The sequence below is a fragment of the Protopterus annectens genome, chromosome 6.part0 (assembly GCF_019279795.1).
Source record: "Protopterus annectens isolate FY-2018-M chromosome 6.part0, PAN1.0, whole genome shotgun sequence".
In the NCBI taxonomy this organism is placed as follows: domain Eukaryota; kingdom Metazoa; phylum Chordata; order Ceratodontiformes; family Protopteridae; genus Protopterus; species Protopterus annectens.
The window spans coordinates 57,794,286-57,866,374 of NC_056737.1; positions in this window are offsets into that span (position 1 = coordinate 57,794,286).

Consider the following 72,089-nt stretch of genomic DNA (forward strand, 5'->3'; position numbering starts at 1 on the left):
CAGAAGGAAGAAACTGTTGCAAAAGAGGGTAAAATCCCATGAATGGAAGAGCTCCATGGTCGACATCAGTAAGAAGCTGTGATCCCTGATAAAATCCTCCAAAGCTAGTTATGAAAACAAAATCGACACTGATTCTAAAGACAACCACAAAGCATTCTATAGTTATGTCAAGAATCTCAATGGCAACACTCAGATCTGCTCTGAGTTACAGCACAATGGCACTAAATATACAGACCCAACTGATATTGCCAACATCCTGGCAGATAGGATCAGTGCTAACTTTACCCCCCTCTCACCCCTGAAAGAGGACATCTCTATAATGGAAGACTGCAAAGTTGCTGTCATCACAGCTGCACAGGTAAAGAACACTCTCCAAAGCCAGGAACATAGCATCCATGTGACTAGATAACATCCCAGGCTGTGTTCTACACAAACTACAGAACGAACAGGCACCACACCTACGTACCATGTTCAGTCATAGCCTCCCCTCAGGCTTTGTGCCTGCTGAATGGCGCACAGTGACGGTTATCCCACTACATAAGGGGGGAGCCACCACGGACCCCAGGAACTAGCGCTCCATTAGCCTGATGAGCCTGCTCTGCAAGGCCATGGAATGTATCATCATATAACTTATAAAAAAAGACATTGGTAATCTCCAAACTCTGGACCACAACCATGTTGGGTTTGTAAAAAGCACATCATGTCTCCTAAGCCTGATAGACGTCATTGAAGCAGTCACCAGAACCGTAGACGAGGGTAAGGTGGTTCACACGGCCTATGTAGATCTTGCCACAGCTTTCAACACCATCCCCCACTCTGGAATTATAGATAAACCCACTAAATTAGGTATAAATCGCCATGAACTACAACATAGGCGGTAGTATACTTAACACTGAAAGTGTGATAAGAGACCTTGGGTCACAGGTGGACAGTGGACACCTGTAATAAGCACATCCCCACAGTAGTCAGGAAATACTTCTATGTGGCACACCTCATCACAAAAGGTGTCTCATGCAGAATAGAAGAGGACATTGTTCCCCTCTACTCATCACTCACTAGATCCATAATAGAGTACAACGCCCCTTTTGCTATGTACCTCACAAGACATCTCAACAACTGGAAAGCCTGCAGAAATACCTCACAAAGAGGATTAGCGGCCTGAAATACATGCCATACACAGACCGTCTCAAAATGCTCCAGCTGTACTATCTCACATATCGCCTACTCAGAGGTGATCTCTGCCTAACATACAAAGCTATGTCAAACACAGATCTGTTGGACATGCTCCATGTAAAACACTCAGAATCCCTCTGATCTTTGGAGCCAAAACCCAGAGTGAAATACAAAAGGAAGGGGTGTATCCTTTACCTTATGGATACCCACACCTTCAGGTTAGTGGCACAGCATGAGGCCCTGGAGCCCATGCAAGTGCAACTAACATTGGGAAAAGCTGCTTATCATATTATAGCCTGCTACAGATCACCTACCTTGTCTCAGGAACCTCACTCAGTATTCCTGAGAACACTGGAAAATATAAAGGTCCTACCAAACACCATTATATGAGGAGGTTACAACTACCCAAACACTGACTGGGTGAATTACTCGTGTACAACGTCCTTTGCCTAATGCTTCCTAGAGTTTAAAAACTCAAACACCCTGGAACAGCTGGTCACCATGCCCACTAGAGGTGACGACATACTGGACCTGATCATCACCAACATGGGGAACCAGTGTTCCACACGAGAGATAAACCCCTCGCTGGTAATATCAGACCATAAAGTAATCACACTGGACATCCACATCCCCCCCCCCCAGTCAAGGAAACCACTGTGAAGAAATTTTCAAAAGCAAACTGCACACTTCTCAAGACCAAAGTGGAAAGTTCCAAAGCCCCCTTGCTATAGGATAAAACTATACAATCTGCAGAATCATTTATAAGTGCATTCTATGAGCATCTACAGGGATGAAAGGATCGAGACATCCCAAATAAAATCAAGACGCATTCCTCCAAAAAGAAGAAACCAATCTGGTGGTCGTTGCCCATAAATAAGCTATACAACAGAAGGAGGAAACTAACACATGATAGAGCAAACTTCACAAAAGGAAAGGCATCACTGATCATTATTAGGAAGAAACAATGATCACACATAAAATAATCCAAGGCCAGTTTCTAAAGACAAATTGCAAAGGAATCTAAGAATAATAACCACAAAGCCTCCGTTAGCTATACCAAACATTTAGGTGGCAACTCTCAAATATGCTGTCAGCTACTGCAAAATGGCAAAAAATACACTGAACCAAATGACATTGCCCACATCCTGGCAGACAAGTTTAATGCAAACTTCACCCCCCCCCCTCACCCCCAAAAGGGCCTGTGTCCATCCCAGAAGAATGCAGAGCCCCAGACTTCATGGACATGCAGGTAAAAACAGTCCTCTCCAAAGCTAAGAACACAGCATCAATGGTACTGGATGGTGTCCCAGGCTGTGTCTTACACCAGCCCCAAAAGGAACTACACCCTCACATACATTCACTGTCCAGACTCAACCTTACCACAGGCTATGTACCCAAAGAATGGCATACAACAACAGTCATCCAGCTCCACAAAGGTGGTGCCACAACAGAACCTGGAAACTATTGCCCTATAGGCCTACTCAGCCTGGTCTGCAAAGCTATGGAGCAAATCATCATGGAACCCATAAACAGTGACATTAAGAACCTCCAGACACTGGACTCTACCAAATTTGGCTTTGTTAAAGGCAGATCCTGCCTCCTAAACCTAGCTGACTTCTTTGATACAGCTACCAAGGACATAGATGGAGGTGAAAGTAGTCCACACAGCCCACCTGTACCTCACTAAGGCCTTTGACACTATTCCCCACTCTGGCATCATGAACAAGCTTACCAGTTTGAAAATGAACTCCTATGTCACAGGATGGTTGACCAACTGGCTTACAGATCAAACACACATGGTCAGAGTTGTGGATGCCAAGTCCGACTCTAAACCAGTCACAAGTGGCATCCCACAGGTCTTGGTCCTGGGACCCCACCTGTTCAGTAGCTACTGCTCAGAGGTACAGGCAAGCATGGGAGGAATATGGCTTACCAAGTTTGCAGATGACTGTTAACTGTGGTCCATAATAGACTCTACGGCTGACACAGACATCCTCCAGAAGGGTCTTACAGAGACAGATGCCTGGTGTCAAAACAATGCCCTCAAGCAGAATGCCAATAAATGCATTGTCGTACCCTTTGGATAAAACAATGTGCCCACAAATTACCACATAGGTGGTAATCCAGTATGTATGGGGAATGTAATTATGGACCTGGGGACCCAGGCAGATAGCAAACTCTCCTTTGATGATCACATTGCCAAAGTGTTTAGAAATTCCTTCTATGTAACCCACCTAATGTCACCTAATGTAACCCACTTTGTCAAGTCTGATGATGTCACCATCCTACAAATATACCTGTTGAAAAGCAAATGCCTAGTAATGTGTATAGTGTGTTGTGTAAATGCGTACTTCTCTAGTATCATAAAGTAGCTAGGTAAGGGTTTGAATCTTACACTTGCCAAGTGTATGAGTGTGTGTGTGTCTCCTTGGCGAGAAACATCCTTTTTGAAGACTACTGAAACACCTTAAAAGTGGTATACTCATCTTTGCCAAGTCTGATGATGTCACCATCCTACAAATATACCTGTGGAAAAGGTAACTTTCAGTAATGTATATAGCGTATCATGTAAATGTGTACTGCTCTAGTATTATAAAGTAATTAGATAGGGGTTTGAGTCCTGCACTTGCCAACTGTGTGTGTTTTCTTGGAGAGGAGCAATCTTTTTGGAGACTACTGAAACACCTTAAAAGTGGTATACTAATCTTTGTCAAGTCTGATGATGTCACCATCCTACAAATATACCTGTGGAAAGAAGAACTCCCACTAATGTGTATAGTGCGTCGTGTAAATATATACTGCTGTAATATCATAAAGTAGGCAGATAAGGGTTTGAATCCTGCACTTGCTGACTGTGTGTGTGTATGACACTGTTGGTCAATGTGTCGTGGGTTTTGCTTTTACTACTGTATGACATATCACAATGACAACAGTATGTGCAGTACACATGTCAGGTAGCTGTGTGGCAAATACATATACATACATGTGACCTCAATTATTTCATAGGTGGGAACCCTGCTTTCTCCATGAACACATCTGTTATCTTTGCCAGAGTGTGCTGCTACTTTCCAGACCTTAGATCACATCTGTATGCTTGTGACAAGTCTAGCCACTACAGTGATTCCTGGCCTACGTCATCCGTTTCACATACACTCATTATGGTTTCTATTGAATAGTGTGAGTGAGGGTTTATGCCTGAGGTATATTTGAAACCTGTTCAAAAGCAGCAAAGTCTGTCAAAGATGGCTGTTTATTATAGGTGTGCAACAACCTTTGTGGATATGCATGCAGACCCCTTATTGCTTATGTGATCCACAGAGGGATTTCCAAAACCCTTTGGAAATGTGATTATCAAAGGAAAGATGACTTAACACATGGCTCTATGTATACATCGGTACTTGTTCCACATTTTGGGGGCTACTAACTATGTGGTACTCTGGGGATACTATGTTTTGTAAAAGTGGATGACTATGCTTTATTTGGCTTATAGCTTTACAGCATGGGTTTGACACCAGGTATCTGTCTGTATGATACCCTTTTGGAGGATGTGTGTGTGTCATCTGGGGAATGCATTATAGCCCACAGTATGCATTGCCAAACGTGGCCAGACATATCCCTACTGTGTTTGCTTGTACCGAAGAAAGCTATATGCCAAACAGGAGTGGTCCCAGGACTGAGTGCAGGTGAATACCACTTGTTACTTGCATAGAATAGTACTTGAAGGCTGCAAATGTTACTGTGTGTCCTACATTTATTTATTTATTATTTATTTTACATTTGTTGACCAGGCTAGTTTAGCTGGATATATGTCCATTTTCAGTAGAGGCCCGGGGAGAAAAGCTCCAAGCAAAAACAATAACACCATTTAAAAAATGTATAACTAAGTCAAATAAACTAAAAAAAGGAAATATAGTTATAAAAATGAAGACTATAGTCATTATGCTGAAATTTAAACTAAATATAAATAAGCAAGTATATAAGAAACAAAAAGGGTATGGGGTAGAAAGAGTAAAGTCCTTAAATTAAATTGTATTACTAAGAGGAAAGCAAAAGAGAAGTAACTAGATTTGGAGGGAAAAGATGGGGGAGAGGGGAAGGGTATAAGCTGGAGGGAAATAAAAGTTTCAGTCAGGGTTAGCACAAGGACAGAGCCACTGAGTTTTTCAGATGTTCTTTAATGTGTTTTTTTTAATTGAGAGGTGGATGCTAGGGTAGATAGTTCAGGAGGGAGCTGATTCCAGTTTTTCCCTATAGTATTTGAAAAAAGTGAATCACCAGCTTTGTTGTTAGATTTAATTGAGGCAACAAGGAGTTTATTTGCTGAACATAGTGTAGCCAGATTTTTATATGGAGAAATCAGATTAGTGAGGATGGGGGTGTCATTGGGGTGGTATAGGATCTTTTGGGAGATCAGTAACTGTTGATAGAGTAAATGGTTCTGTATTTCTAGCCATCCTAGTTGTTTAACGTTAAGGCAGTGGTGAGTTTTAAAGGGAGAGGATGTGACAAATCTAGCTATGCAATTGTAGCAGGTAGAAAGTTTGGAGATGTTATTTTTAGATAGGTTAGTAAATATAGCAGAGGCATAGAAAAGGGTGGAAATCAGGTGGGTTTGGGCAATAGTTTTTCTGGCTGAGGGGGTAAGAAAGGGTTTAATTCTATAGAGAGTACCAAGTTTTTTGTTGACCGACTTTATGGTGGAGTTAATATGGTTGTCATAGTTAAGATGATTATCAATTGTGACACCTAGTAGGCGGGTGGTAGTTTCTGGTGCAATGTTAGTAGCATTGTTAGAGGTTATAGTGAAGACTGGAGTGGGTGACTTATGAGTTGGAGTAAAAAGCAGTAGTTTTATTTTTTAGGATTGAGGAGAAGGCGGTGTTGCATGAACCAGTTTTCAACATTTTGGAAAGCAGTTTGGGTGAGGGACTGGAGGGAGGATATGTTTTTAGCAGTGCAGATTAAGGTAGAGTCATCTGCATACTGAATGCAGGTGGCTTGGGGTATGTTCATGTGGAGGTCATTAATAAATATGGAAAAAGTAGGGGACCTAAGATAGAGCCTTGAGGGACTCCAATATTTACAGGAAGTAATGAAGACAGATTGTTTTCCCAGAGTACAGCTTGCTGTCTGTTTTGAAGATAACATTTGAACCATTGTAATGCTAGTGGATCCAGAGAAAGGTACTTTAGTTTCTCTAGAAGACGAGTATGATTAACCATATCAAAGGCTTTTGACAGGTCTATGAATAGTGCAGAGGAAAAGGAGTTATTGTTACGATTTTTGTTTATAGAGTCAGTAAAGGAGAGAAGAGCAGTAGTAATGCTATGAAATGGTCTAAAGCCATGTTGGCAGTTGGCTAGTAGATTATTCTGTAGAAGATGGTTGAGTAGTTGTTTGTGGATACATTTTTCCATTATCTTAGCTAATGGGGAGAGTAAGGCAATTGGTCGGTAGTTAGTGAGCTCAACTGAGGTTCCACCTTTATGTAGAGGGATGATGTGGGATAATTTCCATATGGTAGGAATTTTTGCCTTCAGAGATGGTTCTGTTAATGAGGATGGATATGGGGTAGGCTATGGCTTTAGCGGCAGTTTGAAGGTATTCAGATGGGAGATGGTCAGCAGATGGGGTGCAAGGCTTTAGTTTATTAAGTAGCTTTTGTATAAGAGATGTAGGAACTGGGTATATATGAAAGGTGGGGGATAGAGTCTTAGAGGAATTAGATGGAGAAGCAGTTAAAGGTGGTAATGAGCTGGCTAGGGATTGGATGGCATCTGTAAAGTAGTTATTGAAGGCATCAGGGAATTGGTTGGAATTATTTTGGTTGAAACCTAATGGGGTGGAGTAGTACTGTTGAAGAAGTTTGTTAATACCTGACCAAAATTTCTGTGGAGTTTGTTGTGAAGTTTGTTGGAGGTTTATGTAGAACTCTTTTTTATCCATAAGAGTATCTCTTTTGGTGTTGTTTCTCAATTGTTTAAAAAGGAGGTGGTCAGATGGGCGTTTGCTAGCTCTCCATTTAGCCCATATTTTATTTCTAAGGAGCATTGTTTGCCTAGTTTGTTTAGTTAGCCATGGGGCAGATTTGGATCTTATTCTAGTAGAGTGGTAAGGTGAGTGGTGATCTAGTATTTGAAGAAAGGTAGTGTTAAAATAGGTTACAGCCTCATTAAGTTCCAGATAGGTTAGTGGTGACCAATCACATGCTTTTAGTTCATTTAGAAAAATATCAGGATTAAAGAATTTTTTAGAGCGTGCAGTTTTGACATTATGTGTAGTTGGGAAGTGAAACTTATGTCTAATAATGTAAGTGAGCATATGGTCACTGATATTATCGGGAAGGGTTCCTGGAGTATAATTGTTAGGGTGGCTATTTGTAAGTATCCAGGCAAGGGTGGATTCTTTCCCGTTAGGTTTATGAATTCTAGTTGGTGTGTTTATTAACTGAGAGAAGCCATATAGATTTAAGTGGTTAGTTGGGGTCAGGGAACTACAGGTGAGCCAGTCTATGTTGAAATCTCCAAGTACAATGGTTTCTTGTGGTAGTTGAGTAGATAGGTAGTTAAGTAGGTTTTCAAGAGTATTAGTATTGTTTCCAGGAGGAAGATACATATAGATAAGGTAGATCGATTTTGAGTTGTTTATTTGGAGTTTGGTTGATAGCAATTCGGATTTGGTGTCTAATGATGGAATCTTGTTAAAGAGGGAAAGTTGGAGATTAGCTTTATAGATAATAGCTATACCTCCGCCTTTTTTGGTTTTGCGGTCATGTCTAAGGATATTATAACCTGGTGGGGTAATTTCCTGGTCTAGTGTAGTAGGTTTTAGCCATGTTTCTGTGAGACATAAAATGTCAAATGAGTGCAGATCTAGGAGTGCATGCAAGTGGGAAATTTTATTGTTGATACTTCTGATATTGATGTGAGCTATCAGGAGGGAGTTAGGAGCTTTAGCTAATGTGGAATACATTGATAAAGTTACATTATGTAGGTTATTGGTATTGTTATAGTTGGGGCCAGGGTTTGGATGAATATCCCCATCTATGAGGAGGTGTGATTGGTGTTGTTGTTGGATATGAAACATTTTGTGAATATTATTAAGACTTTTTTTTGGGATTGAAGTAAGTGACATGTGTTGCTCTGTGATATTTTGGGAGTATATAGTTAGAAGTAGAGATTATGTTACTATGAGTAAGGGTGTAGATACAAGCAGATGGTAGAGTTTGTTGGAAGTGAGGGTTTTGTTTAAATAGAGTATGATGTTCATAGAAGGTGAGAGAATAAGGTATGGTTAGGGAGGCTATTGTGCTAGATATGAGTACCATTTAAGTAAGAGTAGTTGTTAGAGTAGTGGCCATGGTAAAGATTAGGTATTAGAGGAGAGTAAGTAGTGTAAGGAGAATAAGGTAGAAAAATAAAGGAGGGTGTTAGTAGAGAAAGGGGAGGGTGTATAGTATAAGATAATAGAAATAATGGATTCTGAGGAGGAGTAAGAGTGTGAGGTAGTTAGTGCAGAGGATGGAATTACGATAGGTAATAGGGGTGTGGTTTAGAAGATTGGAGAAATGCACTAATTAGGTCAGGTAGAGATAGGGGAGTGTCCTTATGATTGGGAGGTTTGTGATTGTTAGGGAAGTAAAGGGGAGTGTTTAGTGAAGTATAAGTGTAGGTGTAGTGGGGGTGGGTGGAATTTGGGGGTAGGGTAGAGGAGCGAAGTGATCCCCCAGGGTGAACGGAGTGGGGCAGACCCAAGTCAGGAGAGTAGTGAGTGAAAACAATTAGTAAGGAGGAAGGTATGCATAGGAGACAGTAATAAAGAAGCCAAGGTATGAATCTGTGGGAGGAGGAGGTAAAAAGAGATGGGAAAAACCTGGGAGAGTAAGGGAAAGCCTAGGAGGAGTGAAGGTAGTGAGGAGGACTAGCTGAAGAGAGTTGTAAGAACTAAGGTAAGAGATAGGTAACAAGATTTAAGAAGACTGTGGCAAAAAGAAGGTTAAAGGGAGGAGTGCAGCAATCACGAAAGGTTTGGAGTAAGGGGTAGGGTGACAAAATAAAGTGAGATTAGAGGTGGGAAAAGACTGCTATCTAGTGACCAAAGTCTGTAAGAGCCTTGCAAAGATAGAATCAGTGTAATATAAATATAAAGTTAAGTGGTGGAAAAGGATAGAGGGGTGCTCCAAAGCAGGAATGGAGCGACAGTATCTAGAGGCAGACAATAGAGAATAATAATACTAAAATAGGGGGGGGTATGGCTGCTGGCAGATATGGCAGGAGAACTACTGCACCTAGGAGGTGCAAAGTTCAAGTATTTACAAAAAGTAATCAAAAGTACAAGGAATTGTCTGTAACATACAATATTAGTTGCTGCGGCCTTTAGTCCGCGGGCAATTGAATGACTTAGGAGAGTAACAACTTGGGAAGGTTGGTAGGTGGATTGAGCTGGTCCTGGAGTCCAATAGGGCACAACAGTTGAGGAAAGGTGAGGATAGAAGCTTTGAATAGCTAGATAAGATAAGAAACAATGAGAAGAAGGTAAAAATTAACACTCTGTGAAACAAAAGAGTCTTTTCTACAATGGTACAGTTTTAACAGAACTAAATAATTTAGTAAACAATAAGTCTTAAGCACCAGGAGTACACAACATCAGTTAGGTCAGGAGCACATGAAACTTTAAATAAACATCAGCAATCAGAATAAAAAAGAATTGCATATGTTAAAAACCCAGAGCAATTCATCTAAAAACATAAATAGCTTTACTATGTTTAACACAGAAAAGTGCAGAGCAATCACATGTTTACAAGATTAACTTTACTATCTATAACACAGAAGCTACTCTTGAAAATTACATTCAGATATGGACAATGAAAACAATTCAAAGTAAGCTAGAGGCAGAGACCTTTAACCAAAATGCATCAATGTCATGGTGACCATGGAACCACAAGTAAAGGAATCAGAAATAGGCGAAATGTAATAAAAGTCAGGCTCTCTTTCAGCAGTCGCAGACTGCTCGTTAGAGTACTGATAAAGTCTTTATGGCACTATACGGCACTAAAATACAGCACTGAATAAGAAGTAGGGATGATAAAAAAAAAAAGTACTAGAGAACATCCAATTAAACCCTACTAGGGAGTGCCGTGTTCACCGTTGCGGTAGGCGAGGGCATGCCCTAAAGTGTGATAATAACGCACATTTCATATAGCAGGTGAGTACAGGAGAGGACTTCAGTTAATACCAGGTTGAAGAACAGGCAAAGTACGAGTGTACTTGGAAAGTTAAATCAATTAGTGGAGTGTCATAAGCGCCTTTAAGATAGGCAAAAGCCGTACACAGAAGATAGAAGTAGAACGCGGCTTCTATAGCTAGCGTGTTTAGGGGAAATCTCCGGTTCAAATTGGATCGGTTATTCACGAAGGAATGCTGATACCTGGAGACTGACTGATGCTGATAAACTTAGAAAGTCGGTGTTAGTCGCCAAACCTGGGGATGGCACATATAAAGGAGAGGACACTATAAATACAGTGCTCACACCTGCATCAGTTTCATAGGACAGCCACTATCAGTATAATGGCAAAATAAGCTATATAATATATATCGCTAGGACATCTGTGTGTCAGTTGTCAAGCCATCATCTAATAATTGTTTATGGGCAGGCTGTTGAGGTTATGTATACTACTAGAATGCAAACCAATGACAGATAGTAACAACAGTATCACCCACAGCACAGTGTCAAACCATGTCATACACACACATATACTCACGTTCCAAAATGTGTGTAGTACAATGCATACTGGCCACCAATACAAGTTATGGAGTATTAACCCTGTCTAATACAGGGCATGTTACCCTGCCCATGTGTCCAATTTGCACATACATGCAGACAGTGCACCTCAACCATGTTCACAAATGTACACCTGCAAATCTGTGCTTCACATATCCCACACTTACTGTCCACTCTATAACACATGCTGACAAAACTACACACATCAGCCAAGTGGCACATGGGCAGACAATACACAATTAGAATAAACATTGGTGTAAACAATACTACATTGATAATTATAGCTTTAATGCATCATGCCTGCTCAGCTACACCTTCAAGGATATCATTACACTTTACTGCTGACAACATGCTACACATTAAAACATTGCTATACTGTAATAAAGTCACCCTGTGCATCAGCACCATGTTAGCCTGTTCCTGCATCAATGTTACAGATGACAGGAGGTGGCACAGGTTTCATCATATGCACAGGGTGTGTTGTTGGTTTGCCAGATGCCTACATTGAGCCATACAATTGACATGTGTGTGTGAGTGCGTGTGTGAAGACCATGAGTACTGTTATGGGCCAATGTGGATGTAATGTGTGTGGGTATGTGTTTGCCCTAGGTGTCTGGTTTATGTGTGTGTGTCTGCCTGCACACAGTTCCACCATGTGGCTGCCATATACGGGGATTTGTGGGACAGCTACAGACTGTACCTGGCAGGCTTTACAGATCACCATCTCTGGCCACGGATACAAGACCTGTGCCTAACAGGGGTGCTACAGACAGTATCAGGTACTAATCCAGACTGGGTACTATCCTCAGAGGTTGACATATGTCCACTGGATCCAGGTCCCTGCTGGGACTGGCCAGAGCCATGTGCACATGGTCTTCTAAGACGGTCTATGGACAGCCCCCCCAACATTGCTGGGGCTGGTACTGGCACTATGGGAGCAGCTATGACTTGATGGACATCCACAGTGACTGCAAGCTGATGATGTTGCTGGCATACGTCCACATCGACATCTCAACCATCCCGCACTGTCCTGACACATGGACATGACATTGTGGAGGACATCTAATGTCTCACCCCAATGTCTATCAATGACCTCAGTGTAATTACGTATGGCACCTGCTAGGTCACGGATACTGTCATTTACAGAGGTGTTATGAGCCCTCTGTGCCCTTAGTCCTTGTTTGGTGTACCGCTCCATACGTGCCTGTGCCTCCATGACAGCCTGGAACATGTGTGTGGTTGTAAGAGTTGTGGCATGTCTGCCAGGGGCATGATGACCAGCAGTGCTCTGATGAGAACCCCTGGGCATCTGCCTATGTGGTACCGTTCCAGACATCTGGCTATGGCTGCTGTGTCCTGATGCATGTGCCATAGATACCACACTGTCCTGGCAAGTGCCGACTGTACACTGTCCCTCTGCTAAGGGCATTGGTGATGATGGATGTACAGGCAGTATGACTGTGTGCATGGATGGGGTGGAGACTTGTGCACTGTCAATTGGTGGCCCAACAACAGACCCTGACAAACCTGCCTGTGCCTCAACACATCTATCCTCATTATCACTATCTGTGTCAGTGACATCAGGTTCCCTGCTGCACTGAACCAGCCCCACCTCAGCACCTGTGAGAGGAAAACAGGAAACACACTTTAAGACCTGTACATGATGTCAGACCACATGCACACATGCACATGCACACATGCACACATGCACATTCACACATGCACATGCACACATGCACACACACAAATACACAGACACACACACACACACACACACACACACACACACACACACACACACACACACCACCAGCAATCTCAGAACATACTCAATAGCAGTTGATGGTGGGGTACAGTATCACAAGCAAAACAGTCATATCACACATGTCAGCATGCAGGACATGTGTTGCTCAACAGCATGCAGTGCAAGTGCAGACAGTCCTTCTTACTAACAGCATACATGGCTTTGATGCATGTGTTTTGTTGTTCCGTGATTGGAATCCCCCTGGAATGCAATGCATACATGGACACAACATTGCTGTGCAAGTATTCAAAACTCTGTAATGTACTGTGCACCATCACTCACAGGTCTACATACCATGGCTGGATGTGTATCTGTGTGTCACATAAATATCCAATTCTGATTAGAGCCTCTGTGTCTTTAGCAAATAATTGTGGACACAGTTTTAGCTCATGCATGATGTGTATACACACAAGATCAGTGGTGCATGTATAACTGATGGAATACAATTGGTCCACATACCCAATGTACAGTAGTTATGGTGAGTGTAGATCATATTCTGGACATGCCAGTGTCATCCATGACATGGCATACTAAAACACAACTGCAAATTTAAACATCACACGTACCCAATGTGTGTCATATGACCTAGCCACTCAATAGCATCACAAGACATATATGTGTCAGTTGTGCAAATGGTGATTGGTATGCATATTGTTTACAGGTGCATATGTTTGCACATACACAACATTGAGGTGTATAGCAATGAAAGCTATGTGTAGTACTGTGGTTACAATAACTGGATGGGGTGTAGTACCATAAGCCATCATCATGAAGCATCATGTGGTCACTCAAGGCTACAAATGTGTCCCAAACCAGCACCTATCATGCTGTACCGGAACTGCACTACCATGGCTACATTCACCATTTCACAACCAGTTGTTACATGGGTTTGTAAGGAGGCCAATAAACAGCATTCTCTAACATGAATGTGTTGTGTGTTGCAGAGTGTTTCACTGCCCCATGATAGGCCTCTACCCCTCAGGTATATTATGTGTGCTGTGTGAATGACATTTGGGATACTGGAGTGTGACTTTACAGAGGGTTTGTGAATCCTTCATGTGTAGCATGTTAACATGTTCTGTGTATGACATAGTTGTGTATGTTATGTGCATGTTGTGTATCGACTCTGCCTATCCAATGGTCACTACAGTGTAGCCACATTTGTTTGAGATGGTCTGTGTATTGCATGTATTTGAGGCAGCTAATCACATTAGTGAGATGTGCATAGTCTCACAGCAAACATGCACAGCATGCATTATGGGTAGGTGTGTTACATGTGTACATGGCCTACACCGTAACTATGACATGCACTTTTTATTTGCAATAATAAATGTAGAACACACTCACCAGCATCTGTCTGCTGCCTTGCTGTCACACCAGAGGGACCTACATAGATATAAGACAGTTTGTCAGTGGCGACAACTGTGGCATTGCTACTGTGGGTTTGCACTCTTACAGTAGAACAGTTTACATTCACAGGCCTACAGATTATGTTCCAAATGATCAGTATTGCACAACAACAGGCTCCACATCTTCTAACTACACAATACACATCTCACATATGCATGATCTACCAATAGATGTAACAGTAGTCTACAGATATGCCATGTTACCTGCATGTTTCATGTGTTCTTGCTGGTTGGCTCCAACCTCAATCATGGTAAATGTCTGCTGCTGTTGTTGTTGGGCAAGTGCCACTAGGCTCAGGAGCAGCTCCTCCACTCTGGTGAGGGGGGATGGATACTAACCCCACCACCTGTTGGTAGCTGTTGTCTCCGTACATCGGAAGCATGCTGACAGACATGTCTAAGCAGATCACTGCAGTGGTGGCGTACCTGCTCATATGTCCGGTTATGCAGGCCTACCTCGTTAGCCTCTGGACAACATCTTGCCACATTGCAGCACGCTCCTGCTGGTCTTGGCTGGTTCTGGAGAATAGTAGGCTGTAGTGCTGAATCATACAGCTGGTAAGAATCTCATCTTCAGCACTACTGTAGCTAGGATTTCTTTGGTGTGCCATGATCCCTGGAAGACATAAAGAAAAGATATGTATGAGCAAGTCATATGGCACATTTAACATTATACAGTACAGATATCACTGAACTGCCATATATAGCAACCTATTAGCTGACACAGATTAAACAGTTTCACTACCACTTATCAGTGCTCACCCCACAACTGCCTAAAAGTGCCTGGCACGCTCTATATAATAAACCATGTTCTGCACAGCAACAAAATAAAATCACTATATAAGACTATACAAGAGTACCTAGCACACTGTATTCAACACAATGCACCACACAGAAACAGCAGATATAGATAAAGCCAATGCATAAAGAAATATGTCATCCATCGCAATGTTTGTAAGGTCCAGTTACAGTATTACCATTATACCACAAACTTGTTGATGGCAAACCCATGGCCAAAATATATGCACAGTTGTAAATATAGGTGCCATACTGCTATAGTAAACTATAAATGTTGCTTGATACACAGTTATATGTTGTAACACACATATGACAGAGGACATGTTACAAGCATACCCACACACAGATCAGACATAATTACAAGACACAAAGGTATGGCAACCCAGATAAGCTTTACATGTGTACCATACAGTACTGTGTGTCATATCTCTCCATATGTGTGTGCCATACACACACAAGGTCCACACTGTTGTAAGTCCCTGGACCTCACAGCTGAACTGTTTGGCCTTACTGAAACATGAACAGGTGTCACATGTGAACACACAGTAACATTAGAGGGGGTATATATAGCTCCAAATGCTAGATTAGCATACTAGCCTGGTACAACAGTTGCCAATGCTAAGCTACACTTTAATATGACTATCATGCATGTGTTACTCTGTCACACCCATGTTTATATAAATGTTTGGGCTAATTCCCCAAACAGCCATTGGCCACACTACTGTACAGAACACAGATAACATGGATCAGATGTTTGACATTTAATGCTAAGCTACACATTTCACAGTTATGTCCCACTGCCCACAGGTACACACTGAATTGTCCATGGCAGTAGTTAAGCAGGACATCTGTGCAGAGATACGTACTGCTGCCACATATGAATGGTTCACATTATGCAGAGTACTCTTCAAAAACATCTACTACATGCCAATAAATACATATCTGTTACATACCTTTCCTTTGTATGAGTTGGTATTATTTATTTTTCTTATTCCTTTTGCTTTTCACTGTCTCTCTCTCTCTCTCTCTGTCAGTCTCTGCAATAGAGTGATTGAGTTTGTTGGCAGCAATTACAACCTGCTTTTATAGGTATTTGCACATGTGCATGTGATGGCCTCTGCACCAATTGGTGGCCACCATTTGCTAATTGCGTGCAGCCTGCTGTGTGGCAATTACAGTAATCACTGTCATAGCAACTCAATGCTATAAATTGCTAACTCAGGTAGGTGTGGCCCTTTCAGCTTTCCAAGATGGGGATCATGCTTGTTTGCTGTGGACATTGTTGTTTAAGGCAGAAGGTTGGTATAGTTCTTATATCTGAAGCCAGGGGTGTAGCCAGTGATTTAAATGTTGTACTCAGACCTGAATGTTGCTGCTTCCAGTACACACTTGTCAGTGTAGAATTCTACTCACCCCTCAAATTGCTAACCCAAGATACATGGGAGTATGTACTTTCTTTCCTAATTGTACAATTAACTTCCATACAAAACTAGTTATTGAGATGTATTCCTTTGGCACATGAATTGTTTGTGAACTGCTATACTGTGAATATTAATTTAATCACTTCTGAACAGTTTGTGCTTTTTTAGTGTTGACAGCACAGGCTGCTCAAGAAAACTGGGCAATTTTCAGTACTGAGTATGCCTACCTACATCCTTGGTAGATCCTGAACACACAGATATATTCTACATTTGAGTAGGGGTGCAGAAGTACAGAGAACATTATGTATTATTGTGTGAATTTTATCTTGCTGGACTTAAAGGGTTGCTGTGTACCTGTTAGTTTATCAAGGCAAGTGGTCTGTCTGTGTATTTCCGAACTGTGGACCTATCCACATAGTAGCCAGAGGTTAGCCTGTTATTCTTTGTCTGTGCACCACACCGGTCTTTTCAGCAATGGAACAATGGCAGTGTTACAGTTGGTTGCTACCAGTACATGGCTACATCATTTGGTATTTCAGTGTTGTACTCCTACATAAGGGTATGCTTCTGGAACTCCTTCCAAAGCTATTTGCACAGTGTGCAACAGCAGAAAAGCTGATATGCCTGTGTGTTTCTGCCTCTGCCAGGCCTCTCAAACACTCAGGTACATATTTGACAGACTCAGGGAAAAGTAGGTAAAAGTGAGGTACACCTTTAAAATATTACTGCCATTAAGGTGAGACTTTGAGAGAACCAGGGCATATGGATTAATACACCTTTTCTGAATTACAAGCAGTGTCTAACTCTTACTTATTGTCATTATTCATTAAGTGTAATTCACCAACTTTCTGGCCAATGTCAGTACTTTTCAGAGGGATTCAGAGGGGCACTGCTAAAATTTGTTTCAAAATCAGGAACATCCCTGAAAATTAGGCAAAGTTGGGAGGTATGGCCACTGCCCTAATCAGAAATGCCAGTGTTTGTCCTGCTTTGATACTGTGTGGGGGTTGTAAATTGCTGCTGTAACATTATTACCTGCTAGAATGGCTCCTTCTCTTATCACAGTCATGTAATGCAATTCCACAACAACTGCTGGTAAAGATCCACAGAACAAGTTGTGTGTTATGGCATTCTTATTTTTTCTTTACATTCAGTCACTCTCATGCATGATATATTTATTTCAGCACCATCTTGTTGTAAATCTACTATGGCTTAATGGTACTTCATGCAGTGTAGTGTGTAAAAGGTCCCGGGTTTGAGATTGACAGAGGTGTTTTATTTTGCTGCTGAGCAGAACAAGGGCCCTCACATACAGAGTGACTAAGGCACTTTTAAGCAGTTGTAAGCAGGTTTGCGCGAGTTTGCACAATGCTTAGCTAAGCGCACAGAAGCACACACTCATGCAAACCCGCTAACTACTGCTTAAAAGTGCTTACTCCCGCTAACCCCCGCACTCATTTCTTTGAAAGAAAAGAAAATGGGGAGATAGGAAAGTGGTGAAAAAGGGGCACATTTCTTTAACAGCAACAGCTGTGCATATGCAATAAATCTGGAGGGAAATATGAAACTTTCCACCCCTGAGAAAGGGGTGAGGACAACAAAGTATGTTGTGCTGCCAATTAAATTACATTTTATGTGTCCAGCAGACATGTGTGCAAAATGGGCAGCTATGTATGGGGAGTACTTTTTTCTTGGGAGCAGATTGCCCTTTTTTTTTTTTCAGATGAGAGTGGAATGTGGGGTAGGGGAAGTAGGTATATTTGGGAGGTAGGTTGAGGAGCTAAACAGACAAGACAAACAAGATGCATACAGGAGTGGAATATGACACATGTGGTGGGTGAACACCATTGATGTGGAAGGATGTTTGGAAATCGCAAGCCCATGAGCCCACAGATGGCAACAGTGGAACTGAGATCCCCACCCATGGGCAGTCCCCACTGCACCTTTACAGCCCAGAGGGTGGCTGTGCTGGGGGCTGTGTAGGAGGGGCAGGATCACCTGTGAGTCGTGCCACTCGTGACTCAAGCTGGCATAGAGGATCAGTGACAGAACGTGCGATCTCTCTACGCACCACAGCTCGGACCGTTCGGAGGGTGATAGGTGGTCCTCCACCCTCACTTGCAGGGGGGATGAATCCTATCCCCTGCAGCACATCCACCCAAACAGAGCCAATGGAGGAGGAGGTCCCAGGCTGGGCACCGGACCTGCTGGTGCCAGGTGCCATCGCCAGCTGAGGTGGGACAGGTGGGTCCACTGGGACCGGCCTTCCCATACATTTTATGTTTTGGATGATTTAATGAAAATATGGGTTAGTAACAGTCAACAGCATTCCCAATTAGTTATAACAGTATGCAGAAGTATTCCCATTAACCCAACACACCAGATATCCAACAGTTGAACAGCAAGCCTAACACATGCATATATAGAACAACAGTGGACATTACAACAACATGCAGGTTTAATTGATGGCAATAGCCCACCAATATTGTGGTATTTGAACAGGGCACATGCATCGAAATAAATGCAAATATTTATAAACCAAGAGGACATATGTCCCAACAAATGTTTTGAGATTAGACATACCCATTGAGGTGTGGAATTGTATTTTTTATGCACATACAGTAGGGTGGAAAAAGATAGCTCCATCTACATCCTTCTAGTTTACACTACATTCCTATTAACTGCAGTTATATGCCCCCTACATGTATTATTACACTACCCAGTTGTCCTTAAATTGTGTAATGGGTTTTGCTAGATCTTTATATACATGAGCTGTATCTGACATACAAACTGTCCGGGATGCAGATGTTACTGCTACATATTTTGTGAGTTGCTCTGACACACTACTGCTGAGATGGTACATTGACAGTTCTACTTTCCTATAATTATCTAGATATGTTCAGATGAAATTATCAGTTATATGTTAACAGCTCTCTACATTTCTGGCAGCACACTGACATTTCTAGGGAACACAGTACCAAGCTACTCATGTGCCAGATTAAACTGTACATGCTGGGCATGAACCAACAGTTGAGGACTGTAAATATGCTTAAAAGGTACTGGCACTCCCTTCATCCACTTTATATGGGCCTACCCAAGTATGGGTTAACAGCGCTTAATACAACAGTACTATTTCTATAAGCACACCTGCTTAGCAGTGGGTAAACTTCCATTGATATGTATGTGTGTGTTAAAAGTGCATGGTTGTGAAATGCTGTCATGGCTTAATGGTTCAGTACTGTAATTATGGTGCACAGTATCCCGGGTTCGAACCCTGTCACTGCTTTTTATTTTGCTAATGGCCAGACCGGCTAGGAGGTGTGGCTGTGTTTAGCCGACTTTGCTCAACTTTGCCCAACGTTGCTCTACGTTGCTCTACTTTGCTTGACGTTGCCCAACTTTGCTCTACATTGCACTACATTGCTCGATGTTGCCCGACGTTGCGCTGGTTAGCGCGGAGTGCAACTCCACGCAAACATGTTGGCACGATGCGCAGCTACGTGCAAAGCCATTGCGCTAGTTAACGCAGTGCTCAGCTACAAGCAATTACATTTAAATATGCTTAATACTGGTAAACTTTGCTTAGCAGTGCTTCACATTACTTAAGATACGTTACTTATGCATCCATCAGTATGCATAACCATTTCACCTTCTTATATATATATATATATATATATATATATATATATATATATATATATATATATATAAAATTTGCTCACTACTATATAGGGCATTTCAATGCTTTTTACAAAAATGTAAATGATAAATGTCAGGAATTATTTTTATATACAGATTTCCAACAGAAAATAGAAGGGGGAGTGGTGGGACTCGAACCGGGAATGCCTCCTCTTTGGGTGAAGGCTCTACAATTACGCTATCACTATTTCACTTAATTTGCATATAAGTTTCTTATTATCCTCTTCGGTGCCAAAACTACTAACTGTAGCTAAGAAATGGGCAAACCCATGCAAACACGCGCAAATACAGGCAGCTATATCAGAAATAATAAAAAAAAAATGTTTACATTTTATAATTGTACAGGGGTTTAGAATGTGGGGGAGTGTAGTGTTGGGTATGTACACATTTGAGTGGACTCGCTCATGTAAGTAGACATTTCGCGAATGTCAGACTTGCAGGGGCGTGGATTTTTGGACTGCTTGGCAGTCCAACACGCCTCCTGCACTCGTGCACCCTCTGTGTTAGCCTTAGAGTTGAGGCAACGCACCCTCATTAATATGCATGGCATACTGCCATCTTACTCTTAGACTGGCTCGTCCATGTAAGACTAACCTAGTCTTACACGGAGGATTAGTGAATCCTGGGGAAGGTTATTTAAACCCAAATAGTCTACCTCCCTGAATGGCTGGAAATCCAAGCCATCTGAACTGGAGAATTGCTTCAATCAAGAATTAATTCATTAAAGACAATATAGCAAAATTTGGTTCGGTACATACTACGGTATACATACTTGAGGACATACTAGCAATGTATAAAACACAAATCAGTGAATGCAGACTGCAACTTTATGTTTATCTGTGGTGGGTGGGAGGTCTGTGTTGTCTGAAGTAATAATCTCTACAAAAGTGTCATATGTTAATCATCAGACATGAAAATTATTTCTACAACATTTTGAAACATCTGTTTACATAAAAACAATATTCATTTCAGGTGTCTGTACCACAAAAAAAGTTTTATTCATTCATTCATTCATTCATTCATTCATTCATTCATTTATTCATTCTTTAATACATTCCGAATATAGTTTTCTTCAAAGGAAGATGCATATAAAACTCGATTGGTATGAAATCACGAAATGTAGAAAACATGGGTGGAGCGAGCAAATGTCTTGCTATACCTTAAGATAGTTCATAATATTGCTGCATTCTGATGTGGATAAGGTCACAATAACCAGGCCTCTATTATAAAAGGACTATATTTTTAATAAATCAAGTCTAAAACAATATATAGCTTGTTTTTGTATGGACCCAGTGTTAAAAAAAAAACAGATTCTTAGACAGGGATAAAGGAGAACAGGTCCTGTCTAATGGATAAGGATATTGCTTTGAAACATGTGATACCTGGCATACTCAGACAGGACACCTCTCCCAGTGATAGTTCACTCTCAGATGGCATCTAGTCTCTTTAGTGAGTACCTGACAATCTAAATCAAGGAATGCAGAGACTAGATGTCCCCTTAGCCCTTCCTTTTGAAATTTTGAAATGCTTAGACAATGTAATGTCAAGGCAAAAAAATTGTTACAGAACCATGAATAAATTTAAATGATCAAAATGGCCAACGGATCTCAGAACAGGAGAACATAACAAAAGTTCCATCAAACAACAAATACTAAGTAGCAATTAATACTAAAGCAAGCATGAACATTGCTCTTTCATTCTTGAATTACCTGTTTAATGCAATGAGGGGTTGCAGGGTCTGGAACATGTCCTGGCACTCATCGGGGACAAGGCAAAATAATCCTAAACAGGGTACCAGTTCATCACAACACACACACACGCGAACACGCGCACACACACACACACACACACACACACACACACACACACACACACACACACACACACACACACACACACACACACACACACACACACACACACACACACACACACACACACACACACACACACACACACACACACACACACACACACACACCCCTAAGGCAAATACCTAATGGATAAGGCATTGGCCTCCTAAGCCAGGGATTGTGGGTTCGAGTCCCATCTGGGATGATATAGTCTTGATACCTATGGCACATCTTTGGGTTATGAGAGGAAACTAGAACACCTAACCCAAGAGGGGTAGAGGATTTGCAGAATCTGAAGCAAAGGCACCTCTTTCTGCTGCTCTACTCTTGATACATCATAGTCATAGATAGTATAAAATGTCAAACTGGTAGGGGCCAGCAGTTGAGAAATAGTATAAAATGTCACTGGCTGTAAAAGCAGAAACTTAAACAAAAGATTGCATGCAATCTCAAATATCTTTGGCAAACAGATATATAATTAAACTGAAAATACGTTTAAACAGAAAACAAAAGCCACATAAAGTAGTCTGAAAACACAAACACAGAGTGTTAAAAGTAAAGCTGACTATAGGATGGCTCAATTTTATTTATGATTGAAATAGTTTTAAAATTGATTGTCATGGTTTCCAGTGTTTTAACAGAGTTTTTAGCTTCACATGGTGAAACATTTTTGTTGAAGATGTTTGATCTCCTATTACAATTTGTGCTTTTGATTGGTAACTGTTTCAAATTTATTTATCATTATTGCATTATGCTACATTGTAGCAGATGCCATAAAATTCTGAGACAACTCCTTTAATTGAATACATTATACTGAAATGGCATGTGGTGTATTGCATCCCACTAGTAACAGAGGATTTCTACATTTAAATTTGTGTCTCATATCTGGACTGTAATTTGCCATCATCCTAGATGACTATGAGTTTTGTGCTTCAGGTTCTTAACCGAAATGGTTATCTGTTGAACCTTTTTGACTTCTGTCAGCCATACTGAAATTAGTTAGTTAGGGCTTGCTAGCCACTGTGTACTTATACATGCATTTTTTCATCTCAGTATTTAATTTCCTTCCAATCTCCATCAGAAAAATTTGACCTTCTCAAGTGTTCCATGAACATGTGCACCCCCTCCTTAGGGAATGAGGTGAGTATCAACATCCCTTCATTTTCCCTTCTTACATGGCTTCTCCACTGCTGCATTTAGAAACTGAACCCCAGTTGTTTCAGTTGCAGTCAGGATTCCTTCCCTTTGTACCATAGAACTATGCTTTTTTGGTGAACTTTTAAAACAGTCATCCTTTACTGTCTAAAATCTAATGCTTTACATTCGAACATGTAAAAACTGCAAGTCTTGTTTTACTGGGATGTGCTGTTGTTTCACTCTTTCAAGGCATCACTTGCCAGTAAATGTCATCTGCTTTTATTTGATATTGGACAGCAATACCCCCTTTATCCCCATTTTTCCTGAAATGGGGTAAACTTCCTTTATGATCTAAATGGCTTCATCAAAGGGATTATTGGATTTGACAGAGGTCTTATTTTATATAACTGCTGAAGAACAGTTTCCTTTCATATTTTGAGGAATATTAACATTTTGTTCATCAGACAGGTCTATCTCTATGTAATTCTGTCAAGCGTTTTAGCTTAATTTCCTTATTATTCAAATCTGGGATTTTTTTGATTTGTCTGAATGTGTGCTTCTTAAGCTGTCCAGTGATATTTTTGCAGCATTTAACATGTGCCTTGTTGATTGATTAGCTACGTCTCCCTGATCAGACATTTATTTGTCTTACTTTACCTTTGTACTATCTACATCATGCTCTCTGTAGCAAAGCTCCTTGTTGACTTATCATTAATGTCATTAGCTGTTACTTTGTTGTCAAATGGACATCACTAAGAGCCATCAGGTTGGGGCAGGTACAACATGGTCTTTGATATGCCCTGATCTTGTGGTGTCAGTTCAGTGGATTAGATGCCCCACTCAGGTGAAAACTCACAAGGGCAGGGGGTCACTTTGTTTTGTGATATACCTCAAGAGCTGAAACACCATACTTAATCTTTATGCATGGCCCGGCCTTCTGTGGACTTGCTTGGATCTCTGTTGTACCAGCATAGTGTCAGACCTATTTTGTGGTGCTGATGCGTTACTAATAATGGAGACCTGACACGATGATGAAAACTTTCAACATCACTTGTGGTTATCATTCTTACAGGTTCTCATGTTTTTCAGAGACCTAGGTGAGATAATATTAGTGATATGATTGCATATGCTTTAAAAGATAGATTGGTCTAGTTCATGTTTACTGTGGCTATAGCAGCTGCTTTGACTATATTATCAGAACAGGAGTGAATTACGGATTTCTCTTTATGTAGCACTTACCCAGTTACTTATGGTCTTTTTTGCAACAGTTCATGAATTTCCTCATTGACATGTTTGATTATCAATGTAGATAATTAATTCTGTGTGATTTTTTTTAATTGGTGGACCCTTCAGCCAGGATGATCTTCTGCAGAAGATCATCCCCTCTGAACTAGCAGCTCACCTCTGGATTATGGCCACCTGCCTAGGTGTGAGGACAGCTAGTACAGCATTCACCCATATTGGGCTGGGTGGGGAGAGGAGACCAAAGTAAACCAACCCTGTGTCATTCTCTCCTGACTGTATGGGTTTTTTGCATGCTGTAAACATCCTACAGTGGAGGGGCATACAATGATGTAGGTATGTGTCCATGAGACATATTCATAGTGTACTGCACTTTCAATTGTCCAGACATTTGTTGGCCTGAATGTTAATTATTAGGCTTTGGAAGTAGTTTTAGCTGTATGGTTTACCCTGTTCAATGTGGACCCCCCCAAATCAATTAGACTAATCAAATCTTGTTTATTATTTCCTTAAAAAAGTGATTTGCCAAAGTGCATGGTGTTTCAGGACGAGGATTTTTCCAGTGAGTTCAAATGGGGAGTCCTCAAGAAGCCTTCCTATGATCTGCCCAGTTTGAAAAAACTGCACAATCTCTATTCTTGTTTTTGCTTTTGTTATTAAGATTACTGAGACAGTGGCTTGCATACAGTTGAACTTACAACTTGCATCTCTCAGCTTCTTGGACTGTATCAGTTGGGTTTAGAGCTTTGTATGACACTGAAATTGAGCTCTTAAAAGTCATTAATGATCTTTTAATTGCAAGTAATCCAGTATTACATCTTACTTGGTCCTAGTGGATCCTGAAATGACATTTGATACTACAAATCATGATTTCTTAATTAGTGGTCTTTGCACCTAAAGTGTTTTACCTCTGCAGTACCTGAGTGGTTTGAATCTTCTCTCTCTGATCATTCTGCTTCATTTCAGGCATGAAGTCACCCACCTGGTGGCTCCTCACTTTACAAATGGGATGTAGCAGGATTCACACATATTCTATTAATATTAATGGTATACATACTACCTCTAACAGATGTAATTCAGTTTAGAAACATTTATTAATATTCCTGTGATGACTTTTGGCTACCACTCCTTTTCACAGGAGTACTTAACTGATTTTACTACCTTGGAAGACTATCTGAAACCATTCAATATTTGATGGATTTAAGTAATGTAAACCTAATGCACTAAAGACTATGGTGGCATGGATCTAAGCCACTGTGTCTCCTTCACAAGTCCTTCTCTTCTCAACTTTCTTAATGAGAATACTTGGGATTTGTGTCTCGGTATGCAGTATTGGAGATGGCAACTTTGATCTTCTTCAGTGGGCAAACAGATCCACCTCCAGGATTCTGACTGTACTTTTGTTTATTATGCCACTTGCATCAGTCTTGTGCTGTGAAAGCTACACTGACTTCCTGATGAAGTGAGGTCAGCCTTTATAATCTTATTTTTAATTTTTTTATGCTTTGCACATCCTGAAGCCTGCTTATTTAAGAGTTCCTATTCCATTAGGTCTACACCAGTCAGGACTTAGATCATCAGGTGAGAGGCTGCTGGTCATTCTGAGGATTCAGTTAGGCACCTTGGGTATACTTTCTTTTGTCTACCTGGCACTCTTTTTTTGGGACTAATGACATTTCCTGAGTCTTGCATGTAAAACTGAGGCTTTATTTCTGAGTTCCCTTAAGTGCCATCTATATAAGATAATATACCTTAACCTGAACAACGAGTCTTTAAGTTAATCATCCATTATGCATTTACAAGTTCATATCAGGCAAAAGCATGAACCAGACTTCATAAGATGAAAATACAAATGTTATCTGTTTAACATATGTCTAATGCAAATTAATAAAGAGGAAAAAAACAATAATCCAAAAAAAAACTATTTCTGAATGATGTTCCATGAGTCAAAAAGGTTGAATCAGTTTTTAAAGATAGCTGTAAGTGTTATGAGAAGAAAAAAATGTTCTTGAAGAATCCAGACAAGCTAAATGTTGGATCACATAACCAAAAATAGATGTAATTCATGTAATACCAACAGACTGCAGTCCTCCATTAATGGCATCCCAAACACAAGGGCATTCAAGCAAGAAGCCATATAGTGCTGCTGGTCAAACAAAAGTCCTCTGTTGATATGGTCCTCTGTTGACAGAAAGCTGAAAATCAGAGTATCAATTAAGAGAAAATGACAAAAAAAAGAATAATGCTTCTAGTACAGGGTAATGCAGCAGCAAATTGGCAAATTCTAAGATTTAAGCATACCCAGATAGAATTTATAAAGCCACTAGCACAGCTGCTTAATAGATCAAAAGACTCCCAGCAGACTGTAAGGAAGCTACATGAAGGAACTGATATGAAAAAGTTAGTAGATAAGGTCAGGGTAAACCATCTTCAAGCCAGATAGAAAATGCAGTAATACAGTATTACTAACAAGTCACGACCCCAGAAAATTAGTATAATCCAAGAGAACGCTGAATGACTTAATTAAAATTAAACAGCCACACCAAAAAAGGCAGATGTCAATATTACAATAAACTTCAATTCCAGAATCAGATAGAAAACATCAGAACCAGGAAGCAGACCCTGAAACTCCATCCTCAGCTCTTATATGAATACAGCAATGCAGTGATATGTGAATGGAAGGCATAATAAGGTATAGCAAGCTTGTAACTGAAAGGCAAGATGACAGAAGCTGTCACCTAATATACCAGAAGTTTAAAAAAAAAAAACAATAAGCTGATAAAAATGTCAACAGTGGTAGAAATAATACAATCTAGTAAGCCGTACATAACATGAAATGAAGTTCAGTTGTGAACGGAGGCAACCAACCACTGCCATCTTAGTTTTGTCCAAGAACTAGATCCCTGTTATGACATTTGTAAAATAGAAGGAATGTGAAGTACTAGACAAGACATACTTTAAGCGATCGACTGTTCAAATTGTCAACTGGCAAAAAACAAAATTCCTCAAACTGAACATCCAAACACTGAAAACACTAACACCCTACAAAACATTGTTTATGCAGTGCAATAAACCCCCTTCGCCCCCACATGGTGGTCTGCATTCCCCAAACCCCTGCTAATTATATATACCACTTCCTGCTTCCTGCTGTCCTATGATCCAGGTCACCAGTTACCACCATTTTGATATTTTGCCAGTCAATAATATGAACAGTTGATTATCTGCCAGGGACCAACTTGAGCACAGTTTAATATGTGACAGTGATGATGCCGAATAGGAACTGTATTGCTAGTAAGTTGATTGACTTGTTCTGTTTGTATCTGAGGTGCTACAGGATATAGCCTTCATACTTAATTTCTCCTGTGTGACACATATAGTAAGTATGCCACATATTTCATGTAAAAAAAGAAATATGATGAAGAGGAAAGCAATAACAGACTCTATTACATTTGTTGTAAAAGTATGTATCCAGATATTTTATAATGGCATCAATATAGGGAAAAAGATTAAAACTATTATATCTCCTACTGCGGTTGTCCTTTCTGCATCTGAATGCTGCAATCAATGTTGTAAGTATATACAGTAGTTAAAATATGATATGTCTATGAATACAGCAAAGCATTCAACTTTGTGCCTCATTTTCTACTATTAAAGCACTAGAAAAAATAATTGGACGCCTTACTTGATTAAATAGATAGAGAATTAGTTACATAGAGATCTGAAGTCCTTATTGGTAATGCTAAATCACATCAATATAGCCCATGTTGTGGTGTACCTCTGGGGTCAGTCTTGGCCCTTACCTACTCTATACATTTATGTCCAATTAGCAATAAGTGCTTGGCATCTATGTTTGCAGATGATATAAAAGTTGTACATTTAAGTACAGCTGTAAAAGATAAGAAAGTATTCTAAAATTGTGTTGATACACTAATAAAATGAGTAGATAATGCTATAAAAATTAACATTAAGAAATGTTATGTAAGGAAATGGTAATGCAGAATATTATTATTATATCAGTAATTAAATGCTATTGACATGTACAAAGTAAATAAAATCTGGATTCTTACAACTGGGTCACAGGAAAAAAATGTGATGAAACAATTGAGACTCTGTTAAAATATATTGCTTCAAGAAATAGTTTGGTATTGATACCTCTATATAAAGACATAATTGGATCTATAATTTTATATAGAAATGGCTTTTGCAGCATGACCTTAATGATATAAAACAGATGAAAAAGTATAAAGGTACTTTACTAAAAACATGATTACTGTTAAAAATGTAAAATGTGAAATATTTAAAATACAGAACATGTATTCAATGCATTATAATTTATACAGAGGTGACTTAATTTGAATATACATCTTTGCATTTTGAATATTTGGCAATGACCTTAGGTAACTTGTTTGGAAACCAGGGAAATTTGAGTACAAACAACAACATGCAGGTAATTCTTGATTTAGAAAATAGTCTAAGTACAGAATCTTTATAATTATAGGGCTGAAAACATTGGAATAAGTTACATAAGAGAACAGTATGACCAGAACACAACATATCAGTATTTAAATATAGATGGTTGGTATAGGGAAATGGTCTTTTGTACTGTTACCTCATTGAAGTTAGCTAGATACAATCTCTTATGAGGTCCCTTACCTGATCAAAACATTGAGTTACTGAAACATTGATTTATATGACATAATTATGAATGACACTGTAACATATTTAGTTAAAGCTGTACTGAAAATTAATAATAATTTGTTCAAACATGCCATTTATTTTATACTTTACCTATAGTATATGAAACGTCACAGATAATCCCCAGTTAAATGTATTCTTTGCTGGTTGCAGCTCCATTTGGTAAAAAATATCCATTTTCTGACATTTCTGATATTTTCTGCATTTAGTTAACTTCATATATGAGAAGTTTTGCACAAATGATTCAGAAAACATGGGCTTTAATATTATCTAAAAATAATACATATACATACACACACACACACACACACACACACACACACACACACACACACACACACACACACACCACACACACACACACACACACACACGTTATCATTGATGTAAAAAAATCAGTATATGAATATTGAGACTGAACACATAATTTATGCTATTAGACATACTTTCTATTTTTATATACATCAGAATTACATAGTTTAACAGTTACAACATTGTTTAAAGAACAACTACATTTGTTTAATGCTGGTACATAAAATTACTATGGGTACTCCTTTTGCCCCCTCCTCCACAAATGCAATCATGGATAATTTTAAAGGAAAATATATTTTTGGACATTAGTTCAGGCCAGCATTAAATCATACTGTCATTATTCATGTGATTTATTTCTAGCTTGGATGGACACTCAAGAGACTATTAATGCTTTTATTAATGATTGATCCTGTAACAATTGTTTTGTTTTTCATTTTAAATATATTATTTTTTTTTTATTTCATGTATTTAGATCTAAAATTGTCTACATCACCATGTAACTATTACCTTTAATCATGTTAAAAGTATTGCAGGAGATATAACTTTTCATGCAAATATTTGCTAGAGACAGTGTTTTGAAATTTTGAAATTTTGATAATAGTTTATGAATAATAAAAAAAAAATAACTGCTCTGGGAAAGCGAAATTTGAAAGACAGGTTATACCTCTTATTTAAGCACTTTTAAACACATATAACACTAGACTGCCTTTTTGTAAGGTTCATACTATTGGCAATGTAGGTTTCATTACAGGAAACAATAAAAAAGTACTTTAACATGAAAGCATATTAGACAATACTTCAAAAAACTGAAACGTATTATTACTTTTGTTACAGAATTCTTATTTTTTCCTTACAGGAAATTAATGGACATTATTTGTATGTTCTCCCTACTTTTCCTAAGTGTGTTTTCTTGCCAACCCCCACTTTAGTTTCAGAAAAGTGACTGATCCCTTAAGAAATTTTCTGTACAATTTTATGTTATATATTTTTTGATGAGGTCAGAGTTTGGAACCGAGATTAAATAATACATGCTTCACTGCAATGTTTGTAAAACATGAGAAGAAATGTTGTTTGTTATTATTATAAATATTTGTTGATTCATTGAAGTATATTTCAAGTTCTGAGCCTATCCAGGCCAATTAATTTTAATTAAGAGCTTGTTCTTGTTGCATTAGAAAAATCATTAACCCAAAAATCAAGAGAAGACTTTACATTAAAAAATGACTAACATGTCTAATTTCTTTTGGCAAAGAATTCCATAGTCTACCAGTCCTAAAATGAAAAAAAAAAGAAATACTTATTTGAAATCTAGCCTTCGTTCTCTGTACAAAACCTTCAGATATGTTTTTGGAACATGAATTCTATAAAAGGAGGCAGACTCCCTCCATCAGGGCTAGCTGCTGAATTCATTTTGCCAAAGCTACTCTAATTTGATCCTGCAGTAAAGATGAGCAGCTACCTATTATAGGTTCATAGGTTCATAGGTAGGTACTAGGCTATTGGCCCTAGGGCCTATATAAGCCTAGCCAATAAATGTACCCTGGCTTTTGCCACCCAAGAAAATTATTTTCCTGTGCCCCTGTCGTGCAGAGCCACAGAAGTGATCCCTCGGGTGAATTTCCCATTTCCCATCCAATCATCAAGATTTTTCTTGAAGAGTGCTAATGAGGAGCTTTGTTTCATAGATAGGTAGTCTGTTCCAGAGTATGGGAAGTCTCTTGGACATGAATCTATCCCTCCAGCATGTTCTGTTTATTGTGGTGACAAGGTTTAGGTCCCTAGAGCATGCAGCTTGGAGGGATTGGGATTTCTTTAAGTGGAGCATGTCCAACAGCTCTGGGTTTGACATAGCTTTGTATGTTAGGCAGAGATTGTCCCTGAGTAGGTGATATGCGATGGAGTAAAGCTGTAGTTTTTTTAGACGGTCTGCGTAGGACATCTGTTTGAGGCCAGTAATCCTCTTTGTGAGGTATTTCTGTGGTCTTTCCAGTTGTTGTAGATGTCTTGTGAGGTACATACCAAAAGGGGCATTGTACTCTATAATGGGTCTAATGAGTGATGAGTAGAGGGGAACAATTACCTCTTTTTTTCTGGATGAGAATCCTTTTGTGATGAGATGAGCCACGTAGAAGGATTTCCTGACCACTGTGGCGATGTGATTATCAGAGGAGAGACTACTGTCCACCTGTGTCCCAAGGTCTCTTATCACATTTTCCGTATTAAGTAGACTACCAGCTATGTAGTAGTTCATGGGTACAGAGTTTTTACCAAAGGGGATGACAATACACGTTTTGTCATTGAGCTTCAGGCCATGGCTTTGACACCAGGTATCTGTCTCAGTGAGGCCCTTTTGTAGTTTGTCCACATCGTTAGGAGTTTTGATTATGGCTCCTAGTTTGCAGTCATCTGCAAACTTTGTTAGCCAAAGACCTTCTGTATTAGCCTGCACTTCAGAGAAGTAGATACCAAACAGGAGAGAACCCAGGACGGAACCCTGTGGTACTCCACTTGTCACTGGTCTGAAGTCGGATTTGGAATCCGCTACTTTCACAGTGTGGGTTCTGTCCGTGAGCCAGTTGGCAACCCATCTTGTGATATAGGGATTTATACCTAGTTTAGTGAGTTTAGCTATAATTCCAGAGTGGGGGATGGTGTCAAAAGCCTTGGCGAGATCTAGATAAGCTGTGTGAACCATTTTACCCTCATCTATAGCTTTGGTGACTGCTTCAAAGAAGTCAATCAGGTTTAGGAGACATGATCTGCCTTTTACAAATCCAAACCGGGTAGGGTCCAGAGTTTAGAGATTACCAATGTCTTTGTTTATAAGTTCCATGATGATACATTCCATGGCCTTGCAGACCAGGCTTGTCAGGCTAATGGGGCGGTAGTTCCCGGGATCCATCGTGGCTCTACCTTTGTGGAGTGGGATAACCATCGTGGTGCGCCATTCAATGGGTACAAAGCCTGAGGTGAGGCTATGACTGAACATGGTACTTAGGTAGGGTGCCAGTTCATTCTGTAGTTCATGTAGAACGCAGCCTGGGATATTGTCAGGTCCCATGGATGCTGTGTTCTTGGCTTTGGAGAGTGTGTTTTTTACTTGTGCAGCTGTGATTATAGGAACTTTGCATTCTTCCAGTATAGAGATAGGCCCTCTAGGGGGTGAGAAGGGGGTAAAGTTAGCACTGAACCTATCTGCTAGGATGTTGGCAATATCAGTTGGTTCTGTATATTTAGCGGCATTGTGCTGTAACTCAGAGCAGATCTGAGTGTTCCCATTGAGATTCTTGACATAGCTATAGAATGCGTTGTGGTTGTCTATAGAGTCAGGGGCAATTTTGTTTTCCTAACTAGCTTTGGAGGATTTTATGAGGGATCTCAGCTTCTTACTGAGGTTGACCATGGAGTTCCTCCAGTCATGGGATTTTACTCTTTTTTGCAACAGTTTCTTTCTTCTGTTGTAAAGTTTGTTTATGGCAGAGGACCACCAGATTGGCTTCCTTTTTTTGGAGGATAACATCTTGGTTCTATTAGGGATAGCATGATCCATGCACTCATGTAAGTGCTTATAAAGTGCATTTATGTAGGATTCAGCAGTCATACCTCTATTCTCCATCTGCATGGGTGTCGTGAAGTTTGCCACTTCTGTCTTAAGAAGTGTAAAGTTGGCTTTGGAGAAGTTTTTTATGATGGTTTCCCTAAATGGGGGTGGGGATGGGATGTAGATGTCTAGGCTGATTAGCTTGTGGTCGGATCTGACCAATGAAGAATTGACCTCTGGTGTGGAACACCGGTTTCCCATGTTGGTAATGACCAGGTCTAGGATATTGCTGTCCCTGGTTGGGGTGTGAATAAGTTGATCCAAGGCATTGGAATTTATGAATTCTAGAAAACGTTGAGCAAAAGAGTTGGTACATGAGTAGTTTTCCCAGTTAATGCTGGGGTAGTTGAAATCGCCCATTATTAGGGTGTTGGGTTGTACCCTAATACTTTCCAGTGTATCAGGAAATGAGGAGTGGGAATCCTGGGGCATGGTGGGGGGGCTGTAGCAAGCTACAATTTGGATTGCGGTCTTGCCCAGAGTTAGTTGCACTTGGATAATCTCGGATGCATTATGCTGTGCAACTAGCCTGGAGGTGTGGATATCCTTAATGAATATGGACACGCCTCCATCTTTAGTGCTTCGTTCTGGATTAGGTGGCCGAAAGGTGTGGTATGAATTGTAGCCTGGTAATGCAGGGGTGCTCTCTGGAGCTTTGAACCAGGTCTCTGTCACTGCACAGATGTCAATGTTCTCCATTTTAAGGAGTGCCTCGAGTGAGTGCATTTTAAGGTTTAGACTTCATGCATTGAATAGCATTACCCTCAGATTTTGCTTGCTTGTACCTGTTACAGTGGTGACTTTGTCATTTGAACTTTGCCTAAAAAAGGCACTATAGGGGTGGCAAGAGCCTTAGCCAGTATCCAGAATCCTAAGGGCGACAGGTGCAGGCCATCTCTGGCAAAGCATCGTGGTCTGTCGCTCATGTCGTCCCAGGCAGACAAATACTGGATCCCCTTAGAATGACACCAGAAGCTTAGCCAATTGTTGAAGTCAATCATTTTGTCCTTGTACTGTGGTATAATTCTGGGTGATGGCAGGATGCTACTCAGGGTTAGGGTCATACTTGCCTGGGATACAAGATCGGAGAGCTCCTCCATGTCTCTTTTCATGTAGTCCAGGGAGATACGTCTCAGGTCATTCACACCAACATGGACAATGACAGTGTAATATTTGTACTTATTGTGGAATGACCTGAGTGCATGCATTATGTGGCGGATCCTGGCACCTGACAGGAAGCTGACAGTAACTTTCTCCTTATTTAGTCTAGTGAGTGGAACATCAGTGTGCCTGACTATAGAGTCACCTATGACTGGAGTGTTGGGTACGTTGTTATGCCTTATGGGCTGTGGTTGAGTGGCACACTGAGTTTGTGGGCTATGTGTCATTTGTGTTGTGTTGGGGGGGGTGGAGTTTGCTTGCATTTATGCTTTGGATGTCCCGGATGCTTGGGCAGGTTTTTATTGAGAGCCTCAGTGAATGTAAGTGCGTGTTTTGTGTTTCTATGTGTGTGTTATGGTGGTGTAGGTTTTGAGGGACTATGTGATAAGTGTGGTGAGGTGCAAGTGTTTACCTTCTCCTCTTGACTGTCTAGTCCAGTCTTGGGTGAAGAGAGCTTTGCTTTCAGTTTGGCTATATAAGTGCATCGCTCACAGGTTGTAGTGGTGGGTGGTAGGAGAAGAGGGTTGTCTGTGTACATGAGGCAATTTCTGCATTGCCCCAAGATGCACAGATTCATCAGGTAGACAGGAGAAATCACTGGGAGCTGACCCTTAGACATGCCTGGATAGGTGCTTATTTATTAAGTACTAAAAACTGTTTTCCTCTAGACAAGTGAGGAAAGTTGAGTGCTGTAGTAATTTGCAGCTTATGTAGTGCTTACAATGAGTTCTGAACAAGTGCTGAGTTCAAAGAAACAGATTTGAGTGCTGAAACTAGAAAACTGGCTAGTTATAAGAAACAAAATTAAGCTAGAAGGATTCCCTCCAACACAAAAGGGCTTGGGGGCTCAGACGCCTACAAACAGTCTAGACCACTTAACAGGAAAGGCAGGAAACAAGCTTAAAATCTTTTTTTTGTTCTCTTTCCCAGATGCTCTCTTTGTACAAAGTAGGAGTGCCTGAAATGAGAATATGATCTCACTGCACTCAGTTGAGTGAGCAAATGAGATGGGCCCAGAAGGAGTATCCAAACACAAATTTACAAGAGGGGTGTGCAGTTTAAAAGCCACTAAGATTAACACCAAAACAGAAACAGGGAGGGTGGATGGAAAAACTAACTGAAGAACAGAGTCAAAACTTCCAATTCAGTTAATATTCATGCAACACAATTAAATCAATTTAAATACTGTATTATTTGAAAAAAGTGCAGATAAAAAGGTACTTAAATTCTCTTATACATCCAGTTGAATACAGCTAGATCTTAGCCGGCCAAAGCTGTGGTTTTTAAGCAGAACATATTAAAAACTGTAACACTCAAATAGGCATTGACAGAAAATCAAAGAATGTGGCTACCCCCACACCTGCAATTGCTAACAGACAATAAAATTCAAGCAAGCACTAACTGAAGAACAGAGTGAAAACTTCCAATTCAGTTAATAGTCATGCAACACAATTAAATCAATTTAAATACTGTATTATTTGAAAAAAGCGCAGATATAAAGGTACTTAAATTCTCTTATACATCCAGTTGAATACAGCTAGATCTTAGACGGCCAAAGCTGAGGATTTAAGCAGAAAATATTTCAAACTGTGCCACTAAAATAGGCATTGACACGAAATCAAAGAATGTGGCTATCCCCCACACCTGCTGTTACTAACAGACAATAAAATTCAAGCAAGCACTAACTGAAGAACAGAGTCAAAACTTCCAATTCAGTTAATATTCATGCAACACAATTAAATCAATTTAAATACTGTATTATTTGAAAAAAATGCAGATAAAAAAGTACTTAAATTCTCTTATACATCCAGTTGAATATAGCTAGATCTTAGCCAGCCAAAGCCAAGGTTTTTAAGCAGAAAATATTTCAAACTGTACCACTTAAATAGGCATTGACACAAAATCAAAAAATGTGGCTACCCCCACACCTGCAATTACTAACAGACAATAAAATTCAAGCAAGCACTAACTGAAGAACAGAGTGAAAACTTCCAATTCAGTTAATATTCATGCAACATATTTAAATCAATTTAAATACTATATTATTTGAAAAAAGTGCAGCTAAAAAGGTACTTAAATTCTCTGATATGTCCAATTGAATACAGCTAGATCTTCGCCGGCCAAAGCTGAGGTTTTTAAGCAGAAAATATTTCAAACTGTACCACTCAAATAGGCATTGACTGGAAATCAAAGAATGTGGCTACCTCCACACCCACAATTACTAACAGACAATAAAATTCAAGCAAGCACTAACTGAAGAACAGAGTCGAAACTTTCAATTCAGTTAATATTCATGCAACATAATTAAATCAATTTAAATACTGTATTATTTGAAAAAAGTGTAGATAAAAAGGTACTTAAATTCTCTTATACGTCCAGATGAAAACAACTAGATCTTAGCCAGCCAAAGCTGAGGTTTTTAAGCAGAACGTATTTCAAACTATACCACTCAAATAGGCATTGACAGAACATCAAAGAATGTGGCTACCCCCACACCTGCAATTACTAACAGACAATAAAATTCAAGCAAGCGCTAACTGAAGAACAGAGTCAAAGCTTCCATTTCAGTTAATATTCATGCAACACAATTAAATCAATTTAAATACTATATTATTTGAAAAAAGTGCAGATATAAAGGTACTTAAATTCTCTTATATGTCCAGTTGAATACAGATAGATCTTAGCCAGCCAAAGCAGAGGTTTTTAAGCAGAAAATATTTCAAACTGTACCACTTAAATAGGCATTGACAGCAAATCAAAGAATGCGGCTACCCCCACACCTGCTATTACTAACAGACAATAAAATTCAAGCAAGCACTAACTGAAGAACAGAGTCAAAACTTCCAATTCAGTTAATATTCATGCAACACAATTAAATCAATTTAAATACTGTATTATTTGAAAAAAGTGCAGATAAAAAGGTACTTAAATTCTCTTATACATCCAGCTGAATACAGCTAGATCTTTGCCGGCCAAAGCTGAGGTTTTTAAGCAGAACATATTTCAAACTGTACCACTCAAATAGGCACTGACAGAAAATCAAAGAATGTGGCTGCCCCCACACCTGCAATTACTAACAGAGAATAAAATTCAAGCAAGCACTAACTGAAGAACAGAGTCAAAACTTCCACTTCAGTTAATATTCATGCAACACAATTAAATCAATTTAAATACTGTATTATTTGAAAAAAGTGCAGATAAAAAAGTACTTAAATTCTCTTATACATCCAGTTGAATATAGCTAGATCTTAGCCGGCCAAAGCCAAGGTTTTTAAGCAGAAAATATTTCAAACTGTACCACTTAAATAGGCATTGACATGAAATCAAAGAATGTGGCTACCCCCACACTTGCAATTACTAACAAACAATAAAATTCAAGCAAGCACTAACTGAAGAATAGAGTGAAAACTTCCAATTCAGTTAATATTCATGCAACACAATTAAATCAATTTAAATACTATATTATTTGAAAAAAGTGCAGCTAAAAAGGTACTTAAATTATCTGATATGTCCAGTTGAATACAGCTAGATCTTAGCTGGCCAAAGCTGAGGTTTTTAAGCAGAAAATCTTTCAAAGTGTACCACTTAAATAGGCATTGACAGGAAATCAAAGAATGTGGCTACCCCCACACCTGCAATTACTAACAGACAATAACATTCAAGCAAACACTAACTGAAGAACAGAGTCAAAACTTCCAATTCAGTTAAAATTCATGCAACAGAATTAAATCAATTTAAATACTGTATTATTTGAAAAAAGTGCAGTTAAAAATGTACTTAAATTCTCTTATACATCCAGTTGAATACAACTAGATCTTAGCCGGCCAAAGCTGAGGTTTTTAAGCAGAAAATATTTCAAACTGTACCACTTAAATAGGCATTGACAGGAAATCAAAGAATGTGGCTACCCCCACACCTGCAATTACTAACAGACAATAAAATACAAGCAAGCACTAACTGAAGAACAGAGTCAAAACTCCCAATTTAGTTAATATTCATGCAACACAATTAAATCAATTTAAATACTGTAATGTTTGAAAATAGTGCAGATAAAAAGGTACTTAAATTATCTTATACGTCCAGTTGAATACAGCTGGATCTTAGCCGGCGAAAGCTGAGGTTTTTAAGCAGAAAATATTTCAACCTGTACCACTTAAATAGGCATTGACAGGATATCAAATGTGGCTACCCCCACACCTGCAATTACTAACAGACAATCAAATTCAAGCAATCACAAACTGAAGAACAGAGTCAAACTTCCAATTCAGTTAATATTCATGCAACACAATTAAATCAATTTAAATACTGTATTATTTGAAAAAAGTGCAGATAAAATCTGGTATGATGTGATAATTTATATTATTAGCCAATGATCTAGTCCTAACAGATTCAGGATCTGAAGTATATATACAACCATCACATAATGACAAACTTGTAGAATCCTCCAAGCCATAGTTATGGAAATGTTTAAATAAACCCTTATTACTATTCATTAAATTTAACTCCAAATTTGATTCATAAGCAGCAGATCTATATTAAACAATTAACCATGAAAGATATTTCTTAAATTTGTTATAAATATTCTTATTTTCCACAGTAGAATGATCTTTGTGAAACTTTATTTTTTTCTGCATACCTCTCACTTTTCAAGTTTTTTTATTTCACCAGGGTGGACTAACATTCTTCCTTCTAATGGAGATACCTGTTTGAACAAATTGATCTCTAAAGCTAGCTATATAACTATAGACAATTTCTCAAGTTTCATATATTGGTTTTCCTTTCATGGCAGATTCCCACTCCCATAATAAAATATCAGCATTGATGGCTCCAAAATCAGATTGATACTCAAAGGGGTGGCACAATGGTATATTTGTTAGTGTTGCTGTCTCACAGTGTTTGGACCACCAATTCAGTTCAGCTTTTCAATGGGGCCTCTTCTATGCTAAGTCAGCACATCTTCCCTGTTCCCACATTCTCCTTTCTTTGTGCTCTGGTTGCCACCCCGCCACAAAGATGAATTGGTGATCTTCTAAATTGTTCTCAAGTATGCAAGATTGTGTGTGTGTGTGTGTGTGTGTGTGTGTGTGTGTGTGTGTGTGTGTGTGTGTGTGTGTGTGTGTGTGCGTGCGTGCGTGCATGTGTGTGTGTGTGTGTGTGTGTGTGTGTGTGTCCGGAAAGGGCCTTGCACTGACTGAATGCTAGGGGAGACTGTCACTCTGCCATGACCCTGTACTGGCTTAAGCAGGAAATCAGAGAACAAATGAATGAATAAAGAAAGTATGAATAAATAATGCATAAATACAGTGCTGAAATGGTGAACTAAAACAAAATGTTTTTCATTGATGAAATATGTAAATGTTATAGGGATAGGGCGATTAGCAAAAAATAAATAAGTTATATGTATATACTTAATGAGTTAATATGATGAGTTTCTAAATGCATTATATCTAATTTTGTTCCCATGGCATCACGTTGCATATTATATGTCTTGAAACAAATCACTTTCCCAGTCCATAAGTCTTGGCTAACTACTATAAACAAGCAGTTTTGTCAAGGATCTCTTACCTAGTTAACAAAAACTAAAAAAAAAAAAAAAAAAAAAAAAAAAAGAAATAATAACAACAACAATAATAGTAATAATAATAATAACCTTTTCCATTTCACGTGTGCAAATTCAAGCAAAAGAAATAGATGCACAATGCACCTATACAATTGTGTCACACCTCAGTGCAATCTTGAATACTGCCATGTAGATTGACACAGATAATAGAAACAGTCTCATGACTGACCACTGTGGCATTACATAAAGTAATGGAAATTATTTTACTATTTGTTAATCAACCACTAGTTTCTGCCTTTTTTCCATTAGACACTCTGCTATCTAATTCCATATGTAAAAATGTAGTATTAATTAATTTCATTAAAAGTTTTCCATATGATATCCTAAGTGATTTATGGAAAACACCAAACCTTATTGGTCTTCCTTCATCTGGTTCCACTATCATTTGTTTATGCTGGTATATGATCAACCAGAATGTATAGATTCTGCTCTCCAGAGTTTAGAAGGGTAGAATATCCCTGGATAGAGTAATTATTAAATGACCCTATTATATTTTTGTGGATAAGTCAGGCTGTGAATAGTTCAGCTCACAAAAGATTTTTCAAGATAGTTTCACAGTAATCAGGAACATCTGTCTTGTCATCCCATGTAATTTTCTCTTAGTTAGATAGCTAGATAGATAGATAGATAGACAGATAGATAAACAGATAGATAGATTAATGGACACATAATTCATTTTCTATATGTAGCCAGGTAACTTAGAGGGATAAAGCCCTGACTCTGGGCCAGGTGTTTCAAGTTAAATTCTTGGCTAAGACACTTGACATTTCACACAGAAAGGATGGTGTGCCATTACAAGAGGGAGGTGGGAGAGGTGCATATTGGGGCATGCTAGCATATTGTTCTCCCTGATGGAGACTGAGGAAACAACAATGTGCACTGCTTGAGGCTGGGCAAGAGTGTCCAGCTGACATCAAGTTGAGGTGAAGGACTTGGCAGTTCTCAGGCTCATGTTATGACCTACCATGGGCTGTCACTGATACGCATAAGAAGTGGGGAATTCAGTAGAAGCAATCACTGGTAGTTGCTGCAGCAAGTGCTTCAATTTCCTTGATGACCCAAAGCATGGATTGCAGAAAGTCTGGAGCTATCTAGGAGGTTTGTTGGTTGACCCAGTGGATAAGGACAGGCTGTGTGGCCAGCTGATGGTCAGCTGTGGGGAGAGAAACTGGGTAAAAATAATTTCTATATAAATGTACACTAGTGGTTACTGACACTATATAATTTTCTCCAGTTATCTTTTGCTCTTACCAATATGTGCCTCCAGTAGCACTGAATAATTTATTTTTCTTTTTTCTCCTTAGCCTTTCCATATTCTTTATTACCACATGTGATGCATTGAATGATGTGCAGTCTGAAGAAGACACCCTTCTAAGGTGAAGTCATCGCTTACAGTTCCTCCAGAAAAGCCTGCTACCTTAAAAAACAGACAATAGAAAAAACACATCTTTAGAAGAATCCATAAATAGGCAGTGATTATCTTTAATGACCCAAAGGATTCAATTTTTACAGTTTACAATGTGCTTACAATGATAATGGCCACATCATTTGAAATGTAAGCTGTGTTGACAAACTGTACTAAAGAACTTAATTTCTTCAAAATCATGATTTCAGATTTGAGGACTGGACGCATATCAGTGAGCCTATTATAAAAAATCCAGCTAATGGCCTTTAGTTTTTACAAGACAAGACATTCTTCCTGACTAGGGGAAATGTAGTCAGGGCACTGAGAAAATTCCTCTACCCTATGACAGAAGGAAATCATGCTTTTTAGTCACTAATGGGGGATTCCACAGAACCAGGGATGGCATGGTCCTTCTCCATTATTTCTAAAGCTAATGTTTGTATAAATGAAAGTCCTAGTGCAGTAAGAAGATGATGAACTTATTTTGGATAAAGTTCACTTGGAGACAAACACCATGAAATAAATTTGGATGTTCCCGAGTAACAAACCAGAATATCTGATTCCTTGTGGACTGTTCAGATTGTGAACAGTATGTAGAGACTGATGGCACTGCGGATACTGATAGGAACTGTTCTGGCAGTGCACTGTTGCAGCAGGAACTTGTTAATGCACCAGACTGTATAATACTATTTGTCAACAGAATTGCTCAGAATCAGCTACAAAGGCAAATGTTAAAGCTTTAAAATTCTCTTTTGCCACATTTGGTGCCAGTACTGGCACACCTTTATCTCCTGTACTACTGAATTTTAAGGCATAGCAGAATAGGACACTTATTCATGTTCCTGAAGAGTCTGTTTATGATATTTCAAATGAGAGTATTTTGGATTATGATTTATGCTTGCAAAGATTGGATCTCCCTCATACTATTAGTCTTTGGAAGGACATTTATTTTCAGAATTTGACTGCTAACTCTAGAAAACTGGTGCAAATATTTTTCAAGACTGAAACTTTGATTGAATCAGGTTTTTATCTTGCTTTTGAATCTTTTCGTACTAAAGTGCTTAATATATGCAAATATTTTGGTAAAATTCTTTTATGAACTGGTGGTTCAGAATTGTCTTTTGATTTAACTTTATTTAATAGTTTGTATTTCGTTTAGATAGTTTGCTCACTGCTAAAGGCTGGAGAGATGAGTTCTATTACAGGGGTCATCCTACAAAACATTGTACTTGCCATGCTGAACAGCACTGTGCTAGGGACTGTTCAGACAGATTATGAACTTGGTGCAGGAAACAGGGTCATTTTTCTTTGGAAAGTCAAACCTGCTGTAGTAGTTGTGGGGATTTCTGTCCACACTACCCCCTTAAAAGATGATGTATGGAGGAACAGATCACTGAAGGAGCAAGAGTGGTGACTATATCTATTGAACAGCCTGTGACTGGTGCAAGGGTTACAGGACCAGCTTTGAACCCAGCACTTGGGGTTGCCTGCTAGAACAATATCCTAATTCCTTTCTGTGTTGCTGCCCACTCAGGAAATCGGTTCTCTTCTGTCTAAGGAAGGTGAAAAGATTAGTCTTGCTATACATAATTATGGTGAAAGTGATTTACTTGTTAGGAGAAAGAAAGAGGATGACTCAATGGAACTGTAAGTATGGCAAATGACATATAATTATGGCTGGACTTCTTTCTTTAGATGTCAACAGTTTAAAGGAAGAATAAGGATGGTTATTCATTGCTGGATGGTTGAAGGCTCAGGAATGTGATTTTGTTTGATTGGTGAAAATGTTTAATGTCATAAAGATGGCAGGTTATGGATATTTGAGGGTGAATATATTTTAGCAGGTTTTGATAAATATCATGGTGTTCTTATTTGGGTTATTAATACTGTTACTATGGTTGTGGATTGGAGAGATGGGGGGTTTTCAGATGTTAGGGCAGACTGGTCAGTTGGAACGTTATTTGTTGTGTGTGTAGATGACTTTAATTGAGCTTTGTGTATAGAAGTTTTTTGTTGATGGGTGACTGATTTTTTTCAGATTGTCTGGTATTATTGGGAATGTCCATTTTAGTTTATGCTCAGATAGGATTGGAAGATGTATTTTAACATGTCTGATTTTTTTTTTCAGGATCAGTATGAGGAGTACTTTGTAGACTATGGTTGAATCATTTGAGAATATGTGCATTCTATGATTGATTGGCTTCTTGGTTGTTTAAAAATAAACTTAAAAATGTATTTCAATTTATTTTTGGCTTTGTTGTTTAGGCCTTGTCATGTGCAAGCAAAAAGGCTTGGACAGGTGCTCTGCTAAGTTGCAGGTGGGTTACTTTGTGGAAGGGCAGTTGGAAGCTAAGTTGTTGTAGGTTAGAAGTAAGTACTCTTATAAGGAATATGTATCTTACAACTGTATAACTCTGATGGAAGGAAGGAACAGGTATGTCCATTACTGAGTGAGTGGAAAAAGAGAGCAACAATATATATATATATATATATATATATATATATATATATATATATATATATATATATATATCTATAGATATAGATATAGTCAGTTTGTTTACAGACTTGGGAGAATTTGTGGAAGATAGGGATGGTAAACTGGTGATCATATAACGGTATTTGTCAGAAATATTTGCTTCCTGTGAAGTACTAGGCTTTACTAAGTGGATAATAAGGATGACAAATTGTTGGTCAAAGAACAGTAATTGTTGGATTCATTTGTTTCATGAGAATTACTCGACTTTCATGAGCATGAATTGATTATTCTGAATGCTGCTGTTACCCATTTCAAGTTCTATCATACTTATTATGGCTGCTTATTATAAGGAGTCAATGTCAGCTGTTGATGAGCTTGACTACGGTTTCTATGCTAGTCTGAACTGTCATTATGTTTTAGTACAATTGCAGGTTTCTACTGAATAAAAGTAAATAAATGCTCGTGTTTTGTGAATGGTTAAATAAAATACGAAAGAAAAAAAAATTCTAACAATACCACCAGTCAAACTTTGTTGGAATAGTAATACTCTTAGGGAAAGAGTATTTCATAAGGTAATGTTTAGGGTCGGGAAAAGAGTTGGAGTTAGTGCTAGAATTAGAGTTAGTACACATGGACACGACCTTACGCCCTAATCCTACATCTGTCCCAACCCCAAATGTACTCATTACTTACTGCAGAGCTTTCTAGTTAAAAAAAGTTAAGAGCTTTAAAGCCCATAGCTACACTGAAAGATTTTCTTACCTATTCTTATACTCCATGGCCTACAGATGTCTTTATGGTTATCTATGTCTAACATACAGTGCCATTAAGGAGCCAACTGTATTTGAATTTCTATACTTCAGCAGGATCACTGGCTCATCCAACATCAATTTAAAAGACATTATTTTACACCAACAAATTAACAAAACTCACTAGAGAAACAGGTTTATATCTCAATGCATTCCCATTTATGAAAAAAACTCCCCTGCATATCAAGGAAGCAATACTATGGCCATCATCCAAACACATTTAGATGAGTAGATAGGTAGTCATAGGCTATTGCCAGGGACTATCTGTTTGGCCATTGTTGTAAAAAGGAGACAGGCATTAGCATTAGTGTTAGTCTGCTTTTCTTAAAGGTGGTATTTTTGTGGGTGTTTAAGGGCTTAGTATTTTATTCTATGTGTTCAATTGGCTAGGCTCCTTCTGGTCACAATAACTGTTTGACTAGCAAATTACATTGCTCCTATTTTGTCACAAAAATGTAGGCTAATAGGTGTTTTTTTCTTTAAATCATTTCCAGCATTTCCTAGTTATCATTCAGTATTATTTTTAGATTTTTTTCTGCTTATCATTTTTTTTGTGGCTAACTATTAATCTCTAGAAATATAGCCATGCATTTGGCTTTATAGAATATTAAGGATATTGGATGCTGTACAAGAGCAGGCTCATTTCCCATTTATTATATGTGTGCAATGATATGTGCTGTCTTGAATTTAAATATATAAATAGTTGTGTATTTCATTAGATGTGTATAATTTAGAATTGCTTTCTTCAATAATATAAAATTATTTATGGCTGCTTACTCATGCTTTCTTTAACAGCTGTATTAAATCATAATGGAATGGAACTGTCTTTGCCTTTTGTAGTTTGTTTCAAAGGAAAAGTCATTTGATTTGGGTTTGAAATATTTCTAACCTCTGTGGACTGGCTGTATCAGATCCACTGTTGTACTATTCCTTCTCATTGTCTATCACTGTTATCTGGAGTTTAAAAACTGTCTAACCACTGAAGAGAGTACTTCACCAGAATTGATGTCTTTTTCTTTCTGTTTGTCTGGGACTATTATTTGGACTTTGGGAATTCTACCTGTCAGAAGAAGCTACTTCAAAATGTTTGGATTATAGTCTTGTTGGGCTTTGTGTTAATCCTAAGGCTTTTAGTCATCACTCATACACATATTATAGGATGCTGCATCTTTGGAAAAAATAGTACATTTTCATAATGTTCAGAGCAATATTCTAAAGTAGGACAATAGTATGAGCAGAAATGCTATATAGTAATTAAACTGTTTGCAGTCACCCATATACCTTGGCATATCTAAACAATGGTGATATTAAGATAACCTCATCATGGTAGTGGTTCTTAGATGCCTGTTAAATCACATCAGATTTACCTGATGAACTCCAAATTGGAGAAGTTGTCAGCCACTGCTGGGTAATCATTCTCAACAGAAGTTGGAACAATTTGATAGTTCCAATACTAGAACAGAGGAAAAGGAAACATATATAAACAAATATCTAAATGCAGGACAAAAAACACATTATAATTTCCTTTAACATAACACCAAAATAGTACTGTAGTAGTACAATGCTAATAAAAAAAAACTCTGCGGGATCCGATGTGGGTAGCATACTATACCACATGTTTTTTTTTAACATTTGAGGGGTCAGTGTGTGCATCATCATGTATTTAATGGCTGAGGCAGTGATAATGTAAATGCATACTAACCATAGCCACATGCACATATTTCTAGTTTTGCTAATTAATAGAGTAAAGTTAGCAGATGCAACAATGACAAGTGCTGGTGAATTACATGCAGATAATAGTTAACATTATTCACAAAATGGTGACAGTTTATAGAGGTACCTACTTTAAAGCACACTTTTTTGATTGTGCAAATAGTGTGATGACTGGCTTTCAGAGTATTAATAGGCAAAAGAGACCCATATATTGAAAATGTCTATGTATTGTTATGGGAGTTGGCATTTGTCATATTTTCTAAAGCAAACTCCTTAGCTGCTATGCCTGGCACTTGATAGCTAACATGTTTGTAAAATACAAATGTGGGCTGTGTTTGGAGATATCATAAACTGGATTATGCCTAGTATGTTCTGCCCTCTAAGAGCTTTTAAATAGTTGTTAGCTACTATTTGTGGCTCCTGTGTACACTGGGGTATACAAAGTGTATAAGATTTTGGGTTTGCTAACAAGTATTGACACTGCACTTCTGCTATACATTTTATAACATATCCTGCAATTTATATGAACATATGCTTTTTTGTAATCAGTTAAAATGCAAAGGCAGAGAGGTGCAGATTCAATAAACCCTACACAGGCTGCTAAAATCGTGTGTGCATCATGGTGCAACACGTACATGATAGAGCACTGTTTTATGTTCAGTAAGTGGTTCTACACACTGTGTGGAGCTGCACAAACACGGTAAACATCTTGGCATGCTAATTACAGCATAAGCAGCTGAAATGTATGTTAATGAACTAATCCAAGATGAAGGAGCTATTCAACAAGCTATAAAGCAACCATGTAGACCCAGTACTGGTTTTCCCTGCAAATTCCAAAACCTATTGGAATACAGTCACAGAAACCAGGCTACAAGGAAAGAATGTTAGGGGCTGCTGTTGCTCTTGTTCATGTGTACGTGTAGCAGGCCCATGTCTATGCTGCTGCTGCTATCAGATCATGGCCAAGAAGAAGGGTTCTTAGACCCCATCTAACTTTGTATAATCTGCATGAGGTGGAAATTATAGATTGCTACAGGGTGGATAGAGACACACTACAGGAACTCTGCAACCTTTGTCATCCTCAACTGAGAACAAGGGCAAACTGAGGGAAACCAATAGCAGTGGAGACTAACGTATGAGTAGCACTTAGAATTTTAATTACAGAAACCTTCCAGAGACTAACAAGGGATATACTGGGGGTACCACAGGCATCAGCATCCAAGATCATCCATCAATTCCTGAATGCTATGCTGCAGCATGCCAGTGAGTACATATATTTCCTCATACAGCTGAGGCAGAGACAGAACTATGTGGGAGTTTTACCCTATAGCACACTACCCTGAAGTCAAGGGTGCCATAGACTGTATACATGTGGAAATCAAAGCATCACCTGGGGAACAGGGAAGGGTGCACATAAATAGAAAGGGCAACCACTCTATCAACTGCCAGGTTGGGTGTAATGCTAAAGGAATCATCTTGAATGTGTGTACTGTCAACCCGGGCAGTTACCATGAATCACATATCTGGTACAACTGTCAACTGTATGCAATGTTTACTAGGGGGGTATCCTACAGCTTAATTTGCTGGGGGATGCAGGTTATGCACTGGACCATGACTGATGACATCCATCAGAAATGCACACACACCAACTGAAGAACACTATAATGAGGCACATGTTCAAACAAGAAATACCATAGAGCATGTGTTTGGGCTGCTGAAGTTGTGGCTCCAGTGCCTAGATACAGCTGGGGAGCCCTGCTGTACAATCCCTGTAAATGTGCTGAAAGAATCACCATGTGTGCCATGCTTCACAATATTATCCTGAGAAAACAGCTTCAGCAGGACCTGTGAGGGGAAGGGCCACACACATCCATCACCACTGGCAAGGTCACCACAGCCACACACAGGTGAGGAGTCAGAGAGGGAACCAGCAACCACTATGGGGGTAGTCAGATGTAGACATGCACAATACGGCCTTGCACTGGCCAAGGGGCAATGGATAGCACACACACGCTCACCACTTAAGGGGCTAAAACCTTCATACTACACACATACATGCAGTAATATTGAGACCAGGCAGCACTCACAACCTTTACTTGCCCATGTAATGGCTGTGTACTGTTAGCATCAGACAGAGTCAGCCCTGAACTAAAACTCTTGCAACTGCTGGATTTCCAAGGTAAGTATTGACCCTGGAATAGAAAAATAAATGTCTAAGAATAAAAATGAATGGAATTCCCTTGCATACTGTTACTTGGTAATGCAAGTAAGTATAAGGTGGGTGATTTTTACAGCAATTACATCAAGATGAGACAGCACTGACTTATGTAAATATGTGTGTCCTCTGTCAGCTAATAGGCCTTATGTATAAAATGTACAGATTTTCACTGAATGTCCACATTTTGACCTCATATGTTTGTAATGGAAAATCATTCAATAGTGAAGTTAGAAAATAATGACACACATTTCATTTTCAGATTTTATATCCCTCAGAATAAACATAAAAATAGTAATGCAAAACCTTTTATTCCACCAACTGTCTAAGTTTGAAAGACCACAGTGTTTAAAAACTCTCCCCATTCTTGGGCCTTTGTCACATTTTTATTTATGGCTTTGTCCAGCTTTGTTGGTCTAAGAGTTTGGCAGGGATGTACACATTAAAAAAAACATGTAAGAAAGCAGTACAATTTGCAAAACAGCATAAAAAAACAGATACATTAAGCACTAAGTCAGCTATGCACCCTGAGTATCAGACCAAAGACTTATATCCCTGAATCCAAAAGTTAGAAAACAAGGATATGGAGCAGTTATCATCATTTGCTTAGGGTGTTGGGGGGGAGGCCTAGGCTAACATGAAAGATAGTGAGTGCATGTGAGTTAAAAAAGCAGACAGACATTTGGATAAAGTAATAAATGGCCACTGAGACAGATTGAGCTTTAAGCTTCATTATGTTTGTGAGTCTTTATGGGCATGCAAGGTGAAACTGATGTGTGAATGTATGCAAGAACACAGCCAAGCACTGTGCTAGCTCTACATTCTGGTATGTCGGAGAGGTGTGAGGCGTGCAAGGTAGAGGTGACAATTTATCATCATCTCCAACCCTGAGAACTGTCTCTGCTAGGAGTTGCACTGGCACATCCACGTCCATGGTCAGATGCTCTATGCTACCTGAATATGACTGATGTTTGCTGGATAAGCTTCCCTCAGGAGTACACCCAGGACCACAACCTCATGGTCTGACACATCTGGGTGTGGACACATCAACCACTGATGGAGCAGTGTAAGTAGTGCCACTATGAGAGAGTGATTAGGCATGGCCACATCAGCTAACATCAGATGATGTGGCTGACCTATGCCAACATGGATGCAGTACCTCTCCATGCAGACGTTTCATCACAGACAATGCCCGTTCCAAAGTGTAATTCATCTGATCCATTGAATGTGCAACAGAGTGCAGGCACTCATGCATGTCAGCCTCTGCCACATCTACAACCCAAAGCATTTTCTGGGAGGTCCTATTGTAACATGCTTGCACCTCCATGTATGCCCTAAACATATGTCAAGTGGCATGGACAAACACACCTGGATCAGGTGGAGGATGGACAGCAGGCCTCCTCTGAGCAGCCCTAATAACCCTCATACATGGCACCTCACCCACACTTTGGCTACAGTCAGAGTCAACAGGAAACAAGCACTGAAAACACAGTAACATTACCCTGATTAAGTATCTCACCCTCCACCTATTCAACATCTGAGGGCTCACTGGAATGGGTTTCTGTAGGACTTATGGCTGTGTCCGATGGAATTATAGGGGATAGTTGAATGTCAACTTCAGTGCCAGATTCAACTTCTGCACCCCCAAATATCCCTGTGTTTGGTCAACATCATCATTAAAGTCTGCCGATACTCTGACATCAGGTGGTAAGAGTCCTACACTTCCATTGTCAGGATCACCTGTGATAATAAGCAACAAATACAGGAAAGAAATTAATAGCTACATTACTACAGTCCAATATATGCTAAAAAACTAACACTGGTGCCACTGTCACAGATGGTACAGCAATACATGCACAGTCCTGATACCAACCTTACACATATGGATATTTCTATGAAATGGTAATCAGTACTGAAATAAAAATGTTTGGTTTAGCATGTGCAGATGGCTTGGTCCAGCTTTATTGATCTAAGACTTAGGCAGGGAGGATGGTCCTAGAAAAAGTTAAGCAAAATGTAAGGACACCATCATCACAATGACAATAACACAATGGGAAAATTCTTGGCTTTTATATGCCCACTAACAATACATTTAACTGAAACTTGGATGGCACGTCCACCCCAAGCCCATGTGTAATGAACTAGAATGCGTTATTAACTGTATCAGTCTATAACTAGTTATACCCCCCAAAAAAATATTAAACCAATTTAACTATTGCTTTCCATATTTTACTATACAAGAAATATTTAAAATGTGACATATGTAAGCCTACCTGGAAGCTCTTCCTGGGATATACTTGTCCTTGAAACAGCAGCACCAACATCAATCACATGCTGTTGTGCACTTTCCACTGAGCTCTATGAATCACTGACAGTGGACAGGAACTCTTCATTTGGTGTCAGTGGTGGCTCTGTAGTAGCCCCTCTCAGTACCCAGCTGTCCAAGGGCAACTGCAGTAGCTCTCCTCTGGGCTAATGAAAAAATATTAGTGGCCCTATGACACACCTGATCATATGTCCTACTGTGTTTCCCAACAGCACTCATATTGTTCACTATCTGGTCCCAAATTTGCATTCTTCAAGACATATCCCCATGTCCTCTCTCAAGCAGAAAGGCACCATGTTGTCGAAATGCTTGGACAGTCACATTGTTTTCTAAGTAACTGAAGGGGGTTTGTGTGGAGTGGGACACTTGGGTGCCATAGCCCTAGCTGACATAAAGCAAAAAAGAAGGCTACTACACATAAATATCACATACATAAAACTCCTGCTTAGATAAAACACATATTATTAGTTTTTCAATACTACCCACTGGAAAAACAAAAAAACTTTTCAGTTATTCAAATATAAAAAAGGTTATGTGATTGTAACATATCACAGTCACACACAAACCAAGGTCTGATGCAAAAAAGGAGTACCAATAACAAAGCAAACCTCTGGAAAACCATTTTGGTTGTGCCAACACAGAAATTGAACTTGGGTCCCCCGCCCGCAAAACAACAGGTAAATGACATTTTTGTATAAAACAAAGGCATAAAACAGCAGTGAATTGTTATATGTGCTATCAAACAAACTGTTCCAAAAATTTGTGTACACATTTACCACAGAACAGTAATTTTTATGCAATTACCAGTCACCGCTACATGTCCCCAACACTCCCCTAGATGTGTCTATGAGCCATCCTAGAAGGCTAATGCCGCTGTGTCATTGACAATACAGAACATTTACATTTCATTGAAATAACAATAATGGTGTGTGAAGAGAAACAGTTGCAACATTAACACTTGTGATGAAATTAAGGCTGTGCGTCTGTGAAATTAAAATGCCTTAAAAAGTGCATACAGGTAAAAGTAGCATTTGCTAATGCATATATCTGTATCTGTATCTATATCTGTCTATTAGATATATATATATTTTTTTTTCCTAGTGACGTGAGCAAATCCAGTATATACCTGAAAAAATGCAATTATACCTTATCAAGATAAGTAGTCTTCTGTGCAGATAAATCCAAAGTAAGAGCAATCTTCTTCTGTGTTATCCACATACACAAGTCTCCTCACCTTCAAGTTCTCTAGCTACATGGTTACCTTTTTATAGTGTAGTTTCAGGCCTGTGAGCATGGTGAAGATGCAAATGAGGTGTGAACTCATTAGAACTACTGAATCCCAAATTCTTGGCTCTGTGTAGCAGATGTAGATGTAGTGCAGGCACTCCCTCAGTGTTTGTTGCTAATGGATTGCAACTGTGAATGATTACTGGTAGGGAGAAGGAAAACACAACAGCAATTCACACTTCCTTACCTTCAGTGGATGTGTCAGCTAGGTTGAGCTTACAAAATGTACAAGTAATTGTATCAATGTAAGTAAGCAGCACACATTTCACAGTTTCTGTTCAGTAATATCCATAATCCCCTGCATTTGTTGAAAACTGCATATTATTGCCATTTAATATTTTTACACAGTTTAAGGACAATGATACAAAATGCCTTACATACTGCAGGTCTCATATTAGTGCTCAGATAAGAGAAGAACAGACTCTATACAAAGACAAAAAACAGAGCTGCATTTCTGCAAACAGTAGTCATAAATGGTTGTGTGATGACTCACTGCACTACATCTGAAACTGATACATGCACAAACTCAGAAGTGTGCAAGTGTCATATGTCTTGTTAATACTGTGAATAATTTTGGACTTGCTTGTATGCACAATGATTTTCATTCCTGCTACAAAGCTGTTTCTGTGACCAAGAAGATAAGACACTCTACTGTGTTTTGTAGGTTCATTGGTGTGAGAGTTCACATCCAGACTTGTGTAAAAATCTTTCATGTTTACAAATATTTATTTTGTACTGATGTTTATTTTATACATTTTTTTTGCTTAATGCAAATGCAGGAAATGGATAGATACAATAAATGTCATGTAATATACTTCTATGATAACCAGTACAAAAACTACCCCTGTGAATCATGTGTGCATGTATAGCACATCTGCTAAATATGGTAATCCACACAGTGTATACTATCTGTAAATCATGGTTCAAGTCCCACATTTGTCCTTTTAAGAAAGAAACCTAAGAAACACTGCTCACATAGATAAAACAAGTTTCATGTTTGCATGTCACTTACTGTCATGCAAACCTAGACCAATGGCCCATGCATGAAGCAGACAGAACATCTGCAAGCAGTATGCAGTCATTCTCGATTTCAAAAAGGATACATTATGGCATTTTTTGCTTTCTGTTGCACAGACATGCTAAGTGGTGTTACATGGTAGTTAACACACAGAAGTTAATAATGAATATGAAAATATTTAACTGTTTTTTTACCTATTCCCATGGCAACAGTTGTAAGTGTTGGGTTGCAATACAGATAATCCTGGGGTCTAATACAGAAAATTCCAAATGTTTTCATTGTTATTCCATTTTACCTTTCATTAAAATTCACATGAAAAGAATTTATAAAACAGTCCCCATTTTATTCAGGGTTGCACACTAGATTTTAATAAACTCATATGAATTATTGTGAATGACAGTATACTGACTAATATGTTTCTGTAATCATAATTGTGTTCTCTGTCCTTGGGTGGTCTTCAAACTTCAATAATACTCATACACACATAGATGTATAAACCAGGGCGTCAGGTCACACACATACATGTTTAACCCCTTAGTCTATCATGTGCATTCATATGTAAATAATGAGTCTGTTTGAGAAGCACTTTTTCTGTGGCACGGATGAAAAATCACTGCTGTAGGTGAAAATGTTTTGTCTCTTATGCATAGGTTTGAATCCCACATGGTAAAAATTAATTTTATCAATGTGTAAAGCCACATAAAAATTATGTCAGGTCATAAAATTTATGTCCTCAGTACATTTCTGCAAAGTTAAATCACCTAACAGTTCCAGCAGCAAACAACCCTCAACTAATGCCAAGTGTCAGATTAACCTTTCAGTTTCAAAAACTGTTTTCCTCTCTGTTTGGCACTATTGCTCTCCACTTAACATTGTATAAACATGGTTGGCATGATTGCTTAGGTTTGTGCACTACCAGTAAGCACAATTACAGGCATTGGTGGGAAATCATTTATAACTATTGCTGTTTTCCCTGGTTGGACATATCTGGAGGTAGAAGGGAAGGTGCCCAATTTAGGGTGCAGAGGTGGGGTGCTGAGGAGTCCAGAATCTTCAATGGATTCCTTGCAAAGCATCACAGCTGAAGGCTCTTGTAGAGGGACTCTACCAGCTCCCAATACAGGTCTGAGGCTTGAAATAGTCTGGCCAAGACTGTCTCCAGTGTCATTGAAATTCTATGCACTGGAGAGCAGTGTAGGCATCACTTTAACTTTGATCTGAAAAGGTGCAAGAGGGATGCACTCAACAAGTGGCTGGATGACTTCAAGACTGCTGACATCCCACAGTTGTGTCAGTATACTGATAAAGAGAATTTATACTAGATAGAAAGCTACATATAGGCAAGTCTGGTATGCATAATGCTTGCTCTCTTCTTTTTATTCCAAAGCCAAACCAGAGATTATGTTGAATAGAGAGCCCTGTGTTGAGCAACTAGAGAGACTGAGGGAAGCAAGGGGTATGTATGCAGCACAACAGAACTATTATTTTAGCTAAATGATTTATTTTCTATACAGTTGTAGCAAAGTAAGCATGCATATTCTAACTGTAAAAGCAAGAATGCATGCTTCAGTCTGTAGCATAAGCCAATTGTAGGAGTCAAGTCTAATACTGTAGTCAGACTTTTTGGGTTAAAATACCACAAGTAGCAAATATGTAGTAAAATCCTTCAAAAATAGCACATAATTTAATTTCAACACCAGTGTCATAAATGCCCTGCTGCTAACTTAATCTGTAAAATTAGACCAAGAATATATGCAAATTATGCTCATTGCAAGGATTACTTTGAGCAATCCTTACTTATAACTTGTAGTTGTTAAGAAGTATGCTTAAATATAAAATATGAGTAAAATACGTTATTATTGTGATAATGCATTGTATGCCACATATGATGGTACTAATTGTATCTCTTTTTTTTCTCTCACCCCAATCCTTAACTGTCTTTTTTCCCTATGTGTCATCAAAACATTTTGATATCATCCATCTCTGACAAATAACAAAATGATTTACAGCACAAGGAGGTAGGCCAGGCCCAGTGACTCAGCTGGTCCATTCTCCATTGGCTCTGCACTGATGACCAGCACATCTGGGGCCCAATCTGTCAGTACTGCCTCTGCACTCCCGAGCCTCCACATCAGATAGCACCATTATGGCAACTAGTGCTGTGGTACCTTCTGGGAGTAGTGGTGGAGGTGGGGATTTTATCACACACCAGGAAATGCCAGGGTTGGTGTGTAGGGTTGTGCATAACACAATTGGTGAATGCCTACAGTGAATGGAAAGCTTGCTCTCACTTATGGTCTGTAAGAGAAGACATCAAGCACTCCAACAGCCAGCAGAGTAAGGGAACAGTGATGATAATCCTGCAGGTGAGGACTAGCTTCTCACTGTCCCCATGTTTGACAGGCATTGGCATCTGTTGTTCCCTCCCTAACCATGACCATGATGTCCCCCAAACTTTTGTGTCCCTCACCATCCCTGTGTCATATCTTGTTTATCCTGTTTGTTTACATCTGCTTCCTCACCTACCCTAGTTACTGACCCAGAAATACCTATGCCCCTTACCCAACATTTCTCTCTTAGTGAAGTAAAAAGGGCACCTGTCCCACAAAAAAACTGTCCCATACATACTTCTCCACTTAGCACACATGTATTCTTGACACACTTGACTCTGTCCAATTGACTATACAACATGAATGTGTTGTTGTCACCCATCTTTGTTGAGTTGACAGTCCAAATTCAGTTAACATTCTGTACATATTTTTATGTTACACTGTTGAAGAAGTGGATACCTATAGTTTTTTCCTTCCTCCCTCATGCACATTCCTATATTGTGTTCCCTTTGTTCTTCCTCCAGCTTGCTCTCCATCTCTCCACTTTCCTATTTACCACATTTTAACACCTCTAATCTGGTCAAAAAGAAGAACCACACACAGCACTCATAAGTAAAAAAAGGCAATGGAACCCTTCACCTTTGGGCCTCTGTGTTTGTGCAGAATTTGGCATTGCATACCAATGTCAAGCAAGGGTGAATGGCTCTTCAGGGGTGCAGTTACCTTCACGCAATGCCCCTTAAACACACTGTGCTAAGGTAACACACAGTGAATGTAGAATAAATAATTATTTTATTGCATTATAACTACATATTTAAAAGTATTCCATACACATGGATTCAAACCCTATATCATCTGGGCTCCAAACGAAATGTGTCAATGCTAAGCAGCAGGTGTGCTTCATACACATAGTACTCAGAACTCTCATATTTTATCAATAAGGCTCGTGTTTGCTTGCCACTTAACTATGCACAAACAGGAAAAGCAGTAGAAATGTGCATCTCGCATGTGCAAACATCTTGCCATCACTCGTGGAAACCAGCTACTCAGCAGTGTGCTAGTGAAAGTTTACATTAACATGCATGACTTATGTTTACTGTAAACTGTCTTCATGCCATGAAGGTACATGTAAAAACACAAGCAAAGGGAAGGCACTTTTTAAGAAAAGAACACATATTTACACTACAGCCATCTGTTACCTCCACCCTTGCACTTCAAACTTGTTCTCTCAGTAGTTGTTCAGAAATATATCAACTACACTACAGAAATAAGTAACAAATGCTTTCTTTTATGCCATGCACATCTTTATAATGACAATGCACATTCAGATTTTCAGATTTTTCAATACTTGTAATGATGTGGACAACCATTTTCAAACCGTTAGCATACATGTCTTTTTAAGGTATACTTGCACATTAGAAATACAACAGCAAATGCTACACTTTTCAGATTTATTAAAGTGGTAACATGCAGATCTTTAATATCTTGACAGCTGTACATGGCTAGATCTCCATTTCAGACAGGCCTCCCAACATTTTGTCTCAAACATCCAATGCCAATGACATCCACAAAAAATTGTACTACAGCCTTGTAAAACCTGTGCTGTGGTGCTTGTATTAAGCACTGAGTTCTCTACTCTGTATACTTAGTTAGGTACGGGTTCCAATCTCAGTGCAGTCAATTGTTATGTGTGTCTGTGTCTGTCTAATCAGAAGATCATAATTGTATATCCTGCAGTCATCACTATAATCCCATGGAGAACAGCTATTTTGACAGATGGACATGCCTACACATCCATTTCATGCAGGCCTCCTGACATCTTCTCTCAAACATCCAGTGATGTCATCTACTATAAATTGTTCTGCAGCCTGATAAAAATCAGACTTGCACTGTGGCTCCTGCATTACATACAGATGTCTCTAGTCAGTGTACTTAGGTAGGGGTTCTATTCTCATTGTGGTCAACTGGTGTGTGTGTATGTGTATGTGTGTGTGTGTGTGTGTGTGTGTGTGTGTGTGTGTGTGTGTGTGTGTGTGTGTGTGTGTGTGTTTGTTTGTTTATGTGGTTGACATTAGAGAGAGCATTTTATACCAGCGTGTGTTGTGGTGTTTGCATTAAATACAGATGTCTCTAGTCAGTGCATTAGTGTATTTAGATAAGTTGGGGGTCTGTTCTCACTGCAGTTAACTGGTGTGTGTGTGTGTGTGTGTGTGTGTGTGTGTGTGTGTGTGTGTTTGTGTGTGTGTGTGTGTGTGTGTGTGTTTGTGTGTGTAGGTGTTCACTTGGTTGACATTAGAGAGAGCATTTTACAACCGCATGTGGGTCACTGCATTTACCATCTTCTCCTTACCAGACACTGCTGATGTCATCACTTATAAAGTGTTGCCCAACACCCTTCAAGTCAGACTTCTGCTTTGTTGCTTGCATTAAATATGGAGGTCTCTAGATGGTGTACTTAGATGGGTCTATATTGCAACATCGAACACTTAAAACAGCGAACAATGTTACATCGACACATTTTCAGCAAAGCTGAAAATGTCGAATCCAAAGAACAGTGATTTCTTTCCTAGGGAAAGAAATCACTGTTCCAACCCCTGCAAAAAAAAAACACATTACACACTTCCAAACACATACACACATACCCAATCCTAATTATATCCCCCCCAAAACCAGTAAACAACTAAATACACATATGCACATAACCAAAACATACATTTAACGAAAAAAATAAAACAGTAAACATTTTAAACCATATGCGCTTACCTTAACCTGCACCCTAACCCTAAGGTCAGTAACTCTCGCACATTTACATAAACAGCTCCAAACTCACGCACACACTTACCTTAACCCTAATTCTACCCCCCAAAACAAAAGTAAACAACTGAAAACACATAGACACGTAACTCAACCGTACATTTAACACAAAATATAAAACAGTAAACACTTTCATACATATGCACTTACCTTAACCCGCACCCTAACCCTAAGGTCAGTAATTGTTGCACAATCACGCTCGGGAGCTATACCGGACAAGGGACCACACTACACTTCAGAACACGGCAAAACAATGAAGCGGTAAAGCGACTTGTTTCCCAGGGAAAGAATTCGCTGAACAGCCACTTCACTGTTTTGCCTGTTCGCTCTACATGTGTTGACAAAAACGCATTTGACATAATGCATTTTCGTTGTACTCATAGGAACCCACTTAGATAGGTAGAGGTTCTGTTCTTACTGCAGTCAAATGGTGTATGGGTATTTCTTCATTTGGTTAACAGTAGATACAGCATTTTACACTAGCATGTGGGATACTGCTATTAAAAACTCCAGCTTTACTCCATAGCATATCGCCTACTCTGAGGTGATCTCTGCCTAACATATAAAGCTATGTCAAACCCAGAGCTGTTGGACATGCTACACCTAAAGAAATCCCAATCCCTCCGAGCTACATGCTTTAGGGACCTAATCCTTGTCACCACAATAAACAGGACATGCTGGAGGGATAGATTCCTGTCCCAGAGACTTCCCATACTCTGGAACAGGCTACCCATCTATGTCAAGCAAAGTTCTTCATTAGCACTCTTCAAGAAAAATCTTGATGAGTGGATGGGAAATAAGAAATACACCCCGGGTATCACTTCTGTGTCTCTGCTTGACAGTAGCACAGGAAAATAACTTTCTTGGGTGGCATAAGCCAGGGAACCTTGGTGGCTAGGCTTACATAGGCTCTTGGGCCGATAGCCTAGTACCTACCTATGAACCTATGAACCTATTACCATCATCCTCTCAACAGACTCTGTTGATATCATCTGCTATAGCTGTCTCTCAAGCATGTTCTGTTAATATCACAGACTAGTTTAAGATCCCTAGAGTGAATGACTGTTGTGCCATTAGATTTGTGGATGTGCAGCATTTCCATCAGGGCAGGGTCAGGGACTGGCCTGTAAGCCAGGCACAAGTCACCTCTCAGCAGCTTATACAATATAGAGTATGGTGACAGTATTTTCAGTTTATCCACATATATCATGGCATGGATTGTAGGCTCTATATTTTCCTGTTGAGAACCCCTGTCATCCCTCCAGCTGCTGCTGCCAGTGTCGGGTGAGGTACATGCAAAAGGGGGCATTGTACTCAGTTAGTGGTCTGATGAGGGTCGAGTACAGTAGAGTTATAACATCCTCAGACCTGGATGCAATGCCCTGACTTATGAGGTGCATGATATAGAAGGCTTTTCTTACCACTGTGGAAACAAGGTGGTTGAAATTCAGATTGCTATCTACTTGTGTTCCCAGGTCGCTCACCACTGGGTTTGAGCTTGGGGGAGGTGTTGTGAATACTGTAATTAGTGGGGAATTCCACTTTGCAAAATGCAATAATTATGGCACTTTTTGCGTATAATTTTAGACCATGAGGCTTGGGCAGCAATCATTTGTCTTTTTTAGCCCCTCCTGTAATATGCTAGCATCATTGGGGGACTGAATGATTGGACCTAAGTTGCAATCATCAGCAAACTTGGTAAGCCAAAGGCAATCTAATTTAGCCTGGACTTCTGAGAAATTGATTCCGAACACTTAAGTGCCCAGCACAGATCCTTGTCATACGCCACTGGTGATAGCTCTTCTGCTAGAGGTTGAGTCACCAACTTTAACACTATGTGTTCTGTCATCAAGCCAATTGGCTAACTGTCTAGTGACATACGGTGTTAATCCCCTGTTGGGAGACCTTCTCAATGATACCTGAGTGGGGAATTGCATCAAAACCCTTGGCCAGATCAAGATAGGTGGTATGCATTGTCTATCCTTCATCCAGGGCTTTGGTGAGTTTTTTTGAAGAAGTCTTCTAGGCTTAATAAGCATGATCTCACCTTAACCAAGCCAAATTGGGTTGGGTCTAGAGTTTGAAGATCACCTATGTCCTTGTTGATAAGGTCCATGATGATTATTTCCATGGCCTTGCAAATAGGACTGGTTAGACTTATAGGACTATAGTTCCCAGGGTGAGTTGATGGCCTGTCATTGTGCAAGGGGATTACTCCTGCTGTTGTCCAATCTGCTGGAACAAAGCCAGTTCTCAGGCTATGGTTAAAAGAGATGTTAATTTGGTCTGCTAGGTCCTGTTTTAGATTGCTTAGTAAGCAACCTGGGACATTATATGATACCATTGTGGTGTGTTTATAGTCTTGGAGAGTGCAGATATGACCTGATGTCTACAGATACTGGGCAGAGGACTGGTGTTAGGTGTGCTTTGGGGTATGACCGGTGGGGCCAGAGAGTTGAAGTTTGCACCAAATCTGTCAGCTAGCAGGTTGACAATATCCTCTGGTGCAACATCATCTTTACAGTCCTACCATTAAGCAGCAGATCTGTGTCTTTGCCTCCAGTGGATATTGCTACATTGGAACTTTTATTGTTTTGACATTTCCTAAAAAAGGCACTATGGGGGAGGCAGGCACCTTTGCCAGTATCCTACAGCCTAGCAGGCATAGGTGCAGACCATCTCTGGCAAAGAAGTGTGGCTTGTTGACTGTGTCATCCCAGGCTGAGAGATATTGGACCCCCCCGGATTGGTACCAGAAGCTAAGCCAATTGTTGAACTCTATCATCTGTTGTTTTATACTGTGGCATCATCCAGGGTGAAGGTAAAATGCTGCTTAGTGCTAGGTTTATACCTGCCTGGGAAACATAATATGAGAGCTCAGTCATATGTCTCTTCATATAGTCCAATGAGGTATGTCTTAAGTAATTCAACCAATTATGAACTATGACCGAGTCATAATAGTACTTGAGTGATGTGAGTGACACATGGTATTTGTTGAGTGATGTGAGTGACACATGGTATGATACACTTGTATGTATATTGTTGGCATATTAGGATATGTGTTATAATAGTGGGGCAGATCAATCATTGATACAGTTCACATTCCACCATCACAGTGACAATTGCAGTATGGCACAGGTGTGCAAGTGTTTACATACCATCATTAAATAATATGTGACACACATCGATATAAATTCATATTGATTACATGGTTATATAAGTCTTGCCTCATATACACATGCTGTTAATTGGTGATATACACAACAATGTATCACATGTTTTGATGCAATTGCAACCTTGGGAAATTCAATGTATGTGCAGTTGTGTTACTAGAACCAAGGATAACTGAGGTGGTCAGCAGCACCATTGTGTGACTATTAGCATTTGTGTCAGTAAATTTTCTGCATGAGCTACAAACAATGATTTGTAGTATGTCCTGATATGGCATCAGGCTGCTCAGACACAGCTTGACCATGAACACAAATAGGCACATGTTGTGCAATTTCTGTAAGTACATGACATTGTTACAGTTGTACGACTGTGTGCATGCTTTTATACACATCCCAACTCTCCTCATCTATGATGTAGACCAACATGTCATCACGGACCTTTTCTAAATGTAGATTGCTAATATTCCAGCTGTGTGTGAAAGACATATGTGATTTCTTCATGCTAAATCCATGTCTGTTACATTTGTTAGATGTCCTCAAGAAGGTCAACAAGGGCATGCATGATGACAACACAATCTTCTTCTTCTCCTTTTGGCTGCTCCCATTAGGGGTTGCTAGAGCAGATCTGTAGTCTGCAGAATGAGTGGCAGTAGAGTTTTACAGGGTTGAGTTGCCAGCCTGGCGCCCAACCTGCCTCAGAAGGCAGACATGCACACACACGCGCATACATGCATTCACACCTAGGGCCAATTTAGAATGTCCAATCCACCTGCAGCATGTCTTTGGAATGTGGGAGGAAACTGAAGCATCCAGAAGAAAACCAAACGAAGAGAGGGAGGACATGCAGACTCTGCACAAAAGGCACCCCCAGTTGAGAATCAAACCAGAGAACCTGTTGCTGTGGGGCAAAATGCTGACTGCTGCATCACTGTGCCACCCACATGATGACAACACTATCATCCTGCAGAACTTGACAAGGCCAAAGCATTTGACACAAATCCACACAGAGGTATTACTGGAACACTGTCACAATTTGCCATAAACACCTATATCACCAAGTGTGTAGACCATCAGGTCACATGCATAACATCTAAATATGTTGAAGTGTGCAAAGTGACCTATATCTAGAGTCTAGTGATCATGTCTGTACCTCAGGGCTGTGTACTAGGCCCTTTCCTGCCCATTATTTAAGTCACAGACATCAAGAATGACATACACATCCTGTGTCCAAACAGCTGTCTGGAAGACTGAAAATTATGTACAATCAATGAGTCCAACTGTGATATTAGTATACTGCAGACAGCATCAACACACACAAAAGATTGCCACCACAGCCATGAAAACACATGAGATGAAACAAAAGGTTTACCTTCATAAACTCGAATCACAGTGGTTTGAGTGCTCATATGAGCGACTCAAAATCACGAAAGTGAAAACGTCGACAGTCAATGTTCTAAAAATGGCAAATCAAAAAGCACATTGCTGTTTTTTGAACATTAATGTTGAACAAATAAACCAAAGTGTAAAGCAGGGCTGCACCTCCCACACCCCCCCTACTTTATTATTCTAACTCCGAGATTGCACTACAGTGGGAAAAGGAACCATTTCCCTATCCCCACTATAGTGCAATCCACCCCAGAATGTCAAATGTGCAGTGAGCGAATCTCACTGTGCATTCACTCATTGCACATTCTAACCTTTTTCCGTTCAGCGTTTGCAAACTTTGCAAACTGTCTTTCAGAAAATTCCTGTTCGCCTTTGTGCAATATGCACATGTAAAGGTAAACCGAAACAAAATCATGGGGAAATTTTTTACATTATAAAAGCAAATGCACAACCCAATGATAATGTAGACAACAGACCATGTGGTATCTGACCTGTATACTGAGGTAGATGGCATATGGAACGTCCACCAGCATGTGCCCACAGTGGTGACTACTGCTTTGTATGTAACACAACTCCTGAGTATGTGGACAACATCCACATCAAAGCCCATTATACTTCCATAGTTCACAGCCTTCATCACACCAATAACTGAGTACAATGCACCCCTTTTTATGTATCTCCCTACACATCTTCCAGGTGTAAATAACTCAAATGTACCACATTTGCCACAGTGAGCTCCCACACATCTTATTGGCTATACCTAGGTATTCTTTTTGTTGCATAAACATTACTTTCTGATGGTGCAGAACCCCCATCAAGGTGTTATACCAGATGTATGTGTGATACCTGTTCTGTTGATGCACACAGTACATACATGGCTGATTGACAACATTGATGGCAAAGGTTACATTCCTGACAGGGTGGACTGTGCCATATATATGCCATGCACACCTGTCAACTAGCCTGGTTTGATCATAATCTCACATAAGGTATAACAGTGTCCCTCCTAACACATTCAGCAGATGTTATGTGTCAGGATAATGTGCTTGAGTCCCCTCATAGATTGCTGACAACTATAATAGTTGTACAAGTGTGTTCATGCAAAACCATCTGTGATCACTCACAATCACATATGTTATGTCAGAGACATGGGATTACTGGAGGTATTATTCTGGTATTGTCCATGATTGTGCATGCTTCTGTTTACTGTTGTCCATGAGCATGTGTCCCACTTGGTGGAGACCTGTGCTGACATTACAGTCATATTCAGGCAACTCATTTTGCACAGCTTCACAATATGCACCTAACCCCTATTGTATATACCATCCGTGATATATATCCCACCCAATGTTTACATCAGGATGCTTATATCAAAGAATCTTCTCTATTGTTATGTCACCTTGTGTGACAGTCACATAATATACATTAATTGTGCAGTCTGTACTGTATCATGTTGATATGTGATTAGTGTTCGTGCTGCAACTGTCTTCCTTGACATGCCTTCATCTGCTGTAGATTAAAATGTTTCACCTGCCCTTTTTCCCTGTGTTCATTCCTACAATATGTCTGTGTGTCCCTATACAATACACACATTTGCCTTGACTGTTTATTTTTAAGGCAGTCTATGTACCGTTATGGATCACTTACATAACTTTTTTTCGATATACCTGACACAGGTTTCCACAATAGTCTGCATTATATACACTTTCATATAATGGGCTGGAACTATATACATTACTTTCTTCATAACACTGGTAATCTTTCTGGCATATCACGCAAACACGCTGACCTACTTTGCCCATAGGTAAACAGGTTTACATGTCTGCTGCTGTCCATGTTGCTTTACATGGTTTCCTGGCCAGCAATACTGTTGCTAGCCATGAAACTATCCTTGTTTATGTTTAAACACAGTGCAAAGGCATAAATATGTAATTAGCACCGCTGCTCCCCACTCAAACATGTAAACTCCATGTAGGCTTCATGTTAAGCCTACATGGACTTTATTGAATCCCCAGGATAGTCATTATTAAATATTGGAGAAGGTTGACAGCTGCAAGCTACATAGGGATATTACTATAATCTTAAATTGGTAACTAAGTAAGTGGACTGCTCATCATGGATTATTTGCAACTATACCCCAGGCAGAATGGGCAAGTGGATATATAACATCTGTATATAGTTAATGTGAGGCATGTTGGAGATGTCAAGAAGCCAGAGTGTTGAGGATAACCCCAAACAAACTTCATATTGTAATGTTGGCATTTGAATTGCTGAGTGCGGACCCCCCCCCCCCACAAAACAAAAGACCAAAAACTTGGTGAAGAGTGAATCTCATAAATTGCTCTTCTTAAAATTTCTTTTGAGGAGGACTGCATCCCCTCAAGTGGGGACATGTTGCTACATTCCCCAAATGTATATATATACCAACTCTGAGATTGCCATACTTTGGAGAAAAGGGAATATTCCGAGTAATGGCATCTTTGACTTCATATATGTTAAGTCCATTCTTTCGACAATTCAGTCTATGCATTTCAGGACTTGCACTAGCAGGTTATGACATTTCAAATGGTTACCAGGAAGGGCTGGGGTGACATGTAAAGTTCACAAAGACTGTTCCCAGAAATGGGTATTGAAAGCTGATCATGGAACTACTAGACACAGATTTACCAGCATTGTAATTGAACATCGACTGAGAGGGGTGGTGCACCAGATTTTTTCTACATGTTGCTTATTTTCCACATGTCTTATAGCCTTTGTGTGAAAAAAATCATAGGGTTCATATCTTAGCATCAACTGTTAAATTTGTGATAGTAGGGGCATTAGTGATTATTAGGACATTGATTCGACAACAGCAAATATCCTTCCTATTGCAATGTCAGCAGTTTAATCAGCTATATAAAAGTTTGTGGGTAGTAACTAGGCTTACAGTCCTGGAGACGATTGAGAAGCCTAGCCCACATTCTACGTTGTCCCAAGCACTGTCTGTTTATGTGACTTGTATAGGGTCACAGAGTAGGCAAATAAGGGATAAGTGAATCAAATCCTGAACCATAGGACCTAAAATGCACAATCTTAACCCTCTGTACCAACTGCCACTTCCCAATGCAGCAAAAGCAGGTGTTAAGCATTTTTCAAGGATGGCTATGCTCCCTGCACATCCCATTATAGATCATGAATCTCCACTAACCTCTTTACTTATATTTACTGGCTCCATGGTCATACAACCTCAACAAAACATGCAACACCACAAACTGATTTAACATCAGTTGCTTGTAACATGCAGCTCCAGGATACATTTTTTACTTTAGTGTCCAGTATTAGTACATAATGTTAGAGCTGCATTTTCATGTACATCTCTAATACTATTTAGCAAATCCAAACCCTAAACTAAAACTGTATTGCTTGATTGAATCCAAATACCACACATTATCCTATTGTAATAAGGCATATAGAGACATCAACTGAATCAAATATACTGTGAGTTGTGTTTTGATGCTTATATGTCATAGTTACAATTTCCTCAAAAGAGGTGATCAGAAAAAACTAGTTCTAGTACATACCACATCTGATCAATCCACTGTAATATTATTTCAGTGGTAACATCATCATCAAAATAATAGTGAAAATATACACATTTTGACAGAAAACGTTCTTCATGCTATGATTTTGCCAGTCACAATTTCATTCCCTCTTAAATTATAATTTAGTGACAAAGCAACTTTGAGCTCAAGAAGATAGCTGGAGGACTGACTCAGACTCATCTAACTCATTCAGGAATACATCACTCCATTTCCTTATGCAAAGAAAAGTTACTCAGCTTTAACTGGTCAACAGATGTAGCTATTTATTTGTAGAATGACAAGCTCTGAACCTACACTATGTCCAAAACTGTAAACCTAAACAAAAAATAATTCAATCATACTAAAGTTTAATGAAAGTTGCCCAAGAATTTTTATTTATCTTTCTTTTGTCGACCAGATTAGTCCTAATAGACTAGTAGCCACTTTTCAGGGAGATCCATGCCATGGTGGTATTTATACTACTAGAGGAAATTTGGTCAAGACACTGGGAGGATCTTACCACCAACCATGCAGATGGGGCCTCAGTTTCACATCTCATCAGAAGAACTGCACACTCGGGAGTGCAGCAGCTGCTATGCTGTACTGTCAGCAATCCTTCCACCTCATGTGGGGAATAGAACCTACCACTTTCTGCATTTAAAGCAAAGGTGTGACCTGATGTGATCTGTTGTGCCACTGGCACTATTTAGTTTAATAAAGCCATTTATCTCTGACACACCCATTGCTGACATGCCTTACAGTTTATGATTAAAGCAAAGCTGCAGGCCAGTATAATGTGTGGAGCACATTAATCACTCATATCTGGAAAAATAATGCTTATAGACAGATGGTTATTTGTCTCCTTACTAATCCAGAGCATACCAACATGACAGTGATGCAAAAATTAATAATTAAAATGTCACATTGTAGAAATGTGAAGTTCAAATGTAAAGCGACATGGACAGGTTGAGTCAGTACACATTATTACAACAGCACAGCTGAATACATTTATGAGTGTTTCAATAAATATTACCTGAATAAACCTCCAGGACAGAACTCTGATTTATAATACAGATTGGAAGTAATTTACAAAAAAGGGAAAGCCATAGCATGATGCAAGCAATACAAATCCACCAACAGCACTTAATTACAGACATATTACTCCTTTAGAAAAGAATTTATGTGCTGTTTGCAATATACGTGAACAATATTTATTACCTTATACCTGCTATTGACTCCATAGCAAATCTGCCAGACAGTCAATATACCAGTCAGAGTAAAGAAAAAAAAAAAGAAAAAGACTTGTCTCCTAACTTAAACTTTGTCATGACACCACTACTATGGCTAATCCACTGAAAAATCATTTCTCGACAACGATATCACTGTACATCCAGTACATTTAGAACCCAACTCAGAAGAAGTGTCCAAGCACCAGGAGGAAAAATTAAACTAAATAAACAGAAGAGACAACAATGAGACAAATGCTTTTATTTTAAAGCAACACTTTTGTGTCTGCAATACCCTGAAGTCAAACAAATAATGGAAGCAGCTTTCAACCAGCCCAGCAATACAAAGTCTTACTCATAAAATAAAAGCCTTCCAATGGTATGGGAGCAAAGTACTGCATGAAAAAAAACCCTCCTTTTTTGTCTTTTGGTGATTGCAGATGTAACACACTGGTTTATATCTATAGTTACTTTACTTAATATTTTAACTTGCGGTAATAGTTTGCCAATGAGGTTGTTTGATCTATTTTCTTTCTGTCAGTCTCACTACTGATAATTCATTATATACGCATTTATATAAATATAGAAACAAAGCCACTTTCCGTGATACTCACTTCACCTATGTAAAAAATAAACATTAGAGAGACCAAAGACTTTATCAGAGTGCACACTTTTGTCCTTCAAATCAGGACTTCAAAATTTTGTTCCTAGATAGATAGATAGATAGATGGGCAGACAGACAGATTAATATGTAATATATATATATATATATATATATATATATATATATATATATATATATATATATATATATATATATATATATATATATATATGCTATCAATCAGGGCATCAAATGACAATTTGCTTGAATTCATTTTCTGGCAGATAAAAATATAAGAAGCACTTAGCTTTGCATGCTTTTGTGTTGAATGCAAGAAGTTCGAGTGCGTGTAATTATGAGAAGTGGAGTTGGGGTGAAAGTGTATGTGTGTGTGTGTTTTCCGGGTAGAGTATAGGTTAAGTTAGTGGATAGATTTAGTTGCAAGTGAGTGTGTGCGTGTGTGTGTGTGTGCGTGTGTGTGTGTGTGTGTGTGTGTGTGTGTGTGTGTGTGTGTGTGTGTGTGTGTGTGTGTGTTTTGTGTGTGTGTGTGTGTGTGTGTGTGTGTGTGCGCGTGCGTGCGTGCGTGTTGTTTTTGTGCAAGTGTTTACGGGTTAGGGTTAGAGTTACTGCTATGTTATAGACCAGATTTAGTGTTGTGCATGTTTGATGTTGCTTCTCTGTGTGTCTTAATTTCTGGTGCAGTAGAACTGTTAGGGAAAGAAGTTTTTAAAAGTTAATATGTAGAGTTAGGGTTACAGTTAGGGTTAGGTTTACAGTTAGTGGCAGGAACAGTGCCAGGGTTAAAGTTAGCATGCATGAGTATGGTGGCCAGTATAGTCATCCACTACATTCTTAAAAGAAGTTTCCTCTTCCTCTTGTGTTTCACTTACTATTTCCAACAACCATTGAAAGTACCTATTGTACAATAATTCAAAGGGGTTAATGTTATGTAGGCATAGTGTGCCTTCCTCTTGGATAACATCAAATCAGACAATAGTTGGTTTTAGTTTTTTCCGTCTTTCTTAATTACATATTTTACTATTGAATTTAGGGTCTTTCTGAAATGTTCTATCAAATGGTATATTTAGGGGTAGTAAATGAAAGTTCTTGGCTGTTCTACCTGGAAGCTCGGGGCAAAGATGCCACACAATTGTGAACATAAAATGGTTGCCTTGGTTTGTTAAAATCTCCTTTGGTATGCTTACCTGGGAGAAAAAGTGTGCCAGTTATTTTTGCAATCACTTTGGAATTGCAGCCTCATGAAATCAAGCAAAATATTCTAAGATCACTAAAACATACTGGTACCCTTTACTAGACTTTACCAGTGGCTCCATAATGTCCTCTGCAATAAGTTGAAATAGCACCCCTATTACTGTAGTGTAAGTGGCCCAATGGGTAGCATACATCACCTTTGGTGCAAAAGGCTGTGGGTGCTATTCCCACACCAGGTAGATTGGTTATTAATATTACAATGCATCATAAAGGGGTTCTGCAGTCCTAAGTGTGATGCCCTTCAGATGAGACATTAAACTAAGACCCCATCTACTTGAGGTGGATGAAAAAATTCTATTGAACCTACTGAAAGAAGTAGAGGTCCTTTTTTTCAATACTTATTTACAATATATACATTTTTTCTTATTTACAATATATACAATTTGTCTCATTCACAATATATATACATTATACATAAAATGTAAAACATTTTATAAACAGATATTTCAAATAATATAGCCCTTTTTTAAAAACAACATCATTTTTTTTTCATTTTTCATTATTGGACCCCCACTCCATTTTCCACAAACAAAATCTTATTTTTTTACCGTTTTTGCTTGATTCCATCTTTCATTGAATTAAATTACATTCACTCTTTGATTCCATATTATCCAAATTATAGAAAATATCTTTTTTATTGAGTCTATTAACGTATTTTTTGATTTATCACCATACTATACAAACTCAGTCATATCCATTTTAAGACTATTTACATCACTATAATTTTCTAAATATTTCAAATCTATCATCTTATTCCATATCAATTTAGCTCTTTTACAGCTCAAAAAAATGTTTACTAGTTTCATATCGATTACAGTATAAACAGTTTCTGTTAATTTTTACTTTAATATGGCATATTTGCTTTGGGTCTATATTAGATCATCGAAACAGCAGAATTTCGAATGATCTAATATCGAACCCAATATCGCGAATGCTGAAAACAGTGAAGCTGCACAAAACCAAATTATTTCCTAGGGAAAGAATTCAGTTGGCCGTTGTTGTGGCTTCGCTGTTTTCAGTGATGAGGTGAAAAGTTATGGGTTGGGTTAAGGTAAGTGTTTTATTGTGCAGACATTCGGGTTAGGACGCGGGTTGGGTTAGTTAGGGTTAGAGCATGGGTCAGGTAAGTGTGCGATTGTGACAGAATTTGGGGTTAGGAGTGGGTTAAGTGAGTTAGGGTTAGGGCGCATGTGTGGTGAATGTGCGATAGTGAGAATTTGGGGTTAGGGGTGGGTTAAGTGAGTTAGGGCTAGGGAACGAGTGAGGTGAGTGTGCGATAGTGACGGACCTTAGGGTTAGGGTCTGGGTTAAGGTAAGTGTATATGTGCAGTGTATGTGCAGTGTAGTGTAGGGTTAGATGTAACTTTTAAATGTATGTGTGTGGATTTCTGCTTTTTAGTGTGCTTGTGGTGTGTGTGTGTTTCTCAGAACAGCAATTTTTTTCCCTGGGAAAAAATTCACTGTTTTGAGGTTTCGATATTGTTAGGGTTTGGGTTTTGCAGTTCGACGTTACGGCATTTAATAATGAGCTGTTTTGATGATCTGATATAGACCCATTTGCTTCTACTGGTAATTTTTGTATCTTTAACTTCCATAGAAAATCTTGACAGTCCCATACATTTTTATATCTTTCCATTCTTGCCTTAATTACAACCCTCTTCTCTTTACACATATCATTTCAAATGTTATGATACCATAGCTTCCTATCTTTTTCAATTTTATTAACTTTTAAATTTCAAAGCAAGATTTTGTCTTGATAATTATTCATTCCGTCATTTTCATATAATTTTCTTCTCTTAAAACTCAAAATATTCATCCATTCATTACTATATTTAGCTTTTAAAATTTTCACCGATAATGAATTGTCCTTGTTCTTCAGACTTCTTAATACTTTAAACAAATTTAGAGAAGATGCATACACTATAGGATTTAAAAATCTAAACCACCACCTTTTTACACATATAAAACTCCTCTTTTAACTGGATTCAATCTTGAACCCTTAACAAATGTAAGTATAATATTATAAAATACTTTCTCAAAAAATGGGACATAAAGACACTTGTGAGTAAAATTTAATTAATTAAGTATATCTTTTTGTTAAAAGATAATCCGAAGGCCTTCCAACACATACACATATTTTTCAGGACTTTTAATTCTTTTTCGCACATAGCTCTTATAGTATATCTTCTCTTTTCCCAAATGTCAGACCAAGTAATTTTATACTTCTTCTATTAAAACTAATACCTCCTAGCATATCATTGTAACCTAGACCTAAACCTTTATCTTTATTAATGGAAAAAACTATTTCTTGTATAATTTCCTGTAAATAACTAACCACATTCAGTATAGTCTTCTGTTTTTTTTTGTAATAAGAATAATATTATCTGCACATCTGCTCATGACAACATATTAAGCTGAGTCAAAATAAGATTCATTACCAAAACAAGGGGCAACCTTGTCTTATCCCATTTTCAAGCACAATTTCTTTACTAAGCCACCCATTTATTAATATCTTCACTATATTCAGTCTATAAGCAGCAACACAAACTGTTTTTATCTTATTACTTATATTATAGGCATCAAATATTTTCCATAGGATGTTACGCTGAATTGAATCAAAAGCTTTGTTTAAATCACCCACCACTAATTTTGTTCAGACCTCCTTATATTTATTTATTTATTTTACATTTGTTGACCGGGAAAGTCTGACTGGACACAGGTCCATTTTCAACGGAGGCCCGGGGAGAAAAGCTCCACTTAAAAAACAATC